This window comes from Lytechinus pictus, chromosome 5 (assembly GCF_037042905.1).
Source record: "Lytechinus pictus isolate F3 Inbred chromosome 5, Lp3.0, whole genome shotgun sequence".
NCBI lineage: Eukaryota > Metazoa > Echinodermata > Echinoidea > Temnopleuroida > Toxopneustidae > Lytechinus > Lytechinus pictus.
This window is the reverse complement of record NC_087249.1, coordinates 7,349,825-7,406,896: the sequence shown is the minus strand read 5'-3', so window position 1 is coordinate 7,406,896 and position 57,072 is coordinate 7,349,825. Positions and strand designations below refer to the sequence as shown.

The following is a 57,072-nucleotide window of genomic DNA, read 5'->3' as shown; positions in this document are numbered from 1 at the left end:
CTACTCCTTTTTACCTAAAAAAACCGGAATAAAGAATACTAGCAAATTGAAGTTATATTCAAAAGGATATAAAATAAATGGGGCGCACCCCATACCCTTCGTTGGGGGGGGGGGGGGTAAATCTTAATTATTTCTTGAAACAGTAAAATAGAGTTCTCTATTATTACACAAAAACAAATACACTGTTTATTTCCTTGAAACTGTAGTGAAATTAAATTCACTGTCTAACCATAGGATTTAAAAGAAAAAAAAACGACATTTTTTTTACTTTGTTTTTTCAATCTGAGACACTAGACCCCAAACAAAATTGTACTGCCTATCAACATAACTGATTTTGAAGTTGTTCCGCGCTAACTCAAGCTGCACGATCTTTTCAGGTCGCTCTCAGAATAAGTCTTTAAAGTAAGGTTTTTCAAATTTTTGGTCGTATTGACCTTCCTCTGTTGGTTGAAAGTGAAGTTATGTGACAGTCTGAACAACTTGGATCGTTTTTAATTGTGCATAAGTGTGACAATTTGATTAGATTTACTGAGAAGTTTTCCCACGGATCTTGAGTAGTTATTCATCGAGCATGTGATCTTGTTTATCCCCGGATCTTCCCCGATAGTGTCGTCTTATGTCAAGGACTGAAAATGCTGCTGGGACAATATATCTTGCGATATATCCTAAGAGTTGTTCCCATTGTGATATTTACATGGTCAAGTGCACCTGATGTCGGTCCGACTCCCCACTCCATTGTACTGGACTTCGAGATCGATATCATGAACGGACCAATTCATCACTACACAAATGGGCAGCTTTACCAAATTAAACGTTCTATCAAAGGCACTGATTTGAATCGAATTAACCATTCAACATGGAATTTGCTGAAGGTATTAAACATTCTAAAGCGTAGAGGATGTAGAGGGGGAAGAAATCTACGTTTGAGGACCGGGAGCAGGAACATTGAGATACGCGTTTCCCAACGAACATCTAAGAATAATGTCACAAACCGAACATCCGAATCGAGAGAAAGGCAACTCACGAGCATTCCTACAAGTGACACACTTCGTAGAAACCAAGAATCGTCTACAAAGTTCGCGTTATGGAACTCACGCTCTATCAAGTCCCGTGGTACATGTAACGCCATCTGTGATTTTATCATCACCAACAGAGTAGACATTATGGTTCTGACAGAGACATGGATGACTGGCAATGAGAGGGATAGTCATTCTCTTGCTATTCTCAAGGAGACATTGCCCCATCTTGATTTTCATCATATTCCTCGTTACAGTGGGAGAGGTGGTGGAGTTGGTGTTCTCCTACACAAAGGATATCATGTATCTAGGAATCCTCTTGCGTAATTTAAGTCCTTTGAATACCTTGATTTGAATGTTTCATCGTCAAAATTTTGTTCTTTTCGGCTTATTGCGCTGTACCGACCACCTGCTTCTAAAAAGAACAAGACTCCTCTGGGCACATTCTTCAAGGAGTTCTCGTCTTTACTTGAGATACTTCTCTCATCACCTCAGAGACTTATCATTGCAGGAGACTTTAACATCCACATTGAGAAGTCGAACAGAGCAGAAGTGTTAAATTTCTTGGATATCCTCCGAATGTCCAAGTTAAGGAATCACATCACATGCTCGACTCACATGGCAGGTCATACCTTGGACCTTGTCATTTCAAAAGATGATGATTCTTTGGTGTCCTCGGTTAAATCGATGCAGAGCTTACCATCAGACCATTCTGCCATTATATGCCGTCTGAATACGCTTAAGCCTAACCCAGTCAAGAGACTCATCACAGCAAGGAATCTGAAAGACATCGAAATGGACAAGTTCTGTCTTGACATCATTTCCTCCAATTTGTACAGTGATGGTACACCGGTTTCTAACCCGGAACAGCTGATGGAACTATACGATAAAGAGCTTCGGAGAATCCTTGATGACCATGCACCAACAAAGGAAAAGGATGTTATATTGAGACCCCATGCACCTTGGTATACAAAGAGCCTCCGCCGGGCGAAGCAGGAACGACGAAGGAAGGAGCGTCGTGCTGAGAAAACGAAACTGACTGTTGACAAGGAGACCTACCTGGATAGTTGTAAGTCATACAACGAGCAACTTCTGCAAGCAAAGTCCAGTTATTTCCTTGAAAAGGTGCGTGCTTCTGACAGTCGTGCTCTTTTTCGTCTGACTAACAGCCTTTCTATACCAACACAGCTGATGGTTCTTCCTGAACATGACTCTGACCTACAACTCGCAACGTCATTTGGTGACTTCTTTGAAACGAAAATCAAGAAGTTGCGCGATGAGTTGAACTGTTGTCCTAACCAAGACATGTCTGTACAAGTTCCTAACACGTGTGATGCCTCTTTAGCAGAATTCGATGATGTCACAGAAGATGAAGTGCTGAAGACAATCAAAGCAGCCTCCAATTCTACCTGCAATCTGGACCCAATTCCAACATCTTTGCTAAAGAAATGCACGCCAACATTGCTTCCTATCCTCACTGATGTCGTCAACAGTAGTCTTCAAGCAGGCGTGGTACCAGAAACAATGAAGCAGGCAATTGTGTCACCAAGGATCAAGAAGGACAACCTTCCTCGAAATTAACTCAAGAGCTACCGACCCATATCGAACTTGAGTTTTGCGGCAAAACTGGTTGAGAGAACAGTTGCTGGTCAGGTCAATGATTATTTGGCAACTAATAATCTTTTGCCAGATGTCCAGTCGGCATATAGGGCCCATCATTCGGTTGAAACAGCTCTAATAAGAGTCCAAATGACATTCTTCTGGCGCTTGATGGTCACAAGTAAGTTGTACTTGTCCTCTTAGAAGAGAGCAACGAAAGTAATCTCCAGGATCAAACATCTTCCATACAAGGAAAGGCTTAAACACCTGAACTTACCATCCTTGGAGTACAGAAGAAAGAGAGGTGACATGATTCAAGTGTATAAGATCACTCATGAAGTCGACAGGCTTAACCCAGACCACTTTTTTCAGCTAGCTGACAGTACTACAAGAGGTCATAGGTTCAAACTTGTAAAGCCAAGATGCAGAACAAATGTGAGAAAGCAAGCTTTTAGTCACCGAGTAGTCAATGATTGGAACTCTCTCCCAGCTGAGGTAATTGAAGCTCCCACAGTAGACACCTTCAAAATCAGGCTAGACCGACACTGGAAAGATAAGCATTATGATTCCCACTACTCTTAACTGGATATGAGAAGTCAATTTTCACCAACTTGCCCCACTGCCTCCTTAAACTTATTGAAACTTATTGAATAATAATAATAATAATGAAGGAAGCTGACAAAATTAGAAGATAGACCTGGAAGCTCGACTGCTAATTCAGCATTCTTCCAGTATTTGCGGTAAGGTAAGGTAAGGTAAGGTAGACTACAGTGCGGCATTCGACACGATCGACCATCGAGTCCTCTTAAGAAGATTGGCTGAACGCTATGGTTTTTGTGACACGGTCCTAAGTTGGTTCCAGTCATACTTGCAAGACAGGTCCCATGTAGTGTCAATAAACGGCTCTTCCTCAGGAGTTTATAGTGATACGTGTGGAGTAGCCCAGGGATCTGTGATTGGCCCACTTACGTTCACACTCTACAGTGCTCCAATATATGATATTGTAAAAGCACATGGATTGGACGCGATGATGTACGCCGATGACACCCAGATATATTTGACTTTTCAACCAATTGACAGGGCTCAGTCGCTATCCAGTATCAGTGAATGTCTTGCAGATATCAAAGCTTGGTCTAAAAAAACATGCTCGCGATGAATGAATCTAAAACAGACATAGTTCACTTCTCATCACGTTTTCGGCCCTCACCTGAATCAGTGTCTGTTGCTATTGGAAACCAGGTAGTTGAATCATCCTCCCACGCAAGAAACCTTGGATGCATAATGGATCGCCATCTTATGATGAAAGAACATGTTGCAGCAGTCTGTCGCTCTGCCATGATTGCTATTCGAAGAATAGGACAGATCAGACAATACCTTACGACCCAAGCGACGCAGGCCTTGGTCCATGCCTTCATTACCAGCAGACTTGACAACAACAATAACAGTCTCCTTTTTGGACTTCCGCAAAATCTCATCTCTCAGCTACAAAGAATACAGAACACTGCTGCTAGAATTGTCAATAAAGTCCTTCGAAAACAGGATATATCCAAATCACTCAAGCAACTGCACTGGCTACCAGTAGAGAAGCGTATTATCTTCAAAATCCTCGTCATAACATTCAAGAGCATCTAAGGAAAGTCCCCCTCATACATCGCGAGCACGATCAACACCTACCAACCCTCCCGATCACTTCGGTCATCCAACAAGAACCTTTTAGTTGTTCCCAGTGCAACCTCCCACACCCATGGCGACAGAGCCTTTTCAGTTGTGGCTCCTACACTCTGGAACTCACTTCCTCTTAGCTTAAGATCCCATTCTTCTCTAAGTTCCTTTAAAGTAGCACTTAAGACATATCTCTTCCGTAAATAGTATGATTTTTACAGTTAATATGCCCGTAGTTAAGCTAGTATTTTAGATATGTAAGGTAGTTACGTTGGATGTTTAGTTATGTAAGGTAGTTAAGTTGATAAGTAAGTTTAGTTTATTAAGTTAAGTAGTTAGGTTTTTTGATGTAAAGCGCTTAGAGAAATTTTGTTAGCCGCTATATAAGTATTGAATTATTATTATTATTCTGCCTAACCGGCCAAATGTGTCACCTCCATCCTTTCTTACGCTCTCACATGTTTATCCCCCTTCTCATCTCCCTCTCTCTCTCCCCATTCCCTTTTCTCACCTGTTTAAAAAATATCAGAACCCCCGCCCCCCCCCCCAAAAAAAAAGAGAGAGAGAGAGGAAGTTCCACCACAAAGAATAAACTTAGAAAAGGAAATGAAAAGGAGTAAATCTGATATTATTTTCTTAACGTATTGTCACAATCTATCGCAAAATTAGCTTGTTTTTATAGTAAAGAGGGTGAAAAATTTTGCTTGCTCGCTCGCTTCGATCGCTTTCAAATTTTGCTCTATATGCCATGCTTGGCCGCTCAAAATTTTTGGCTCATCATGCCATTGACATAGCCTATTTGGATATGACAAAATCGGAGATTGTGTTCAAGTTTACCAAATCTTTTCAGAATATCATTAAGACTTAAAACATCCTTGTTGACCAAAGAAAATAATATGAGGAAAATCCTAATGGAATAGAAATCAACCTTGTTATCATTTTTCAGAATTAGCTATGAAAATTGTATAAAAATTGTTGTCAACATTGCATTCAGATCTGTCTGAATTGTTCTTGTCATCAAATAACTAAAATCTTCATCATAATCATTATTACGATCATTATTATCAGTATTATTAATATTATCATTATCATTATTAGTCATGATAACAACACATAAATATATATTTTTTCATCACTGCTGTTTTCTTTGTAACATAATGTGATGATAATTCTTGATAATGGTGATAATTACAATTGATGGCACTGCTAGTACACTTACTACTGCTGCTGCTACTGCTATTGTTGACTGGTAGAATTGACCAATAGTGTCATTAAATATACAGAAAAATTTTAACATTTATAATTACTTATATAAAAACAAATGAAAGTACAAAATACGAAATGCCTTGAAAATGCCTTGAAATTTCAAGGCTCAAAATCCCCAAGGCCAAGGCCCTCTCAAGGCCAAGGCTTGAATGTTCAAGGCCAAGGTTTTGAAAAAGTAGGCCTTAAGGCGCCTTAAGGCCAAGGCCGAGCATCAAGGCACTACACCACTAATCCATACCACTTCTAAATTTTCATGTTCAATATCAGATCTCCTAGTATAAGAAAACAGATTTTTATGTAGCATCCAATTCCACCACCACTAACATTGCGATCTTTTCGTTCCAGGATATATCCCTCAATATTTACCTGTCGGTGATCAATAGTTTCATCTAATCAGGTCTCAGACATAGTAAATATTTCAATCATATTTTGCGATAAGAAATGACAAATACATGTATGATCCGATTTGTTTCGGAGACTTCTTACATTTAAATGAGATATTACAAATCCTTTACCAATATCGATATTTTTACTTATCGATTCTTTTCCAGAAAAAATACTTATCGTGTCTCTTGTTACAGTGTTAGCATGATCGTCAATGATGGATTCTACATAGAAGGGTAATTCATTAAAAGTACATTTATTACATACCCATCTGACGAAGAATGAAAAAAAATCATGATCAATCGATGAGCATGAAAGGTGCATCCAATGTGAGCAACTCACACAAAGAATAGCATTTTTATTATTCTTGATAGATCTCGAACATACGAGGCAAGGATATTTTGGCAACATTACTTCTAATCAATTTACATGGCTTATTAATCAGATGGAGAACGAAGAGGACACTTTTAAAAACGTACGTCGACATAGACGACTGGTACGAGATGACGTCATCTTTGGCCTGCCATATGCCTCAGGTCCTCACACACGTCCACTATCAGAATCGAGAACCTCACCACATCCATTTTGCGGTTCTCCTAAATCATAGTCTACGTTATGTTTATCATATTCGAAATTGCTTTCTGATCTCCAAAATATATCTCGATATATATCTTAACTCGCGTAAAAAGGTCTTCTGGGTCGGGCAGCGTGTCATGACCCGCTGGTCATCGCGCTGTTTCACGTGGACGTACGTACACGTACAAGTCGAGTGAAATCTAAAGTATTCGCATCTGTAGTGAACAAGGGCAGACGACGACGTTGACTCGAACGATCAGACGACTGCTACGCCGTTCTCGTTCACTGCTCCTAAAACTCTCTATTAACTACTAGTATTCAATGTCACGTTCAGATGAGATCCTCACCTTTTTGTGAGAACAGTGATTTTACAGTCATTTGTCCAGATTTTCTTCACCTTTTTGCACTTGCGAGCTTTGTTGAAAAGTAATTGTCTTTTCTTAGTTAGATGCTCGTTGATGTAGATCTTGCTCCCTCTCAGTTTCGTGCGAGACCTTTAGAAATCATCTCTCACTTTGTATCGCGCAAATTTCACAATCAAAGTTTTCGGGTTATCCGTTGCCTCATCAGGATTCCTTGGGTAAAGACGGTGGGATCTGTCGATGTCCTCGACGACTATGTCGATTAGCAGCTTCTCCTCCGCAAGTTTCACAATCCTCTCGTTGGTATCATGATAGTAACCATAAATACCAGGATTGTTTTAACGCTGTTTGATTTGGCTTCTTCTACATGTCCGAATAGATGTCTTGTCAGGAAACTACTTTAATATTTTCCCTCCTTTAAGTTCAATTACGGAACACTGCCATATACATGATATATAATAGGCGCCTTCAACAGAGGATAAGTTTAAGTTACTGCAGAATTCAGATAACGGTACTTCTCCATCAGACAAACATGATGTTAAGTAAGATCCACCCAGGTGACTCCCTGATGTGTTTCAGCTGCATCCTCGGCAAGACAAGCCGAGAAACTAAATGTATCCTAAATCCTCCAGGAAACTGACAAGAAAACGGAAATGACAGAAGGGAAAGAAAGAGAAAAACTTTGATTTTATATTTTGAAATTAGCTTAATGCTTAAATTCCAGATTTTAAATATTGGTTTCCCTCTTTTTTCATGTTATTCAGATAAAAACGACAGCTGATATTCCTAGACAGTGTCTGCAACCCAAAGACGGTAGTATCTTGGATCTTCGCTTGGAGCACTCTACAGATCATGGAAGCCCAGCAGGACGATGGAAATAAAGTTTCCTGGGACTCGACTCCTGCTCGCAAAGAGGAGAGTCTACGTAAGCTGATTGACAGTCGCATGGAGGTTTCGTCGGCCCATGGCGTACCAAACATCCAGCGGGCCTCACATCCAACCATCAAACTCGCATGGACTGTCATCTTTCTGGCTGGCACTGGCGTGATGACGTGGCAAGTTGTCGCTCTCTTTCAGGCCTACTTCGCATGGAACTATACAGTCAACCTAGAGGTGAGTTATCGGTCTCCATGTGTGGGTCTGTGGGTATTGGCGGGTAAAAGGTGGGTTTTAATGGGTGTAGGTGTGAATGGAAGATTGTGTGTTGATATGAGTGTGTGCGGTGTTGGGTATGAGTATGTGTGTATGTTTGTTGGAAAGGTGTTTTAGACCCTGTTCTCATCTAATTTTCTTTATATTATTTCCCTTAAACCAGTTTAGCAAACCAGAAGATCGTTTCGCTAGCATAATCATCACCATCTCTTGATCTTGTTTCCAGAACGGCAGAACCCCCTTCAAGTAAAGTGATCTTGTTGCCATGGGAATGCTCTCAGAGAAGTCGCATTTTTCGCGCGAAATTTGAATCCGCAGCGTGGACATTCCACACACACTATGTACCGAGAAGCAAGCCCAGCATGCACAATTCGTAGGCCTACTTCCGTGGTTGTGTCCTCGTAAGCCGGTTTAACAAAGCAAAGTAGGGCATGGGGCTACTAAGTAGCTCCATGGTTAAAGTACTTGAAAGACGTAGATGAAAAAGTTCTCCATCCATTTGGCCATCTATCGGCGACGCCATATCTGCGGCGGCAAGGACTAACATGGCCACGCCGCAATTTGTTCTTACAAAATCACTGAAAGATGTGAAATAAAGCTTTGGTACACAACTCATACAAAGATTATTGCCGATTGATTGCTTGACGTGGCAATATTTGATTTTTAATGCCGCAGGCATATTTTTCCTTAACTGCACGGCGATCATGCATTTTATAATTTTTCCATTGCCCGGTATAGCAGGGCTTTATCCCTCACTGTGTACCAGTAGTCTGCAGGCACAGACCCTGATTGAAACTTTGATCAACAAGTGTGACTCCACGCAAAGTCTAGCAAATACAAAAACTTCAGTGCACAAGACATGAGTAGGCTGCACATTCAGACCCGTAGCAGTGAAGGGTTAGTGTACCAGTGCCACTGAGCATGACTGCTCCATTCCCCCTTTTAATGCGAGTGGTTGAAAATGGATGTGTGCATGCGCGTGTAGTCTGCAGGCACAGACCCTGATTGAAACTTTGATCAACAAGTGTGTCTCCACGCAAAGACTAGCACATACAAAACTTGCTGTTTCAGGGCCTTCAGTACACAAGGCATGAGGAGGCTGCACATTCAGACCCTTAACTCGAGTGAAGGGTTTGCACAGCAGACTAATGGAGTAATGCGCGCGCGTATGTGTGTGTGTGTGGGGTACGTGTGTGTGCATGGGATGGGGTACTTGAGGGTGCGTGTGATGATCTGGGGCTATTTGATAGTGTGATTGGATGTCAAAGTGTGGGGTGTGTGTGCGAGTATGTGGATGAGGGTGCGTCTGTCTGTGTGTGTGCGTGGTCTGTGTACGTTATTTTTTTTAAGGACATGTATCCATATAACCGCTTACGTCATGCAGGGAACTACACTTCAATTCAAACTCTGCCATATCATTGCATGTGGAAGTTAGGAATAGGCTATATAATATAATTGTTCGTCATCTAAAAGGCTATGATAAACCACGTATATATTTCGGACAATTTAAATGAAGTTAAACCCGAATTGAATCTACATGTATATTCATTGATTCACCGTATGCAGGTAAAATTCAACCGGACCCAAGATTTCCCCGCGATCACCATCTGCAACACGAACCCAATGAGGAAATCTGGACTTGAAACCAAGGACTCTAAGTTCCAAGAAATATTTGACTTAGATTACAATCCATCAACAGCAACCACAGAAGGTAATTGTTGATCTGATACTTTGTTGCTTGCTGAATATCCTGGCAATGGCTGAATCCGTTTTTTTTTATAAAGTAAATAATAAGCTATCTTTTTAGATTTGACAACAAAGATTGAGTCCTAATTGGTTACATTTATGGATTAGAACAATTCTAACCATATGATAAAATCAGGTGTTTAGAATAACACGAGGACAAGGGGATAGTCCCGGTCCTCCCGGGGATAATATGGCATTTCACATTACGAAGTATACATACAGTGCTTTTAGTGAATCCAGGTGGCCCCGATCGGGTAAACGCCTCCCCCCACCCCTGATCAATGCTGGGTTCACCCAAGAGGATACAGCAGAGCTTGCTTGTTTGTATAGCGCATTTGTCGTGTATTCCTTTTTTTTTTGGGGGGGGGGGCGGCGGACGAAAATTAACGGAAAATATGAACTATCATAACTGTCATAATTATTTAACACCTAGTTTGACGTTATATGACGTTTCAGCATAGTTTGTTTTGCTCTTTCTCCATTCTGGGCGCGTCGTGGTCTAGTGATCACGACTCTCGTCTTTCAATCAGAGGGACGTGGGTTCGAATCCAAGCCTCGGCGTGTTTTCCTTCAAGAAATGTACCCACATTGTGCTTCACGGCCCAGGTAAGGTGAATGAGTACCCGGTCGGATTTTTACTTAAATGCCTTAGCGCCCATATGGCGGCTCATCTACACCCGTAGTATTTTTTTACGTTAGCAAGTATCAAGCGCGGTAGATTATATGCAATTGTAGTAGCTGCACTATATAAAATGGACCATTTTAACTTATAGCAGTGATAGACTTTAATCTAAGAATTGCTCTTTCAAATGTAATTTAACATTTAACTTTTTGTAATATAGGCTTATATTTCTGTAATATATAACTTCAGGTGGCAATGAACCCCCTATCTCTATGGGCTCTCAATCTGGCAGCGGACCGCCGGAAGGTCAGAATGAAAGGAGTGAGGTAAAAACCTTATATATTTTTAATCTAAATAATTATAGTTCATAGTGGAGGGAATCGTCAAACTGTGTTAAAAGTCCCAGTACTTCTCTCGTTAGAAAGGAAAAACGGTAAATTGGTACAAATATAAAAAGTCTCACATCTCATGATTCCATGGAAAATCTGGAAATGTAAAATATTTTGATTTTAGCTTGTTTTTTTAAACTAGTCTTATTCATGTAAGGCCCCCATTCAACAGAGCCTACAGAGGGGAGACCTTTGAAGGACCTTTGAAAGACCAAAAATTGGCAAGGTCTTACAACAGTCTCCAAGATCACTGAAATTTGTCATCTCTGTGGAATGGCTCAGAAAGACCCATCAAAGAACCCCCCTCCAAAAAAAAAAAGTGATTGGTATTTCTTGTCTTACTGGGCTTAGACTAGTCCTATAAAGATCTTTCAATGGTCTTTCAGAGATCTTTTATGCAACAAGTGATCTTTCAGCATTATTTCCATGGGCTTTGCCTGGTCTTTCAATGATCTTTCACAGATCTTTCTGTTCAATGATCTCTCATGAGTTTTACAGTGATCTCCGATAAAAATCCTGAGAGACTTTCGAAAGATCATGGAAAAACTAATAAGACTGCTGAAAGACCATCAAAAGACCATTTCCCTGTAAGACCACTGAAAGACTGTTTTGAACCGTTTAAAAAAGTTTTGGAGATCATGGAGACAATAAAGACCTCTGAAAGATCCATCAGAAATCGTGAAAGACCTCAAAGATCTTTGAAAGTTTGTTGAAAGACCTTTGAAAGATCAAGCAAGTTTCATGGTCTTACAGCAGTCTTTCAGAGGTCTTGCTCTCTGTGGAATGGGGGTTATAATTATGTACACAATATCAAATATCAAATATTTTACATATTTTATAGATTTAACATGTTAATTTTACATTATGGGGTAGCAAATGAGTTATTACGTATGTCAAATGCTAAAACACAAATAAATAGTGAATGCATGAAATCATCCGTTTTCTTATTCGACCCTTTTCGTGTCTATTGAATTGAAAATGTATTGATTTGTTTCTTTCTTCTTGCACATTCGATTTTGATTTAACTTTCGGTGTAACAGTTATGGTTTTGACTTTCTCAGTACTACATACGAGCTTTTTTAAGGAACTTGAAAAGTAACGATCATGCATGTGTATTTCATGCACATAATTGTGATATGGGGTCTGCGCCCACTTGTATCAGTCAGAAAGAATGTGAGATAATGCGTTGCCCCGACTTGGCTTCGAACCCTCGACCCTGTCTATACGACAAGACTTGCTCCACGCTTTTAAAATTTCAGATAACTCTGTTCACTGTATGAACCTTGCAGTATTTGTTTCACAGTTTAAGCAACCTTTCTTAATTCATTTAGAATTACTTATAAAAAATTGAACTTTGTTGTTTAAGGTTTTAAACACTTGTTTACATTGTTTAATGAACTACTGCTAAGGTTCAATAATCGTTGTATATAAATTAAAAACAGCGTTATTACTTTATCTAGCAATGCAATTCCCTCACATTTTTAAAATGATTATAATTTATCCAATCCTGTTAATTATAATATCATCAATGAAACATGATATAAACTGCATAAAATTTTGTGGGCGCGTTTTGGTCTAGTGGTTCTGGCTCTCGCCTTTCAATCTGATGGTCGTGGATTCGAATCCTAGCCATGGCGTGTTTTCCTTCAGCAAGAAATTTATCCACACTGTGCTGCACTCGACCCATGTGAGGTGAATGGGTACCCGGCAGGATTAATTCCTTGAATGCACGAACGCTGAAAGGCAGCTCGAGCTAAAGCCGGGGTAATAATAACAACAACAATGCGCCTCAGAATAGATTGTTTATAGATAGATGGCGCTATACAAATGCCTATTATTATTATTATTGTTATTATTATTGAAATACAACCCTCTGATAGTAGTTATAATCTATATATTTTCTTTTGTCATTTTTCAGAATGTCCAAGATTGGGCTCAGCGTGTCTCACAACCATTATATTATAACAGCAAGTCGTTGCATTATGCAAGATATCGCCTTCGACAGGTTGCTCTCGCCAACAAAAGCATTGAAGAGCGGATTTCTCTTGGTCATTCTTTAGATGATATGCTTCTAGACTGCTCTTGGAAGGGGATTCCCTGCTCGCCTGAGTAAGATAATTTCGTAACTGCATTTGGTTTGGGGGTGACGGTGTGAGTTTACCTTACAATTCTTGCTAGAACTACTCTCTAAAATAACGCAAAGGAACTAATCTAGTCCTTAATTACGCTCCCCTCAGAGTGAGATGAGGGACCATTCCTGATGGAATGAGATTTCAATCTTTCAAGAGTGAAGTTTTAACTTTGTTTGGAGTGACAATGTGCATCTTTTAAGTGTAGACACACATTTGCAGAACACGGACCATTGTGTACCAAAGGGTATAATGACCTCGATGCTACTTCAAATTGAAAATGTTAAAGACCCGGTCCCACAGCACTTGCGGAGGCAAAGCGGATGTAAAATGGAAAAAAAATCTCGCCTTCTGTTGGAATAAGCTTGCATACGTGTTTCATACGCTCTATGCTTCGAGCATACGTCCGTTGTGATTTCATCCGCGCAAAAAGTTTTGAGCTGCACAAAACTTTCAGAACGGATGAACTTTCCGCCGTGTACGATGTATATACGCGACATATACGAAAAACAAACGTTCTATGTCTTTTTTCATCCGTTAAACGTCCGCTGTATCTCCGCTGTATCCTCTCTGCAACCTCTCGGCATCCTCGCAGCTCAGATCCACTGAAGCTGAACAACGGAAAGAGGGAGGAGAGATAAGGAATATGGAACGTCTATACATCGTAAGTAACACGGAAATATATAGGATATAAGCATATGCATCTCGTAAATAAAGTATCAAAAATCCTGGTAACCCCTTCGGAATAATATTGTCATCCACTTCCATCCGTTTTCATCCACAATTCCGATGAACAACCGTTTAACATCCACGCTACATGCTACCCCCGTCCATTATTTTCCGTTATGTTTCCGCAAATTTCTGGAGTGGATGAAAACGGATGGAAATTTTGCTCGTCCGCTGTGTCCTTTATGAATACGTTTTACTTCCGTCGGCTGGTGGGACCAGGCCTGAAAAGGTGGCTTCAAAACTGGCGTCGGGTCGGCTTCAAGCCCAACCCATGTTTATTAGGGACCTTTGTTAACTTCCTCAGAGTCTTGTTCGTTTTTTCTCTCTAGAAATTTTACCCAGATCTACGACTCTCAGCTGGGCAACTGTTACACCTTCAATTCTGGGCAACATGGGGAACAACTTAATACCCATCGACCAGGCTCATATTTCGGTAAGAAAGACCTCGACCCTCTCTATTGCTATTAATCCGACGCTTGTTCGTAACCTGGATGTCATAATCACGGGGCCACCGATTGGCTAGATGTAACAGAGGCTTGGAAACCCTGATCCCCTAAAAGAGCATTCACTTTTCAGAGCCATGAAATGGTCCATGTGGTTTCAATTGATATTTTTTAGTGCAGTTTTGATGAAAGGTAAACGTACACTTCTCTGAGAGAGTACAAACTTTATGGTTTAGATAGCCCGCCATAGTTAATGTGAGACGAATAAAATATATGAAACGGATCCATATCCGAATGACATCGAGGAGGAATGTATTTATTATCCTTGGATTATCATTGGGACCTGTGCCAAGTCAGAAAAATGACAAGTAATATCAACAATCTCAAATTCATACTCTTCAAGTACGAACTCTAAGAAAATACGCATGGATACTATACACCAAAATAAATCATAAGAGGATCTGATAAAAGCATAATAGGAAGACCCTAAATGAAACAAAAGGAATAAAAGAAGAAATAAAATTCATTTAAAAAAACAACAACAAAAACAGGACAATGTTGTAGAGAGGCACATATTTTTTAATATGGGTCTTGGCCCTCATTTCTAATTATCTTAATGATGCCATTCAATCAGATGTCATTTTAACAGCGATCTAATCAATCTTATTGTCGATGACGCCCACCCCCCCCCCCCCTCCCTCCCCAGGTCTGTCACTGGAGCTCTTTGTTGAACAGGATGAGTACGTGGAAGGAATGACTCAAGAAGCTGGTTTTCGTGTCAAGATACACCATCCATCCAACATGCCGTTTCCTGCCGAAGATGGAATTCTCATATCTCCTGGTTTCAACACCGCCATTGGGCTTCGCATGGTGAGTCATCCCGCCTTGTCGCCTTCCTTATTTTGTCCAAAAATGCACTTTTTAAAGAAAAGTTGACGTTGTTATAACAATGCGTTCAGTGCAAGTGAAATAACAATTTACATCATCTGCGCTGGCATACAGATAGCAGGGAATGGGGGCTAGGACCCCCCCCCCAAAGAAAATAATAATAATAATAATAATAATAACGACTAAGAAAAAAAACCGAGAAAGAAAATGAAAGGAAAAAATACGAAAATGAAACTATTTTTTTATATTAAAATTTATACCAAAAAAAATATTTAAAGGATCAAAATTCTGCTCGCTACCAGCAGCAAAGTAGTAGTAGTCGTAGACGTCGTTGTAGCAGAAGTCATCGTCATTATTGTCATTATACGCATTTTTTTTTGCAGCTCGAGTTGGATCGGTTACCTGATCCGTATGGAGATTGCAAGGCTGACCTGTCCGAAGACATCGCTGATGATTTGTATCATCAACATTACAATATTACCTACAATAGAAAGGTACGTGTGCTAAGATACTAAAGATTGATTTGATAAGAAATGCGTTCATCGTTGAAACGGTATACGACCATAATTTTTATATAATTTTGCTCCTTCTATTTTCCTTTTTCCTTTCTGTTTATTTTTGTCTTTAACTATGTTTTTTTTCTCGCGCATCTACTTTACATACATATGGCGCTTTTCCATTGAAACGTGCTCGATGCGTTTTACCATAATTATAATGACAAAACATTAATAGCGCACTACACCTTACAAAAGTCTCAATGGGCGTTATGAAAAAGAAGAAAAGATAAGGGAAAGCTGCTGGTAATGCTATGATGATATTATTATCAGTTGAATAAATATGTTTCATATAACAAATTTGCGGGCCTTAAATGTACCATTGACATGTCAAGAAGGTGAGACAAGTTATCTGTCCAAGTCGACATATAAAAAGTTGTGTCTGAACATGGCGAGATACAAGTCGACATATAAAAAGTTTTGTGTCAACATGGCGAGATACAAGTCGACATATAACAAGGTTTGTGTCAACATAGCGAGATACAAGTCGACATATAACAAGTTTTGTGTCAACAGAGCGAGATACAAGTCGACATATAACAAGTTATGTGTCAACATAGCGAGATACTTTCGCCAAATAAAAAGTAGTTCTACAGTGCGAGTCAGAAAAAATGTTACACTTCTTAAATTAAGTATTTTCAAAAGAAAATGTGGGATTCAGAGAGAATTTTTAGCATATAACTATGTAAAGATAAAGTAAATATTCCTTTGTCACTTGGTAAACTTTGTTTCAGTGTTGTTATGGTTGAGTGCACAACAGCCACTGTTTGAAAAAGTGTCGAAACCCATTTGCGCCAAGTCAAGTGATTATCTGATGAAACAGAGACAAAAGCATTCACAAAAACATTGAGCGTAAATGTTATGCGTATGTTAATTAATCAAGAAAAATAAACAAGAGAACCAGTAAATTATCTTCACTGAAAAGTTTCTTTTCATTGTCATTTTGGCCACAACTTTGACAAAGCTTCCCGCCTTCAAGCTTCCACATGTTGTCCATTTCTCTCCGCACTTCTGAGCTCGATGGATCATTGCTGCCTTGGCACTGCGAAGTGTCTACCTGTCTACGTCTGGGGGTAACTGAAGTCAAAAGTGTACAGCACCCCACCTGCAGATCTGGATGACTTGCAGCAGCGCATCATCAGAGCAACATGTGGAAGATTGAAGGCGGGAAGCTTTGTCCAAGTTGTTGCCAAAATGACAATGAAAAGGAAGTTTTCAGAGAAGATAATTTATTGATATACTGGTTCTCTTGTTTATTTTTTCTTGATTCATAAACATACGCATAATATTTACACTCATTGTTTTGCGTGAATGCTTTTGTCTCTGTTTCAGCAGGTAATCACCTGACTTTTTTTTTCTCTTTAAACCTCTTTCGAGGGACTTTATTTACATCTCTATAATACCGTTTACATATCACAAAGTATATACAGTAATCAAATTAATCAATCAATAAATGAGTTCCAGCAATTTGTCAATTTCTTTTGTATTCTTATTTTTGGTAACATATTTTGAACTTAAATACCATCTCAGTTTCATTTTCAAATTCATCCATAATCTATTTACATTAACAAAGTAATAACCTTTTTTCATACTCGTTTCAATATAATTTCTGTAAATGGTGTATTGAGTAAAATTCAAAATGATATTAATTAAACCAGTATTTCGGTTCTTGTATATTCCAACCTAAAATTACTATATTTTCATTAACACAGACCTGTACTTTAGAAACAGAAAGAATTGTGTCTTCTACCATTTTCCATAGAGGTTTTATATTCTCACATTTTATCAACATATGCATAATTGTTCCCTTAAGTAAACAAAGATTACATTTATCATCATTTTTTAAACTCCATTTAAATAAATTTGATTGGGACGGAAGTATTTTATGCAGGAGCTTAAAATTAAATTCTCTAACCTTGTTATCTTTTATTTGTCTAAGTTTAAAATACAGGACTTTGTCCCAATTAATTTCTATCTGAAGTCCCAAATAATTTTGCCAAAACATAAAGAAAGATGCTTCTGTTTTGTTATGTTCTAAATAATAATGATAATAATGCCTAGCTTTCAATATATTTACATCAATTAAATCACCATTTGATATTTCAATAAGATTAGGTATAATCGTTATTTCCTTTTGTTGTGCATTTGATCTATTTTCCAGCCAGGTGTTGGGAAATGCTTTCTTCAACTTTTGTAGTTCAAAATTGTATAATAATTTTCTGTTTTCAAAATCATCAAATACCGTATTGAGGTTTTTCCATTTACCTTCTTTTATTACATGATTTACCATCAATACACCAGATTTCCTCCATTTATTAAAATTTAGTGTTTCATTTGTATTTTTATATTACTGTTATTCCATAAAACTTGTTTTGGAATATCAGTAATTTTTAAAAAATTCTGGTATCTCAAATTTGCCCAAACATATAGAAAATCGATATAAAAGGAGGGTAGATTATACCTTTTCCCTAAATTAACAATGTCTACACTATTACAATTATAATGTAAACATAATGGAAAACCACCAATCTTATTTGTCCAATAGGTAAAAAGAGTTTTCCATGCTCCCTTTATTTCATCCATATATTTATAAATCCATGCTAATCGAAGAGATGAAAATTTGGCTTTCATATCAACCATGTTTAATCCACCATCAATTTCTTTGTTTAAACATACATTTCTCTTAACTTTATTTCTTTTTGGAATTCCATAAAAATGTATATAATTTTTTATTCAATGCCTTTGAAATGTAATCGGGCACAGGAACTGCCGAAGCAACATAAACAAATTGTGATGCTATTAAAATCTTAATGACAGATATTTTTCCAAAGTAAGTCAGATTTCTCATTTTCCATAAATTAAGTATATTTTCGACTTTTCCAAGTCTCCCTTCCCAATTTCTTTTTTCTACATCAACATGGTTTTTACCAACATATATTCCAAGACATTTTACTGGATCGACCGTGCATTTTAGGTCATTTAACTCTATATTTTCATCTAACTTCATTATTTTCGATTTAGACCAATTAACTTTCGGCCCTGCTATATTTCCAAATCTATTAATCTCAGTCATTATATTTTGTACAGAATTTGTTCCATTGGCGAATACTATAGTATCATCGGCGTACTGGGCTAGAGATATTTCTTTAGTTGGTACAGCTATACCTGTAATCAATGGATTTTGTTTAATTTTTTGAGCTAATATTTCAGAAATTACCAAGAACAATAGAGCCGACAACGGGCATCCCTGCCTTACACCTCGATTAAAATAAAATTTTTGTGACAACCAACCATTGTTCAAGACATTACCATTTGCATTTGTGTAAAACGTTTGTATCCAATGAATAAATTACTCTTTAAATTGCATCTTACGTAAAGTAGTGAACAGAAAATCGTGTCTAACGTTATCAAACGCTTTTTGAAAATCTATGTACATGATAACACCTGATTGATTATTCATTTTACAATAGTCAATAACGTCTTGTACAAGTCGCACATTCTCTAAAGCCGACCTATGTTTCCTAAATCCCGATTGATCATCCGAAATAATATGCGGAATAATTTGTTTCATTCTTTTTGCCAATGCACCTGCAGCTATTTTATAATCAATGTTAAGGAGTGATATTGGTCTCCAATTTTCTAATAAAGCTTTATTACCCTTTTTATATAACAATGTGAGAACAGCTTGACTTTGGGAGGATGACATTTTTTTCTCCTCATAACCAGTATTTAAACTACTAATTAACATATCTTTTAAATCATTCCAAAAGCACCTGTAAAACTCTGCACTCAGGCCATCGCTACCTGGGGCTTTGTTCGTGTTTATTGACATGAGTATATAAAAACACTCCCTTTCCGTTAATAAACCTTCACATAAATTTGCTTGCTCTTCTGATAAAGTGTTTAATTTTAATCCTGTAAAATATTCATCGAACTCTTGATCTTGATTGCAATCCTCTTTATACAGATTTTCATAATAATCTAATATATGTTCTAAAACTTTTTTACCGTCATGTACTATTTTACCTTTAATTTCTACACAATTTATTTCTTTTTTAACACTTCTTCTTTTTTCCAACTGTAAAAAATATTTCGTGCACTTTTCACCATGCTCTAGCCATTTATCCCTAGATCTCACAAACGCACCTTTACATTTATATTTATACCAGGCATCTAACTCATATTTTATTTTTTCCATCTCTTCAATATCTCGTACATTTGAACTGACATCAATTTTCTCACAAATTTCTGTATATTCCTTTTCCAATTTGGAATAGTACATTTTATTTCTAATTTGTTTATCTTTAGAATATTTAATACTTAATTCTTTAATTTTTATCTTACACATTTCCCATCTCAGTTGATCATTTAAATATGAATATTCTGCTTTTACTTTCTGTATAACACATTTTATCTCAGCAATGTACTTCTCATCATTTAGAAGAGAGTTATTTATTTTCCAATACCCTTTACCCCTATTTTGTTTACACATTTTCAGTTTAAGAGAAATAGCGTTATGATCGCATTTCAATGCTGGCCTGATATCTGTGGAGTGTACCTTACAAGTTAAATGTTTTGCTATCAACCAATAATCTAGACGTGAAAAGATACCTAAAGACATCTGTCTCCAGGTGAACTGTTTTTTTGACGGATGAAATTGTCTCCAAATATCACTCAAATTGTTGTTTTGCTGAAAAAAATTAAAGACTTCATTTTTTGAATGCGTATATGACATTCCACAGGTATCTACCTTTTTATTCTGAACTATATTCCAGTCACCACCTGCAATAATTATATCATCTTCATTTTTTACATCTTTTAACCAAACATGAAGCATTTTATAAAATTTGTTCTTTTCGTTCTTTTTTGTTGGTGCATATACATTGAGGCATAAGTATTTATTTTCATCAATAATAAAACGTACTGCAATAATTCTTCCATCGTGTTTGTGGTGAACATTTACAATATTTATGTTTACCTTTTTTCGGACAAGTATAGCAACTCCGCATGAATGATGGGTGCCATGGTTAAAATAACACGGTCCATTCCATTCTGCATATATAGTCTTTTCAAGATCCTTTGACAAAAAAGTTTCCTGAAGAAATATTACATCACTTTTTTGTTGTCTAAACCATAACCATATTTTATTTCTTTTTTGTTTATTTCTTATTCCTCGAACATTCAATGAGACAAAGTGCATAGGTGAATCCACTGTGCAAATTTGTTACTCCATTGATTTTCAATCTTATCATTAACAAGCTTTACTTGTGTTTTGGTTTCTTTGCTTTTTGCTTCCGCTTTACAGGCTTTACTGTGGATTTGTTGCCAGTTGACCCTACTGGTGGGCTTTCAGGTGATACGATGGATTGATCACTTTCACTTTCATCATCAGCGCTATTTCCATCATTGCACCTTTGATTGTTTTCACTTTTCTTATTCTTCGGTATCTTTCTTGCCGCTTGCGAGCCAACATATTGAATTGCGGAGTCGGATGCATACGTAGCAACGGTATCGACAGACGCTTTCTCACGATGATCATTCATGGGGAGCGAAGGTTGTTGACGCAGGAAGTCCGCGAGTGTTGCTTGGCGTTTCTTTTCAACATGTTTCGCTTTCTCCATGTCGACTGATCTCGGTTGATCGACAACATCTAGGATGACTGTTGCGGTATCCCGGGCGTTTCGTGACACTTTCTCGTTTTGCTGGCATTGACTTTGTACGTGCCCTGGTTTCTTGCAGTATCTGCATATCAGCTCTCCGATGCACCTGGACGAGTGATGACCCACCTGGAGACACCTGGAACATGTCGCATTCTCTCTTGGTTGCTCAGGTTGCCCATTGTGGTAGACTCGCCCCATGAAGATACCCCCGAATGTCATCTTTCTGGGGAGGGGCTTTGTTGGATGGCTGATGTGCAGGACTCTGTCACCATTCAGGCATGATGTTAACTGCCCATTAACTCGTAGTTTTTTGGCGCAGAATGTCCCCTTGTATGTCGCATTTCATAGCCTGGAGCTCAGCTTTGATGAGGTCATCGCCGACTGATAGGGGGATGTCCTTGATGATGATTCTTGTAAGGTTTTCATCTCTCAGTCTCGTGAATGGATTTACATCATAGATGGGGGTTATCGCCCCTCGAATGGGTAGACCATCCGCAATGAGCTTCACCCGATCGTCGTGTGAGTTGAGATAAACTCTCCATAGTCGGCGTATCTGTTGAATTCCTGTAATGTTTTCGGTAGAAACAACTTTTGACAGATAAATGTATAGTTCCTCCGACGAGAGAGCCCTATCCTCTGCATTCCTCACATCGTCTGCACGAAGGAAAACGGGTTTAGGTCCCTTCGGTAGGAATGATTCTGGGCGTGGCTCTATCTTGCTAGCATACATAGTGTAAGCGTTCAAAAGTTAATTCCAAATATCAGGTTCAGAATTAATCAAATGATACACCAAATGTCACAATATAAATGCTCAAATCTAGTTCTTTAACAAAGCTCCAGTATAGACAAAAATATTTACCTCTTAACGAAGATTTATTCCGATTTTAGTTAGGTTTCCAGGAGGGTACTAAAATGGTGTCGTAACACCTCAGAGCGCCCTCTATCGTAATGACTTGACTTGGCGCAAATGTGTTTTGACACTTTTTCAAACAGTGGCTGTTGTGTACTCAACCATAACAAAAACACTGAAAAAAAATAACCAAGTGTCAAAGGAACATTTACACTATCCATACATGCTAAAAATTATCTTTGGATCTCACATTTTCTTTTAAAAATACTTAATTTAAGAAGTGTGGCATTTTCTGACTCGCACTGTATTACACCGGTTGCCCTCCCGGTTATTTCAAGATTCGATTTTGATATATTTCTGTTCTTATTTTTTTTTGTTCAGACGTGTGAGGTTAGCTGCTACCAAAACGAGGTGATAAGAAGATGTGGATGTTTTGATGCTTCATATCTCAACTCTCTTAACGTCAACAGAACTATCTATCCATGTGAATATACAAGTCCCGTAGGTAAGCATAATACCCTGCAATACGATCAGCAACGTAAAGGGAGGGGTTAGCCATGGCCCTGGGAGGCGGGGGTGCTGGGGGGGGGGGGGTCCTTCGTGTGTTATTTTCCATAGGCAGCACCCCCTGACCCCCTGAAAATCCGGTAGGCATGATAAATGGAAGAAATGTAACCACAATGAACGACATTTTGTAGGAAACCCTTTTTTTTTTTGCTTATCAAATTTCTCTTGACCGAAACCAACTTATATTGTAGTGAAACAACTTTTTTGCTTGTCGAATTTACTTTAGCACCCCAGACAAAAAAATCGTTCCCAGGGCCCTAGGGCTAGTTTCACATACGAATAAGGGGGTGAAATTAAACGGTCAGCAAAAGAATCAACAGGCGTCAAAAGTAGAAAGGGGTCCGATGTTAGTGCTTGCCGAAGGTGTTAAATGTTGGAAAGGGCGATTATAAGTACTGTCTTGTACAAGGTATGAGCTGTTGGAAGAAATGCGATTTCAGTGCTTGCCCCGAGCCCGAATCGAGTGCACAATTAAAAATCGATCAGTTATTCTGGAAATTCTATGATAGTTATGATGTACAAGATAATAATGTGACAATTTATCAGTAGGCCTTTATTCATTTTTGTAAAAATGGGAAGGGGTGTTTCGGAAAGGGGGGGGGGGGGCTTGGTCTAGAGACCAGAGAAGTGTTTCTTAAAAGCGTGGGCTGAAATCCCTTCCCAATGGTAGGGGGGGGGGGACCAGGGGCCGATTCAAGATTTTCCAAAAGAGGGGGGTGCACATTTTCCCCCGGAAAATTTGACACGCAAAAAAAAAAGTTTATCACCCAAAATGTAAGGTCATTTTGTCTAAAATAAATTTGACAAGAAAAAAAGTTATCACTCTTCATTCAAAGGGGGGGGGGCATACATTTTCACAAAGGGGGACAGTTGATATTTTGTCCCCCCCCCCCCTTTCCACATGGTAGGGGAGCGCGTCCCCCCTGTCCCCTGGGATTTCCGCCCATGCTTAAAAGGACTTGTAAGACGTTTTATCAGACAACTCCTGTTTTAGCCGACAGTCACCATAAGAAGTGTGCTTCTCTGCCAATCAAAACCAAGAAAAGTTGTCAGTCTGGGGCATGTTGCAGAAAGAGTTTCGTTTAAAAACGCAAGTCAAAATATCAAGCGCAAGTCTCGAATACGGGTGCTTCATTGGCTAAAAATCAAGTTACGCAAGATTTTTTTTAGTTGCGTTTGATCGCAACTCTTTCTGCAACGGGCTCCTGACAAGTTGTCGGAAGGCAAATGTTGATGAAACACCCCCTTGACCATTACATCACGAAGAAAGAGTATTTATGCTTCTTGTCTCTGAATTCACTCATCAGGCCTTCAAAACCAAGATGGTTAATAATAATAGTTTTGTTAATCAGGTATTGAAACTAAAGTTAGGGACTTGCCTTTCATACAAGCTTTGCCGCTTTTCTTGGCACAAAGTCCCCCCGTTCTGTTCCATATACTTTTTATAGCAAAAATAATTGCAGCTCACTTTGGTTCCTGTGTAATTTATCTTCAATATTTGTTAATGTAATATCGTTGAAATGTCTGTGTTATTTTGAATAATAATAGTACTTCGATTGTATTTTGTTCATTTTGTTGAACGAAAATGAATAAAATCTAAATATATTGCAGTACGATAGGTAAATCATTGTGATATATTGCTCTTGAGTCTCGCAATCACAAATAATAATCTTAAATATTTCATTGATCTCTCTCGAATGAAGAACCTTGATCCACATGCTCATACATGTATAATACATTTTTTTAGTAGGTGAGAAAGTATTTTAAGTGAAAGTGCATTGCACTGTTTGCTATCTTTAAAACTAAAACCACTGAGCGTACATCGCGAAGCATCGGGGGGCATGGTTGGAAAATTTTACTATACTGTCGGACATGAGCTATCTAGATTTTATTTTAAACATGGCGTAATTTTTCCTGGGTCTTGCATTGTCATTTTTAATATATGCATTGTTCATACTTTATTCACAGAAACCCAATGCATGGCCGATATAGAATGGGAGCAGGCAGAAGGCGAACTAGGATGTAACTGCCCTATTGCGTGTCAGTAAGTAGTTTTTGCCCTTCTCTCCCCCATTTTGTTTTATTGTTTTAGGTACAGACAGTAGCTTTTTGATGTCGAATTGGAAATCGGGTAAGCCTATATGGATAACGGAGAAAATCGTGTTGGAACGTCGTAGAAATTTTGGGATTTTAAACGGGACATAAAAGCGTCGAATTCTAATTGAACTTAACATTATTTGCAGTACTGAGTTCATGAATTCATCATGTTTGGCTATATCGTATGCTACAATGATCATCTTTCATTCATCGTTACAGTGAAACCACGTATCTGTCTCGAGCGAGTTCTTCTATTTGGCCTGCGAATGCTTATGAGGTAAGTTTTAGTTCCAATTATTCTTGAAAATCGTGCCCCCTGCAACTTTTTGACTCCTAAGTCTTCTTGTGTTGTTCATCAGAGTAACTTTCTAGTCTTATTATTTTAGTCTGAATTAACTAAAAAAATTTGAATTGGATCAGAGCTAACATTATCAATTATAATAATAATTATAATAATAAAAATAATAATAACTCTTATTGACCCAGGGTAGCCACTTCAACTGTTAGCTGTTCTTCCAGTGGCCTTTCTAGTCTTATTATTCTTTGACGCCAGGGGCAAATGTTAAAATATTGCCCCCTGCAACTTTTTGACTCCTAAGTCTTCTTGTGTTGTTCATCAGAGTAACTTTCTAGTCTTATTATTTTAGTCTGAATTAACTAAAAAATTTGAATTGGATCAGAGCTAACATTATCAATTATAATAATAATTATAATAATAAAAATAATAATAACTCTTATTGACCCAGGGTAGCCACTTCAACTGTTAGCTGGTCTTCCAGTGGCCTTTCTAGTCTTATTATTTTAGTCTGAATTAACTAAAAAATTTGAATTGGATCAGAGCTAACAATATCAATTATAATAATAAAAATAATAATAACTCTTATTGACCCTGGGTAGCCACTCAACTGTTAGCTTCCAGCGGGCCCTGCATGCATGATATGTTATCATCATCCTTCTCCATTCTCATACGTCGAGCGCCTGACAAGCAGGGCGAAGGTCTCATTTTGAAAGCCTTTGGTTTGGTATGACTCGGCAGGGGATCGAACCTACGACCTTCCGTTCATGAGGCGGGCGCTTCACCACAGCCGACCCACCATGTCAAAAAACTAAATACATTTTATTCAGTAATACTATAGATTCGTTGCCTTTTGACATTTGTATTTTTCAGTTGGAAAGTGTCTCGTCAATTAATTTTTTGGGTGTTCATGTAGATAACAAACTCTCCCGGAAATGCGATATTGATAATATTTGAAAAACAATATCTCGTAATATAGGCATTATAAATAGGTTAAAACATTGATTCCTGTTATTTCTCTACTTACATTATATTCTTCTCTTATATTACCATACAACTATGGGATCCTTGTTTGGGGCAACACACACCAAATTAACTTAACAAAATATTATTATTACAAAAGAAATCCCTTAGTATTAGTTCATTCTCACATCCCCGTTCTCACACTGATCCGCATTTCCTTGTTTATAAAATTTTGAAAATTCAAGACTTATACCAATTCCAGCTAGGAATATGTACATGTATCAAAATAATATGGTTCCTTCTGCATTTCATGATGTGTTTTTTTCTTCTTCAAAATAACAATTATCACAGATATCCTACCAGACACGCCGATAACTTTCATCTACCTATGCTAAGAACTCGTTTTGCTCAAGATACTTTTTATTTTCACAGGCCCATAGTTTTGGAATTCCCTCCATAAAGATATTTCACAGGCCCCCTCCATCCACTTCTTTAAGAGAAAACTCAAAATATTTGTAAAGTAATTAATTAGATTGTATAATTTTAGTATCGTCTAAGTACGCTATTAAGTCACACTCTCTTTGATTCACGTTTGCACCGGGCGTTTGCACCCCCCTTCTTGCCCCCCCCCCTCTCTCTCTCTCTCACATTTCTCTCTACATATCCATAAGTGTATGTGTGTGTGTGTGTCTCTCTCTCTTTCTGTCTCTTTGCCCCTTCAGTCTCTTCTTCTCTCGCTCCCCTTCAGTACTTTATTCCTTCTCTCTCCCTTCTATTCTTCGCCATGTCTTTGTTTTCTTTTGCGTCTTTAGTAACGTCCTGTATTACTGTCATCTTATTATTATTTATCGCCATTACTCAGCAAACTTTTATTCCTATTATTTTATTTCAACATATTGTATTTTCTTACACCTACATATGCAAATGAGTCCCAATTTTTTATTCTTTGATATACCCCCGCCATTGCGTACTTGAAAATGGCTTCCGTAAAAGATGCCCTTTCCCTTCGTCCTTAGATACGGCGCTTGGTTTGAGGAAATATACACAACAACAAAAGTAAGTCCCCCCTTAAACAAACATCAATAATTTCCGAACCAATGCGAGTTTTTAAAATATTTTTACATGAGCGTGTAGGTAATTTTATAGGCTACCCTCTGAGTAAATGTTGTTATGGAAGTATTTTACGTCATGCTTCAGTGAGCACCGTCAGAAGGCAAAAATGTCACTTTTCAAAAGTCACAAGCCAAATAACATGACTTTGATTCCATTTTTATTGGAACTAATTCCACATTCTCATCATGAAAAATAGTCAGAAAGGCTTGTAAAAGGTACTTTCTAAAAGACGATACAACTTTTCTGGCTAAATTTCACGGTTGAATGAACACAAGTCAAAATTTGCTATAATTGGATTTTTTACACATTTCTATCAATAAAAATGATAGAATATGATGACAGTTACTTTTGGGAAGAGTATCTTCAACAATATTCATTGTTTCACGGTTCAATGAACATTCATTGAAAAACAAGTATTGTTTCATTTTGGTAACTGAAAATGATCTTTTCTCAACTTTTTCGTTATGTTCATGACCAATTAACATGCTTCAATGATTCAAAGGCGTTTAATTAAACATTCACGCTTGAATGAACATGTGGAATGTGATTAGCTCTTTTTTAAGTTATTGGAAAAAATGCAATTTGTAACTATGGATATCTATCACAAACCTCCTTGAATGGTTCATTTGATTTGATTTTTATGAAAATCCCGATGCTTAATGCATCAGTGAGCACACAATATTCGAAAATTATGCAAATGGGAAGAAAGTTCAAGGCCCTGGCCCCACTCTGTGCCGTATCAAATGGTTATTTTGGTGTGCGCACATTTTGGATAGTGTTACACTGAAGCCATGTGCTAAGTTTTATGAAATAACTGTTGGCAGAAGTAACAAAAACCGTCCATGAAACAAACCCTCATTTCATATTTGTTAAAATGTTGACTTCCTCTCTCATAGACTTGTGTACATTATGGGTGCATATGTAAGAATAAGTAACCCCCTATTCAATGTGGTGGAACTTTTTTTCAAGGCTGTCTTTAGCAATGTCATTTGGCAGTAATGTTTATCAACCTATGGGCAGAATTCTGTGAAAAAATGAAATCGATTTGTTTATTTATGGATGAGTGAGCACACATCAAAGTGGAAAATTGGGTATTTTCAATGTCACAGACCCATTTTAAATGGTTATAAAGTGAATATTGGGGGCAAATTCGGTTTCAAATGTGACTTTGATTGCTGTTGTTTTTATCATCCATCATTTCTATCACCACACACTTCCCGAAGTTTTAAAATTTTCATGGTTGAGCGAGCACATTCGAAAACTTAGGAATGAACACTCTTTATACTGCATAAATGTATTTTTTCTTACAAATTCTCATGATCAGTTTAATTTATGGACAAATCAGTGGTGGATCCAGAATTTTAAAATGGGGGAGGGGCCTATAATCGGGGGAGCCACAAACATTTTCAAATTTTAACATGATCTAACAAGTTGTAGAGGATACTACCATAAACCCCTTTGATGATACGTCACTATACAGGGGCCGCGGAACGGTTTTCAAAGGGGGGGGGGGCTGACCATGCAAAAAATCACAATCGTATGGTCATTTTTACATTTTTGTACATGCTTTTGGAAAAAAAAAGTGGGGGCTGAGCCCCCCCCCCCCCCCGCGGCCCCTGCATTATTGTGCTCACTCAACCATGAACATACGATATCAAAATTGTGTGTGGAGTGGCTAAATGATGGATAGTAAAACAGCATTAACACCATAAAATTCACCTAAAAACAACTTTTGCCCAGCTTTGTATTTGCACAATCTGAAAAACGACTCTTGTGACTTTCAAAAATGGTCATTTTTAATTACCCATGCATGACTCAATTGATCAATCTCATTTTTTCACAGAGGTTGCTTAATGAGTGTAGAAAACCACCTACGAAATATCATATCTCAAAATAATTCCGTTCAAAAGTTACAGCAATTTGATTTAGGGGGGACTTACTTTTTTTGTTGTGTATATATACGATCCCCATCCTTTTTTGCTAAGCATTAGCGCCAACTATCGGCGCCAATATTAGTCAGTAAAGAAAGAATGAATATGATCTAATGATCTGCCACCACAAACCCAACCATAATTTCATTTCCTCTCAGAACTGGACAACGGGGTGTTCGGGTTCGCGCGAACCCCCCCCCCCCCACCACCACTTCGGATGGTAAACTATCGAAGGATTTTGGTTTGTTTTGGGGTCGACCATTCTTTTTCCATGATTGACCATACGGTCAATGGAAACCATGTTTTAAAAGTGCTATTCCACCCAAAAAAGTATGGGTTTGCATGAACTGCTCAAATTATCCAGTTTCAGATCAGAATATAAAAAAATAAAAATAAAAATAAAAATCGTTTTCAGGTCTGAAATCTCAAATTTTCCGGTCGCGCTTGCATCAGTTGTTTAGTTCTATACCTCTCCCGTTGATGATTACAAAAAGTGCTTAGAATGTCCATTTTTGGTCGGAATGACAAAAATCTTCAGCTCGCGCTTGGCGCTCGCATTATTCAATTGTTGAAATATGTATCGTCTTCATGGCTAACTGCAAAAAGTCCTTAACGGGTCCCTTTCCGATCAGGCCAGAAAGTATATTAAAAATTTCTGCTCGCGATTCGCACTCGCATTAATTTTATAGTTACATACGCATCTTGTTCAGGATCACAAACATTGTCCAGCATGTTCAATTTTACTTGAAATTTCCAAAATGAGTTTAGCAGTAGCACTCTTGACGCAAGTTTAGTTGATACATCTTGCACAGAAGGTCAATTAAAACTGAAATCTTTGATTTTGATATAATTGATGCAAAGGGTATATCTAAATTTGCCATAATATGAACTAGGTCACAGTAGCCTTTCTATTTGATTGAAAGTGTGTATTTTTTTACAGTGCAAATATCTTTAAATCTTTGTAGAATTCACCTTAAAGTATTCACCAAATGCCACGAATTGTATTCTAAAACTTAAAAAAAAAATTATCATCTGAAGGGGGGCACATCCTAGGCCCCCCTTGTGCCCACAAGCGCGCACGTTGTCGCTGTCCCGCCAAATTTAGTTGGCAAATGTAGCCGGTACACCCCCCCCCCCCAACAAAATGTTTCTGGCTTCTGCCCTGTGTGTGACGAGCTTACGCCTTTAATGATTTTGTTTTGTCACAGACGACATATTATTTTCCTTACTTTCCACATTATGATTTTGTTGTCATGACCATAACACTTTGAATGAAATAAAATACAATATTCAATCATAACCTAATTATCATATTTCACGTTTTTATTGATTAACAGTCTCTACTCTTTAAAAGAATGGCGCTGTATAATGACGTCATGAGGAGGCATGTGAATGGAGAAAACGCTTCAGAATGGACTCGGTGAGTTGACATTGGTGTCCTTAAAGTCCAATACTTCAATTACTAACCACTGGTGTACTGATAGGGGACTTGGAGTTATGCCCCCCCCCCCCCCCCCAAAAAAAAAAAAAAAAAAAAAAAAAAAAAGAGAGAGAGAGAGAGAAAAAAGTTTCAAGATCAAGAAAAAAGGGAGAAATTAAAATTGCGAAAAGTGATATCATTCTCTGTATACATTACACAAAAATATTTCACACAGACTTTCGTATTAAAAAGGTCACAATTCTTGCTCTCTCTCTTCGCTCGCTCGCAGCTGTTTAGAATTTTAGCCCCATACATCATGTATGGCCTCCTCAGAATATTTCATTACGCCGCTGAAACAAACTTCATCAAAAAGATATGGATTTTATTTGCCGATTTCGGCAAATTAACAATCAAGCAAATTTTCCTCCCCCGTCTTATTCAGGGTTTCAATATTGGAAATTTAAAGTAAAGAATGTTCAAAATTAAATTTTGAAGATTGAATGCATTCAACAGCATTTTTTGTTTGCCAAATTTATTATTTATAGGCAGAACTTGGCGAAACTGGAGGTATACTATGACGAGTTCAACTACGAATATATTCGACAAGTGCCAGCATACACGGTAAATTCCACACCCCTCCCCCCTCCCCCTCCTATCTGTCAGATATCTAGGGGTACCACATTGGCGAGAAGAGGGGCTGCATGGACCACCCCATATGATTATTCAAATTGTGAAAACGAATAATGAATAATGAATAACGAATAATGAAGATAGGAATAGGGGACAAAAATGAGAAAATAAGAGTATTCGAGAGGGATATCTCTATATGATGTGATATAATTGTGGCGGCATTATACTCATTGGCCCGTGTTCTGAAGTCAGGTGTAATTTAAACTGGTCTAAAGTTGTGGTTTAACTATGGATAGCCAATTGTGACATAAATTTCTAACAGAGGGTCATAGTATCATCTCAAATCATTGTTAATTGTCTAGGAAGATTAAATAAGATATATTGTCTTCACTATTAAAGAATTAGGAAAGAGCACATTAAACATAAGAAGCATAATGTTAAAACAATGCATGACTTACACATTGATATAAATGTTTTGACTTCACAATCCGAAAGATGTGACTGGGTTTTACTATTAGCGTTCTGTTCAGTGCGGCCGGCACTGCTCGTGATACATGCATTCTGCCGCTGCACATGTTGGACCCAGTCACCCTGGAAATTGTGCTTCTGCCCCCTCCCCTGCTAATCGTCCCTCCGTTACTACTCTACCGGTACTAGGAAGAGATTCGTACAAATCTCCCGTTCCATCTTTTAATGCTAATTTTCAATGAAAAGGAAATTTCACGATTCTCTCTGTGTAATTTCAGATCCCCGACCTCTTGAGCGATATTGGCGGCCAGCTTGGACTCTGGCTTGGACTGTCCGTCATAACAATCTTCGAGCTTTTGGAGGGAGCTTGGCTAATTCTTGCTTTCGTCTTCACGCGATGTGGAAATAGCACCAAAGGCGGAGATGTCTATCCCAAGATTAATACGGTTGTCATATAATCCCCCTATTAAGATCGAGAAGTGATTAACATCGTAGCAAATGCAGAGGTGCCTTGGTCTAGTGGTCTTAGGAGTCTGGGTGCATACGTGAAAGTCCCGGGATCAATTTCCGGCATGGGACTTATGCCCATGACGAAGATATTTATCTCAATTTACATAGCTTTGTTGTCGTACATCGGATAGATAAAATCACTATTAATACCATACCTATATGTGCATAATAGGCCTATATACTTTAACAAATATTTGTTTAAACATCAAAATTACTCAAGATGTCATCATGCAATTATTACGATCACATTTTTATAAGTCTCTAGATTTGCATCTGGCAAGGTTTTGCAGTTTCCAGTCGAGTTTGATTCGCAACCTTTAAAAAATATATTTCATGTTGTCGATATTTAATTATCGATTGCATAATCTCTGTAAAAAAAATTAAAGTCAATTACAAATAAGCTTCTTACAATTTTCCCCATAATCGACCTTTAAGGAATATTGCAATGATTTTCAAGTCGATGTCAGACCCCAAATTGGTTAAGGCTTTCTATTAAATTGCAGGTGTCAAATTGGTGTCCTACTTCTTTTAACAGAAAGTGGAATAATTTTTCTGTAACTGATTGATCTGTCACAAATTTGACGTTAAGTTTGTCATTCCCATTAGATCGCTAAAACATGCATACATATACACCAATTTAGAAATTCCTTGTCGAACTCCATTGACAATTTACAGATTTACTGTAAATGAACCATAAAGCGCTGCTTCAAGATGATGAAGATAAACACACGGCTCCATCCGTTTTCATCCACTCTAGACAATGGAAAAAATGGGCGAACATTGAAATAACAGTGGACGGATCCTCGATTGATATAGAGCGTATGAAACACGTATGCAAAGAGTACACAACGGATACATAACGTTTTCCAACGGATGGCATGATTATTTTCCGTTTTACATCCTCTCTGCATCCGTAAGTGCAGTGAGACAAAGCAAGGTTTCCACTTTGGCGAGTTGGAGTTGCGAGTCATACGCGAGCTGCGCGAGCTCTAACTCGCCTTAGCTCGCACAAGCTCGCGTGAAATTTACATTTTTTCCTGGAATTGGCTTCAGTGACAAAAAGCCCAACATCGAGTTCACTACGCTCGCTGTACGAGTGAACCGAGCGCGAAACGAGTCAGGCCGAGCTTAGTATGAGTTGCGGTGACCTTTATACGACTTAAAGCGAGCTATGAACGAGTTATAAAGATTTTGTTGCGAGTGATAAGAGTTTCATACGACCAAGGGGCGGGATATGCACATTTTTGGCACTCAAATATGGATGCCGGCGGCGGTGGCGTCAACACCAAATCTCAACCGAAGGTTAAGTTTTTGAAATGGCATCATAACTTAAAAAGTATACAGACCTAGTTCATGAAACTTGACCATAAGGTTTATCAAGCATTGCTAAACATCCTTATTGAGTTTCAGGTCACAAGACCAAGGTCAGAGGTCATGTATGGTCAATGAACTTAGACCATGTTTAGGGAATCAACATCAAAATTTCAAAAACTTAACCTACGGTTAAGTTTTTGAAATGTCATCATAACTTAGAAAATACATGAACCTAGTTCATGAAACGTGGACATAAGGTTATTAAAGTATATAAACATCCTGCTTGAGTTTCAAGTCACATGACTAAGATCAAAGGTCAATTAGGGTCAATGGACTTTGGCCAATTGGGGTATTTGTTAAATTAACATTATAACTTTGAAAGTTTATGAATCTGATTCATGAAACTTGAACATAATAGTAATCAGGTATCACTAAACATCCTGTGCGAATTTCAGGTCACATGTCCAAGGTCAAAGGTCAATGAACTTTAGTGATGTTCGGGTGATCTGTTGAATTACCATCATAACTTTTAAAGTTTATAGATCTGATTCATGAAACTTGGATATAAAAGTAATCAAGTATTACTGAACATCCTGTGCGAGTTTCAGGTCACATGACGAAGGTCAAATGTCATTTAACGTCAATGAACTTTGGCCATGTTGGGGGTATTTGTTGAATTACCATCATATATTTGAAAGCTTATGGATATGATTCATCAACTTGGATATTAGAGTAGTCAAGTATCACCTAAAATCACATGCCAGTTTCAGGGCACATGACCAAAGTCAAAGGTCATTTAAGGTTATTGAACTTTGGCCATTTTGGAGATTAATACTATATTGCTGTCATAACTTTCAAAGTTTAGAAACTTATAAAATGTGGATATAGGGGTAATCAAGTATCACTGACAAGTCTTAGGTCACATGATCAAGGTCAAATGTCATTTATTTTCAATGAACGTAGTATTGTATCATTGTATGAATGGTGTTTTTGTGAATAATTGTTTTATAGTAGTTTTCAAAGTCAGCACTGCTACTATATTGGATAGCGTGATGCAGGTGAGACTGCCAGAGGCGCTCCACTTGGACCTTGTCTAGTTTGATGTCTTGTTCTTATCCCTTGGCTCTGCTCGTCATTGACCTCCTCTTCCACACTGGCGTAAATCCCGGGGGGGATGGGGGGGATATATCCCCCCCACTTTTCGAGGAGGGGGGGGGGTGGCCTGTACAAACATCCCCCCACTTTTTACGAAAGAAATGAAAAAAAAATCACAAGAGATAATTGTTTTATCGGTGAAAATTCTTCCTAAAATACCGCTTAACAAATAAAACAATATTATTGAATCATAAAATGCAAATAAAGAGCCAGTTCACCATTTCCAAACAAAATACTTATGTCCTTATTATAACATTGAAGACAAACCCCCGTTTCTTCCAATTCATCAATGTTAGGGTCTTTTGGAAGGGATTAAGATGGAATGTCAAAAAAATATGAATGTAATCTCTAATAAAACCATTAAACCATCATGGGGTAAAACAGATAATAATATTGGAGGGGTATTTGCCATATGGACATACAGTGGCGTAACTACGGGGGGGCATGGGGGGCACATCCCCCCATCGGCTGACAAAAAAAAAAAAAAAAAAACGGGGAAAGGGGGAAAAGAGGGAGAAAGGAAGAAAAACATAGTGAAAGAAGAAAATATTATTCATTATAATATATTATATCATAATTATTTTATGTTACATTACATAAGAAGCATTTTTATCATAACTTTATGATTTGCCCAGGGCCTACGTCTTCGTTGTTCCTGGTGCTCGCGCTGTCTGTTTAACGAGATATATAATCCTGTTGTACTAAAACATCCCGTTTTCAAGTCAATACAAACCAAATATATTTCCTAGCACTTGAGTTATCATTGTTTTATGTAGTGACATATATGCTTCTTTTTCATGTCTCAAAAAGTGATTGCCCCATGTTAAGGTCTTCGTATATATGAAACATTTCCTGTCCGTGATTACGTTCGCATTAGTGGATTGGTGAGATATGTCTGCTCTTCATGAATTCCCAAAATCATACCTTAAAATGTCCCTTCTTCTGATCTGAATATCAAAAATTTTCAGCTCGCGCTCGCATCACTTGGTTAATAAAATACGTAAGGTCCTAGTTAATTCCTACAAAGAAACCTTAGAATGCCCCACTTCAGGTCTGAATTATCTAAATTTTCAGCTCGCGCTTCGCGCTCGCATTGTTTAGCGAGACAGGTACCTATCATAATTACACAAATTTGATTATAATGTCCCTTTTTAGGTGTGAATATAAACAATTTCAGCTCGCGCTTCGCGCTCGCATTATTTGATCAGTGAGATACATATCCGTTTAATGACATTGTCCTTAAAATGTCTCTATTAGGTCAGTATAACTGGCAACTGAGCGCGCTTTGCGCGCTCACTAGCGCACTCACTCAGTGATTCAAAAATTTTGCTGGTGCCCACCCCCCCCCCCCCCCAATGCCGTGACCCACGGTACGCCACTGTGGACATATCAATGACACTTCCTTGCATATCTAAAAACATGATTGCAAAAAAATGCCAAAATATTTCAGTCATCCCCCCCACCCATCAACACGGATTTACGCCAGTGGTTTCAATTGTCTCTTCCTGCACTTCTTCTATCCTTGTTTGAATGTCATCTTCTTTCGCTGTTTCCCTACCTGAATGGCCACAACTCTTGGATCTTTTGGATCAAGGCATATTTCTCTCCTTATTTGCTGAAAGTTGTAATAATGCAGTGGCAACAGCCTTTTTAAAAGTACGTGTACATTGCGTGGGTCAGTTAAAATGTGCTCTCACTTTAAAATAAACTCCTCAAAAAAAGTTTGGAAATCCGACTTTAATCAAAACTCCCTCCTCGGTTTTAGTAAATATCAATTGTTATTAATATAAATGAATAGATCATTTAATTTTCTTTAAAATGATACCCTACATGTTATGATTATGGTTCACATGGAGGTGCAGTGCCTTGAAATGTGGGGCAAGGTCAAAATTCAAAATTAAGTTGCAAAGTGACACAATATTGAAAGTCACTGTTCCTTTTTCCGTGGTGATGAGTGAGTTTTTTAAGCGGTTTCTTTTGAGTTTGATCTGTAATCCGGCCTCGGTTTTAGTAAATATCAATGGTAAATTAATATCAATGAATAGATCATTTAATTTACTTTAAAATGATACTTTCCATGATATGATTTTGGCTCACATGGAGGTGCAGTGCCTTGAAATGTGGGGCAAGGTCAAAATTCAAAATTTGCAAAATGACACAATATTGAAAGTCACTTTTCTTTTCTTCAATGATGATGATGAGTGAGATTCTCAGCAATTGTTTTCATGCACCTTAACATCAACATTCAAATGGAATCAAACACACCTCTGCACAAGCAAACACACAACAAATAAACATAAACCACAACAAAACATTATGAAATAAAAAAGCAGGGGTTTGATTTGAATGGATTTTCATCTTTATTGACACAGACAAAAGAATCGTGTTCTGTATTGACCCTTCATGATTATTTCTGCTCGTTTTGCAGCTTTTTACTTCAGACCTCATCCAACACTTTTCAATTTCGCTCTTTTTTTATGGCATGATCATAACAAGCATGGGATCATTTAAAAGAGAATCAAATGATCTTTTGAAAGATATCAAATATGCATTGTGTAAAATTTGGAGTCGGGACAAATTAATGGCCAAACTCAGATTTCCAAACTTTTTTGCTCGTTTTGCAGCTTTTCAATTCAGACTTCATCCAACACTTTTGAATCCTGCTCTTTTCGTGATGGCATGATCATAACAAGCATGGTATCATTGTAAAGAAAATTGAATGACCTTTTAAATGATGTCAAATATGCAATTTGTAAATTTTGGAGTTGGGAGAAATTAATGGCCAAACTCAGATTTTAAAACTTTTTTTAGGGATTTATATGTGGGGAAAATATAGATCACTGGACATTTATCATTCAGCTGGCATGCCTCCGAGCACTTGCAACGCACTCGGAATAAACTCATACGAAACTCGTTGTAACTCGGGGTGCTCGATCTAAAGTCGCGCTAATCTCGTGGGCACCTCCAGTTGACTCGTAAAACGATCGCAATGCTCGTATCTCGGTCTTGAAAACTCGGAACGCACTCGCGTATACTCAGATGTGGCGAGTTATTACGAGTTATTGTGAGTTTATCTCGAGCTTCTTACGAGTTATTGCGAGTACTGCGAGTATGTAGCGAGTTTAGGTGAGTTCAGCACGAGTTACAGCGAGTGAGCAAAATTTTTGAACATGTTCAAAAATTTTGAAACTGCTCACGATTTTAAGGAGAGTTGTCCCGAGCTTGAACGAGCTCCGCCGAGCCATGCCGAGTTGTCGCGAGTTATCCCGAGTTTCATGGTGAGCTTTATGCGAGTTATCGCGAGTGCCTCATTTTGGCAACTCGCTATAACTCGCCATAACTCGCGATGTTAACTCGCCAAAGTGGAAACCTTGCTTTTCCACTTTGGCGAGTTAACATCGCGAGTTATGGCGAGTTATAGCGAGTTGCCAAAATGAGGCTATCTTAAGCAAGGTTTCCACTTTGGCGAGTTGGAGTTGCGAGTCATACGCGAGCTGCGCGAGCTCTAACTCGCCTTAGCTCGCACAAGCTCGCGTGAAATTTACATTTTCCCTGGAATTTGCTTGAGTGACAAACGACTCAACATCGAGTTCACTACGCTCGTTGTACGAGTGAACCGAGCGCGAAACGAGTCAGGCCGAGCTTAGTATGAGTTGCGGTGACCTTTATACGACTTATAGCGAGCTATGAACGAGTTATAAAGATTTTGTTACGAGTGATAAGAGTTTCATACGACCTAGGGGTGGGAAATGCACATTTTTGGCACTCAAAGATGGATGCCGGCGGAGGGGGCGTCAACACCAAATCTTAACCGAAGGTTAAGTTTTTGAAATGGCATCATAACTGAGAAAGTATTTGGACCTAGTTCATGAAACTTGACCATAAGGTTTATCAAGCATTACAAAATATTATTTTCGAGTTTCAGGTCACAAGACCAAGGTCAGAGGTCATTTATGGTCAATGAACGTAGACCATGTTTAGGGAATCAACATCAAAGTCTTAACCTACGGTTAAGTTTTTGAAATGTCATCATAACTTAGAAAATATATGAACCTAGTTCATGAAACGTGGACATAAGGTTATTAAAGTATATAAACATCCTGCTTGAGTTTCAAGTCACATGACTAAGGTCAATTAGGGTCAATGGACTTTGGCCAATTGGGGTATTTGTTAAATTAACATTATAACTTTGAAAGTTTATGAATCTGATTCATGAAACTTGAACATAAGAGTAATCAGGTATCACTAAACATCCTGTGTGGATATCAGGTCACATGTCCAAGGTCAAAGGTCAATGAACTTTAGTGATGTTCGGGTGATCTGTTGAATTACCATCATAACTTTAAAAGTTTATAGATCTGATTCATGAATCTTAGATATAAGAGTAATCAAGTATTCCTGAACATCCTGTGCGAGTTTCAGGTCACATGACGAAGGTCAAAGGTCATTTATGGTCAATAAACTTTGGCCATGTTGGGGGTATTTGTTGAATTACCATCATAACTTTGAAAGCTTATGGATATGATTCATCAACTTGGATATTAGAGTAGTCAAGTATCACCGAACATTTCATGCCAGTTTCAGGTCACATGACCAAAGTCAAAGGTCATTTAAGGTTATTGAACTTTGGCCATTTTGGAGATTAATACTATATTACTGTCATAACTTTCAAAGTTTAGATACAGTTTATAAAATGTGGATATAGGGGTAATCTAGTATCACTGACAAGTCTTAGGTCAAATGATAAAGGTCAAATGTCATTTATTGTAAATGAACGTAGTATTGTATCAATGTATGAATGGTGTTTTTGTGAATAATTATTTTACAATAGTTTTCAGAGTCAGCACTACTTCTATATTGGATAGCGTGATGCAGAGGCGCTCCACTTGGACCTTAATTGTCCAGTTTGATGTCTTGTTTTTTTACCTTGGCTCTGCTCGTCATTGACCTCCTCTTCCGTTTCAATTGTCTCTTCCTGCACTTCTTCTACCCTTGTTTGAATGTCATCTTCTTTCGCTCTTTCCCTATCTGAATGGCCACAACTCTTGGATCTTTTGGATCGAGGCATATTTCTCTCCTTATTTGTTGAAAGTTGTAATAATGCAGTGGAAACAGCCTTTTTAAAAGTACGTGTACATTGCGTGGGTCAGTTAAAATGTGCTCTCACTTTAAAATAACTCCTCAAAAAAAGTTTGGAAATCCGACTTTAATCAAAACTCCCTCCTCAGTTTTAGTAAATATCAATTGTTATTAATATCAATGAATAGATCATTTAAGTGTCTTTAAATGATACCCTACATGATATGATTATGGTTCACATGGAGGTGCAGTGCCTTGAAATGTAGGCCAAGGTCAAAAATCAAAATTAAGTTGCAAAGAGACACAGTATTGAAAGTCACTGTTCCTTTGATGAGTGAGTATTTTAAGCGGTTTCTTTTGAGTTTGATCGGTAATCCCGCCTCGGTTTTAGTAAATATCAAGTTGAATTAATATCAATGAATAGATCATTTAAGTGTCTTTAAATGATACCCTACATGATATGATTATGGCTCACATGGAGGTGCAGTGCCTTGAAATGCGGGGCAAGGTCAAAATTCAAAATTTGCAAAATGACACAATATTGAAAGTCACTGTTCTTTTCTTCCATGATGATGAGTGAGATTCTCAGCAATTGTTTTCATGCACCTTAATATCAACATTCAAATGGAATCAAACACACCTCTGCACAAGCAAACACACAACAAACAAACATAAACCACAACAAAACATTATGAAATGAAAAAGCAGGGGTTTGATTTGAATGGATTTTCATCTTTATTGACACAGACAAAAACATCATGTTCTGTAATGACCCTTCATGATTACTTATGCTCGTTTTGCAGCTTTTTACTTGAGACCTCATCCAACACTTATTAATTTTGTTCTTTTTTGATGGCATGATCATAACAAGCATGGGATCATTTAAAAGAGAATCAAATGATCTTTTGAAAGATATCAAATATGCATTGTGTAAAATTCGGAGTCGGGATAAATTAATGGCCAAACTCAGATTTCCAAACTTTTTTGCTCGTTTTGCAGCTTTTCAATTCAGACTTTATCCAACACTTTTGAATCCTGCTCTTTTCGTGATGGCATGATCATAACAAGCATGGTATCATTGTAAAGAAAATTGAATGACCTTTTAAATGATGTCAAATATGCAATGTGTAAATTTTGGAGTTGGGAGAAATTAATGGCCAACTCAGATTTCAAACTTTTTTTGAGGGGTTTATATGTGGGGAAAATATAGATCACTGGACATTTATCATTCAGCTGGCATGCCTCTGAGCTATTGCAACGCACTCGGAATAAACTCATACGAAACTCGCTGTAACTCGGGGTGCTCGATCTAAAGTCGCGCTAATCTCGTGGGCACCTCCATTTGACTCGTAAAACGATCGCAATGCTCGTATATCGCTCTTGAAAACTCGGAACGCACTCGCGTATACTCAGATGTGGCGAGTTATTACGAGTTATTGTGAGTTTATCTCGAGCTTCTTACGAGTTATTGCGAGTGCTGCGAGTATATAACGAGTTTAGGTGAGTTCAGCACGAGTTACAGCGAGTTAGCAAAATTTTTGAACATGTTCAAAAATTTTGCTAACTCGCTGTAACTCGTGCTGAACTCACCTAAACTCGTTATATACTCGCAGCACTCGCAATAACTCGTAAGAAGCTCGAGATAAACTCACAATAACTCGTAATAACTCGCCACATCTGAGTATACGCGAGTGCGTTCCGAGTTTTCAAGAGCGAGATACGAGCATTGCGATCGTTTTACGAATCAACTGGAGGTGCCCACGATATTAGCGCGACTTTAGATCGAGCACCCCGAGTTACAGCGAGTTTCGTATGAGTTTATTCCGAGTGCGTGGCAAGTGCTCAGAGGCATGCCAGCTGAATGATAAATGTCCAGTGATCTATATTTTCCCCACATCTAAACCCCTCAAAAAAGTTTGGAAATCTGAGTTTGGCCATTGATTTCTCCCAACTCCAAAATTTACACATTGCATATTTGACATCATTAAAAAGGTAATTCAATTCTCTTTACAATGATACCATGCTTATTATGACCATGTCATCGTGAAAAGAGCAGGATTCAAAAGTGTTGGATGAAGTCTGAATTGAAAAGCTGCAAAACGAGCAAAAAAGTTTGGAAATCTGAGTTTGGCCATTAATTTCTCTAGACTCCAAATTTTACACAATGCATATTTGATATCTTTCAAAAGATCATTTGATTCTTTTTAAAATGATCCCATGCTTGTTATGATCATGCCATCAAAAAAGAGCAAAATTGAAAAGTGTTTGATGAGGTGTGAAGTAAAAAGCTGCAAAACGAGCAGAAATAATCATGAAGGGTCAATACAGAACATGATTCTTTTGTCTGTGTCAATAAAGATGAAAATACATTCAAATCAAACCCCTGCTTTTTCATTTCATAATGTTTTATGTTTGTTTGTTGTGCGTTTGCTTGTTCAGAGGTGTGTTTGATTCCATTTGAATGTTGATGTTAAGGTGCATGAAAACAATTGCTGAGAATCTCACTCATCATCATGGAAGACAAGAACAGTGACTTTCAATATTGTGTCATTTTGAAAATTTTTAATTTTGACCTTGCCCCACATTTCAAGGCACTGCAACTCCATGTGAGCCAAATACATATCATGGAAAGTATCACTTTAAAGAAAATTAAATAATCTATTCATTGATATTAATTCAACATTGATATTTACTAAATCCGAGGCGGGATTACCGATCAAACTCAAAAGAAACCGCTTAAAAAACTCACTCATCACCACGGAAAAAGGAACAGTGACTTTAAATATTGTGTCACTTTGCAACTTAATTTTGAATTTTGACCTTGCCCCACATTTCAAGGCACTGCACCTCCATGTGAACCATAATCATATCATGTAGGGTATCATTTTAAAGAAAATTAAATGATCTATTCATTGATATTAATAACAATTGATATTTACTAAAACCGAGGAGGGAGTTTTGATTAAAGTCGGATTTCCAAACTTTTTTTGAGGAGTTCATTTTAAAGTGAGAGCACATTTTAACTGTCCCACGCAATGTACACGTACTTTTAAAAAGGCTGTTGCCACTGCATTATTACAACTTTCAACAAATAAGGAGAGAAATATGCCTCAGGTCAATGACGAGCAGAGCCAAGGTAAAAGAACAAGACATCAAACTAGACAAGATCCAAGTGGAGCGCCTCTGGCAGTCTCACCTGCATCACGCTATCCAATATAGAAGCAGTGCTGACTCTGAAAACTACTATAAAATAATTATTCACAAAAACACCATTCAAACAATGATACAATACTACGTTCATTGACAATAAATGACATTTGACCTTTATCATGTGACCTAAGACTTGTCAGTGATACTAGATTACCCCTATATCCACATTTTTTTACAATATTTATATTGTATCTAAACTTTGAAAGACATGACAGCAATATAGTATTAATCTCCAAAATGGCCAAAGTTCAATAACCTTAAATGACCTTTGACTTTGGTCATGTGACCTGAAACTGGCATGAGATGTTCGGTGATACTTGACTACTCTAATATCCAAGTTGATGAATCATATTCATAATCTTTCAAAGTTATGATGGTAATTCAACAAATATCCCCAACAAGGCCAAAGTTCATTGACCTTAAATGACCTTTGACCTTCGTCATGTGACCTGAAACTTGTACAGGATGTTCAGGAATACTTGATTACTCTTATATCCAAGATTCATGAATCAGATCTATAAACTTTCAAAGTTATGATGGTAATTCAGCAGATCACCCGAACATCACTAAAGTTCATTGACCTTTGACCTTGGACATGTGACCTGATATCCGCACAGGATATTTAGTGATTCCTGATTACTCTTATGTTCAAGTTTCATGAATCAGATTCATAAACTTTCAAAGTTATAATGTTAATTTAACAAATACCCCCCAATTGGCCAAAGTCCATTGACCCTAATTGACCTTTGACCTTAGTCATGTGACTTGAAACTCAAGCAGGATGTTTATATACTTTAATAACCTTATGCCCACGTTTCATGAACTAGGTTCATATATTTTCTAAGTTATGATGACATTTCAATAACTTAACCGTAGGTTAAGATTTTGATGTTGATTCCCTAAACATGGTCTACGTTCATTGACCATATATGACCTTTGACCTTGGTCTTGTGACCTGAAACTCGAGAAGGATGTTTAGTAATGCTTGATAAACCTTATGGTCAAGTTTCATGAACTAGGTCCATATACTTTCTAAGTTATGATGCCATTTCAAAAACTCAACCTTCGGTTAAGATTTGGTGTTGACGCCGCCGCCGCCGGCATCCATCTTTGAGTGCCAAAAATGTGCATATCCCGCCCCTTGGTCGTATGAAACTCTTATCACTCGTAACAAAATCTTTATAACTCGTTCAGAGCTCGCTTTAGGTCGTATAAAGGTCACCGCAACTCATACTAAGCTCGGCCTGACTCGTTTCCTGCTCGGTTCACTCGTACAGCGAGCGTAGTGAACTCGATGTTGAGTCGTTTGTCACTCAAGCAAATTCCAGGAAAAAATGTAAATTTCACGCGAGCTTGTGCGAGCTAAGGCGAGTTAGAACTCGCGCAGCTCGCGTATGACTCGCAACTCCAACTCGCCAAAGTGGAAACCTTGCTTAGGCTATTTCAGACCATTATATACTGGGGTCAATTTGACTCCCCCCCCCCTCAGATTTCGGCCGCTGATCGCGCGATCGCCGCGAAAATTTGCACGCGCGTAGAGCCAGATGTAAACTACAAGACTTTATAGTAAAATTTTCAAAGAAGTAATTTTTTATATTTTTTGATTAATTAGTTATGCAAATAAGCGTATGAAATTTGCCCTATATTGGTTTGTTGTGTTAGTTTTTGCCTTTAATTCAATTTGTATAGCTAGGAGAATGCTATATTTTAGTGGGAGTATCAGTTATTACATTTCTAACAAATATTTACAAAAAAATGCAAAAATATAATTAATTTATTATGCATTTTCTTGTCTTTAAATGCTTATGTATTTCTTTGTTTTTTTCAATGAACTTTGTCGGGGACCCTTTTGCGATCATATAGCTCAAAATAAATCAATTCAAATCAACAAAAGTAAAAATAATCATACATTTATGATTTTTGGTTGAAAAACACAATTTGCATTGACTTTGTATACGGAATCACGTTTATAGCAATTTCGGGTCTGACATGCACTTACAAAATGGTGCGTACCCAGGCGTCGCAAATTTGGTCTCAAAAGATGCGCAAGACTTGAAAGTAAAAAGTCGGCGAGCGGCGCGGTCAAAAAAAAAAATTCGCGACGGCGTAGTGACGAAATTTGTGGAGGGGGGTCGAATTAACCCCCCACCCCATTTTAATAAGGGTTAAGGTTTAGAGGCAAACCTCTACCATTATGAAATCTGGGCTTCTTTAACACGAAAGGAGCAATCTACCAACAAACTGGCAATGACCAATCATGATCTTTCTTGCATGCGCGTTGTAGTAAAAATCATGACCGTTAGCCAATCAGAAATGCTGTTACTTATTGATCATGAACCTTTATCTTAGGGGCCTTGACGTGCATAAGAGAAAGTTAATCAATGAAAATGGGTAAAGTTGAAGCGGGATCCCCGTCACTTATTCATTGCCGATGATCAGCCTTGAAATTAAGTAACAGTTAATGACAGGTAAAATGTAACAATCGTGAGTAATTCATTAATGGATTTGACGAGTTATCGAGCAATGAATGATAACGGCGTGCTTCCTCAAAATGGTTTGTCAAAATGGCGCCTATTAACGGCTACCGGGCCTCAATATTCTATTCATATTGACATTGTCATTTATTATTATTTTCAAATACATAATGGTATGATGCGGTAATTTAGTCCCAGTGTTAATGTGCATTAATTCCGGAGTCTGGGGGTTATTCGGTCGAACCGGATGACCTTTAAAGTTGATATTTACTGAGCAAACTCTTTGGTGCATAATAATTAAAAACATAATGGAAGTTTCAATATCATGTGATCAGAGAAGTGTTTTTATTTTCCTTTTTTATTATCATTTCCTATTTGAGGCTATCTCGCCTGCATTCATTTAGGCCGTTTTATGTATGCCCCGCGCAAGTCACTGTTTTGTAGAACACATTTGTTGTATATTTGTTTCTACTGTGATAATTAGTCTATTTTGTTTTATAATTTTATCTGTGTATATAATCTCAATGATCATCTTCTTTCTAATACAGCATTATGTTCATAATTTTGAAGTATGCATTTTTGTTTTTATAATGTTTTTATCGGCCTATTAATTGGCTTGTAAAATAAAGTTGAATTGAATTGAATTTACTACCTTATTTCAGATCTTATACGTTTCTTAAAATAATATATTTTTTTCTACTTCGGTCTATTTTATTCGATTCATTATCAATCTATATATAAGTTCTTTCAATTTGCAAGACTCTTGAATTGTGAATAAAAAAGCCCCCTCGATGTGTCGGTCAGTTGAATATAATGATATCCTACCCTCAAAATCGTGAAAATCCACCGAAATTATGATGACCAATGATAATGTTCACGATCCTTGGTCAATCTTTATTCTTCACCAAATGTTCTGTTGTATGTTATGGTCATTACTTTGTTAAAGACGTAATTATGTTTGGTAACTTGTATAATGTGGTAAGGGGATTTTCAATATCGCTTTTTTGTTGTTTTTTATGTGTATGAGGGACATAATTGCAATGACTTATCAGATTGGATTTGTAATTTTAGAAAACTTAATATTGTACTTACGCTGATTTTCAATGAATGTTTCTATTGTGTATATATTTATCTCTGCACTTCCCAAAGCAAGAATATTGTACATAGTAAATTGTATTTGGCACTTGCATATTTTTTATGTTGCAGAATTGTTCATGCTGTAACTCCATGTTGTTGTTGTTTTTTTCGTAATTTCTTTGTAAGCCTATTTTTCTTATAGCTTTTGTTCATTGGCTTATTGCTGATCCCCCACATCCACTGCTACTTAATGTTATTCACTCCTATCTGTCCACTTTTTTACAATTGATTTATCGTGTATTTCTTCTCTTCTTTGTTTCTTTTGTGTATTTGTATGAATATGTTTTTACATTGTATCTGTTATTTGAATGTTTTTATGAGAGATGTGAAATAAATGAAACTGAAACTGAAACATTCACATTTTAATCTGAGACAAGTTTGAACAATGAATATTCTATTACTGGAAATATAATACTTTCCTCATAAACAAGATGAATTATTTGGTTTAACCATTAACGCGGATGTTGTAAATTTGTACATTCGTACAATTTAAATTCAGCAATAATAATAATTAGTTTTTTCCCCCTAACATCATATTAAAGAAGCTAATAAATGAGGATAGATCTTGGATAACATTAGTGTCAATGGTTCAATATGAAAGAAAATAACATGGAAACAACAGTCATTATCATCCCCTATAATTATTCAGCGTGAAAAGAGTTAAGAGGTTCAAATATTATATGATAAATAGTACTATGGATGACGTACACCATGAAAACATTGAATTTGCACTTCCTAATTAATCCTAAAATGAAAGTATATTGCAGGCTCAGACTAAAAAAATGTTGGTTTAATAAGAAAATGATGTACAAAAAAAAAATCTTGTTTAGAAGAAGTTACCCTGTTTGTTACCTTTAATTATGTAGACTGCATGTGATTATTATTTTGCTTTGTGTTTTAAATCACTTCAAAATATTTTTTTCTTGTTGACAATTGAATTGAATTGAATTGGATTTTTAAATATTTTTTTTCATTTCTATATCCATTTTTTCCAAAATACAAATGAGAAAACTTAAATACAAAATCAATACAAATCAATCATAACAAAGCGCTTATAAATGCAAATTGACAATGCCATTGTATTATATTACATAGATAATGTAGATTCGAATCAGTGATAGGTCGATACGCCATCACGTGACCATAGCTGCGAGGATCGCATTTGTTATATTCTAGGTTTTGACGTCACCTCAGTGAATATAACTGCGTTGTATTGTCAATTGTGGCGTTATATTCACTAAGGTGACGTCACTCGCTGCTTACAAGTTGCGTAATCAGGTACTAAGTAGTGATCAACGAACGTAGAGGGCAGCAACACACAAGCGTGTTGCTATAAGGAAGGTCAACTCGATACGCGCATGCAGCTGAGCTGCGCGCGTATTTTATTGTTCATGCCAACGAAATCAAATGCCGATCCAATACAACAACAAATTAGTAGCGATCAAAAAACGAATATGAAAGAATATGACTACAACAATATCAAAGATAACTTAAAAAATATGTTGAGGAATATACATACATATAAAAACATACTTTGATATTTAAAACTTTACAAATATAAGTTTCAGGAAACTAAAATCATTACCAAATCGGTGATTGTTGTTATCAGCGATTTCACCAGACGGCTGTATTAGGTGATTTGCGTCGAGACGATTTTGTGACCACTCGCAAAGCATTTCGGGATTGAATATAACCACCTTATTTTCTCTGAGCTCTTCGCTGAACCCATCATCACAGTGCAGCTGCAGCGCAGCGCGCAGCCAATGCAATGCATCCGATGCATGGGTTGTTTTTTCGCCGTCCATGCCATGGTCTCGGACTCAGAGTTGAAATTTAGACCCGGATTTCGGGGATACAGCGCCTTTATTTCAGATTTATAGACTTAAAAGTCAAATGACATTTAAAATTTGAAATCTAACCTTGAACAATCATCGTTGATAAACATCAGCCCTGAAGCCATTACACTTCAAATCAGGCCAGGCAAATTAGACGTCATTGTCTAAGTTGCTAGATCTATGACGAGTCGCCTGAAGCCCCAGCGCATCATCAACGTCACTAGCTAGCTGCGCGACCGGCCCAGACTCGGCGCACCCAGGCCAGAAAAATGACCTCGATTATTACGGTAGTTGTCTATGCATTTATTAGTGGTGCAGCGAAATTCAGCAGAAGAAAATAAGAGATATGAGGTATCCTCGTTACAGGCTTAATATTCCAAAATGAGGAAAAATGTCAAAATCATGATTATTTAAGCTAAATATTTTCTTTAAAAATAAAAGTAATATTTTTTATATTTATACCCAGAATAACCGATCTAATAATTGTTCATTAAAAAATATTTGAAATTAACAAATGAAAAAAAATCAACTCGACAAATTTCCCAAAACCCCACCTTATTTTTTAAAGTGGTCACAAAATTCGAGCGGAGTTGACCTTCCTTAGAGCAACACGCTTGTGTGTTGCTGCCCTCTACGTTCGTTGGTAGTGATGTACGCGCTAGTGTTAACGCGTCGATTGCTTCAGTCATTATCACTAGATCATGGAATTGATGTGTACATGAAGTTGGTTACATTACTATATGCAGATGATACTATTGTCCTTGCCAAATCTGAACAAGAACTTCAATGTGCGCTCAATGCAGTATCAGATTATTGTAAAAGATGGTATTTAAAGGACAAGTCCACCCAACAAAACCTTGATTTGAATAAAAAGAGAAAAATCCAAAAAGCATAACGCTGAAAATTTCATCAAAATCAGATGTAAAATAAGAAAGTTATGACATTTTAAAGTTTTGCTTCATTTCACAAAACAGTTATATGCACATCTCGGTCGGTATGCAAATGAGGGAACTGATGACATCACTCACTCACTATTTCTTATGTATTTTATTATATGAAATATGAAATATTTTGATTTTCTTGTCATTGTCATGTGAAATGAAGTTTCATTCCTCCCTGAACACGTGGAATTCCATTATTTTAACATTTTGTGGTTCAGGCAAGGAGGTCCTAAATGTCAAATTCGTAAAAATTGAAATATTGTATAATTCAAACAATAAAAAACAAAAGAAATAGTGAGTGAGTGACATCATCGACTCTCTCATTTTAGATGTAACTGACTCGTTCATATAACTATTTTGTGAAAAATAAGCGAAACTTTGAAATGTCATAACTTTCTTAAATTACCTCCGATTTTGATGAAATTTTCAGCAATGTGCTTGTCTGATTTTTCTCTATTGATTCAAATCAACATTTTTCTGAGGTGGACTTGACCTTTAAATGTGAATATAGACAAGACGAGAATTGTTATATTCTCCCGTGGCAAAGTGAGAAAAACTGGTTCTTTTACATTTAATAACCAGGCTCTTCAAGTAATAGATGACTATGTAAATCTTGGAATTACCTTCAATTATAATAATTCATTTCGGAAAGCTCAAGCTAAACAACTGAATCAAGCAAGAAGAGCAATGTATAGCATGTTGAATAAGATTTATCATCTTGATTTACTAGTGGATATCCAAATTGAGTTATTTGATCAACTTGTTTTACCGATACTCCTCTATGGGTCAGAAATATGGGGTTTTGATTTGATTAGAGATCTAGAAGTGTTTCACATGAAATTTTGCAAGCAGATTCTTAAAGTTAATAAATCAACGGCAAACTGCATGGTTTTAGGCGAACTTGGAAGATTCAAATTAGAGAAATATATTGAGAATAGAATGATAAACTTCTGGTGTGGATTAGTTCACAATAGTAAAACAAAAATGTCTGGTATGATTTACGAGATTGTAAAGATACTTTCTGATCAAAGTATATATAAGACAAGTTGGTTAAAAAAGATAAAGCAAACTCTTGATAGATTGGGCATGACGAATTTATTTGACATTTCTGATTCCTCGAGCAGATATTGGGTAAAGCAAGCTGTAGATCTACGAATAAAGGATTCGCAGTTGCAAAATTGGTTTACGTTCATAAACGAAAACTCTCAGTGTGTTAACTACAAAATATTCAAAGAAAATCTTCGTCTAGAAAGTTACCTCATCAATATGAATAAAAAAGATAGAATCACTTTTTGTAGATTTCGATGTGGAAATTATCGACTTCCTATTACCTCAGGAAGATATGAAAACCGTCAAAGAAATATGAGGCTTTGTACATTATGCAACCTTCAATCAATTGGTGATGAATTTCACTATATATTCGTTTGTCCTTCTTTTGCTAAAGAAAGAAAGTTTCATCTTAAAAGATAATACACTGAAAGACCGAATACACTAAAAATGAATCAACTATTTAACTGAGAAAAACCAGAAATCCGTTCCAACCTTGTAATATTTTGCAAGAAAATTATGCTTCGTTTCTAAATAAGTTATGCTCGAAATTCAATATTTTGAGCTGTTAATTGAAAAGTGGTATAACAGCCAATGATATGCTGATGCCATTACTTGCCTTCTATTAGACAAATGTTTATGCTAATTATGATGTTAATAAGCTGGGTTTTTAATCTTTAATTAATCCATTATCTCAACTGTAGGCCTAATTATCAAATTTTCTAAACTTTGCTACCCTCGAAATATAATATTTTGAGCTTTTTAAAGGCTGTGGTTTAATATCCAACGATGTGATGATGTCGTTACTATGATTTTTCTTTTTTTTTTAATCATATGTAAACTTTGATTATATTTTTGAAGCTTCAGGGTACTATTTTAACCGTAATTATAAAAAAAAATTCGTGCTAAAATTTGTATTCTTTTTAATTGATTTTTTTTCTAAATGTACTCTAAATGATTTGTAAATTACTTGATGAAATACTATTTATGATTTTGTACATTTGTATGATTGTTTCTCCAATACCCACTCTATGGGTGACATGGGAATGAATGTCATTGTCATTGTCATTGCATGAAGAACGCACTTGATGTATTTTCAAAATATTTTCCATTATGACGTAGATGGATCAGAGCTGTAGCAAGAATGTCGGGTTGGAGCCAGATGATGAATGCAATCTCTGATGGCGAACCCACATAGTGGGTAATATATATATATATATATATATATATATATATATTACCCACTATGTGGGTTCGCCATCATATATATATATAATATAACAGATATTGCCTGATCTATCGTTTTAATAAATAACATTTCAACTCCCCTCCAAAGCTATATATTTTCCCTCGGGAGAATATTTTCCCTAGCTCAGCGCTGCGCGCTTCGGGCAAAATATAATCCCTTGGGAAAAATATAACTCCGTCAGGGAGAGGAAATGTTTTTTATATTCAAACTCTATACAGTGCGTATAAAAAAAACGGGGCAGTTTTGAAAAGTCTATACAAAAATTGTTTCAAATTATGATATCTATATTTTGATGTTAATAGATGCTCTGAAATCTTATCTTTGAAATGCAATTAAAAAAAAATTGTTCATGCTTGAGCGAACACGGGACGTTTTTGTCGGGGGTTAAAAAAGATGCTTGCGCCAGAATGGCGGAATATGAGTAATATAATGATCAGACTTTTTGCTAATCAGCAGACTTCCTCTTAACATTTTCATTATCTGTGCTATTCTTTTCGAATTATGCTGTCAAAGTTATGGAAAGGGTGATCTACACAAGATTATTACATTTTTTGAATAAATATAATATAATCTCTGATTCTCAATTTGGATTTCGCCAAAAACATAGTACATCTCATGCCACTCTCTCATTTATTGACAAAATCACAAAAGCTATTGACAACTTTGAACATACAATAGGTGTTTTTCTGGACCTCTCCAAGGCCTTTGACACTATAAATCATGAAATACTGCTCTACAAACTTGAAAATTACGGAGTTCGTGGGAAGGCCTTGGAGTGGTTCAGAAACTACCTCGTAAATCGTAAACAATTCGTAAGCATAAATGAACAAAATTCTTCTTTACAAAATGTTAACTGGGGTGTTCCCCAAGGCAGCCTCCTGGGCCCTCTTTTATTTATAATCTATATAAATGACATCCAGAACTCCTCTGAAATATTATCTTATGTCCTTTTTGCAGATGAATCAAATGTACTATACTCTCATTCTAACCCCGATATTTTAATAAATGTACTGAACACTGAACTGGATAAATTGGTACAATGGATTAGGGCTAACAAATTGTCAATTAATGTACAAAAAACGAAATGCATGCTTTTTAGCAATTCTTTAGAACAATTGCCATTTAATATCAAATTGGACAATAAAGACATTGAAGTTGTTACTACAACAAAATTTTTAGGTCTCATAATAGACAACAAATTATCTTGGAAAACACACATTGACTTTATATGTCGTACAATTTCACGCAATATTGGTGTTATTAACAAAGTTAAGTTTTTTCTTCCAACTTCCTCCCTAAAAATGCTTTATTCAACATTAATTTTACCATATTTAAATTATGGAGCAATTGTTTGGGGAAATACACACTCAACCTACCTTGATAGAATATTTCTTTTACAAAAGAAGGCATTGCGTGTTATTTTCAACTTGTCCTGGAGATCTCACACAGATGAGTTGTTTTATAACAATAACATTCTAAAAATAAAAACACTGTACCAATATAACCTAGGTCAATTCATGTATCAATTAAACAATAATATGTTACCATTCATATTTAATTCTTCATTTAACAAAAACAAAACTCTTCACAAATATCCCACGCGTCAATCAGATGAATTCCATTTACCACTACCCCGGACCATCCTTGCAAAATCTATTTTTACTTTTGAAGGCCCTAGACTCTGGGGAACTATTAATAAAAACATCAAAGAATCACCAAGCCTTAATTCTTTCAAATATAAGTTCAAAAAAATTTTCCAAGATAACCATTGAATTTAACTCTTCATCACTCAAACTCTTGTATTTTTTTTTCTAAATCTAACATGATTATCATGTCACGTACGCTTTTTCATCTCTTTCGTTTTCCTGTTGATCGACGAGGTCCGTCTGTGAGTGCTGGGGCTGGATTCTGGAGACCTTTAATCTCTCTTTCTTATTTCCTTTTCTATTTTAATTTCCCCTATTTCCTTTAAATTTAACTGGTTTATGCTCTAGTTGTTATTTTGATTTTTATATGTTATGCAACTACAAGAATATTTATTAGGAGGCTGCACTCTACAAGCTCCGCTTTTTAGCAGCCTCCTCCATTTCCAACCTGATATGTAATAATCTTGAATATAATTTTTGTACAGGAATACTTGAAATATGTTTTGTTATTTATATGTTAAAATGTACAAAATAAACTGTAATTGTTGAAAATGGAAATAAACGAAATGAAATGAAATGAAATGAAATTTTATTTACAAATTTATTTATTTACTTGAATTATTTTTTTTCATTTAAACTTCTTTTACCTTTGAATTTTCCTTCATAAGTAAGAAAAGAAGACTTTTTGTCAACCCAAGCAAGAAGATTTCCATTATTAATTGGGAAAACTTGTAATTATTCAAATCCTTTTATTATATGAAACAAGTTATGTTATGGTACCTTTAAAAGACATGAATCCATTTTTCAAGTTTAATTATATGCTTGACAGGACAAACGGGAAGGGATTCATGTCTTTCAAAGGCAATGGTGTATTGAGTCAATTTTGAAGGAGCTAGATATGGCAGATCGGGTAAAATGTATTAAAAAGTTGTGAGCGAGCAAAGCGAGCACGCAAATATTCCCACTTTTTATTACAATATCAAATTTTGTGATAGATTTTGACATAATATTCAGAAAATAATATCATATTTTACTTTCTATCTTTCCTTTTATTTCCTTTCCACTTATTTTCTTTTTTTCTTGGTCATGATTTTTTTTAATTGAGGGGGGGGAGGAGCATCCCCGAGCCCCCGCCTATCTGTATGGCACTGTTCAAAAGGCACCATAACCTTTGTAGCACACAATGAAAGGATTAAAAAAAAACACGCTCTCCCATACTTCGGTTTAAAAAAAAAGGATTTGCTTGAAGAAGGAATATTCAAAGCTAAAAGAAAACATATTAAAACGAATCAACAACAGAACAATTCAAGCAAATAAATAGATTTGAAAATGAATTTTGACAGCATAATTTGAAAATTATGGCAAAGATAATGTAAAGGTTAAGAGGAAGTCTGCTGATTAGCAAGAAGTCCGATCATCATATTTATCATTTTATGCCATTTTGGCGCAAGCCTCCTTTTTAACCCCAGACAAAAACATTCTGTGTTCGCTCAAGCATGAACGAAACAAAAAATTTTAATGGCATTTGAAAGATAAGACTTCAGAGCACCTATTAACACCAAAATATAGACATCATAATTTGAAACAAAAATTTTATAGACTTTTCAAATCTGTCCCATTTTTTTATACGCATTGTATAGGTAGGCAATATCTGTATAATATTTTATTGTTGAATAATTATGGTTGTCCCTGGAAAATTTTTCGTTTTATATTGAGAAATCAAGGAAAGTCTTTGTAGAAGAGAGCATCATTCAGAATAATAATGATAATAGTAATAGAATAATAATAATAATAACAATAAAATGATAATAACAACACTACTACTAATAATAATCCACTTTTATATAGCGCTTAATACATCGCAACGACGTGTCAAGTACAATACCCCGGTCATCGGATTCAATCAGCCATTCCCGCACAAAATGTATGCACATCCTCCTCTCCCTGGGGAGTATTCCAGTCAGTCGCCGGTGAGGTGCACTCAGCAATAGACAAGCTACAGTGACTTTCACATCCTACCGGGTATCCATTTAGCACCTGAGTCGAGAGTGGTAAAGTGTGGTTTAACAATTTTACGCTATAGACCGCGTTGGGATTCTAGTCTGCAAGCACAGACTCATATTTGACTCTTCAATCAATAACAGGTCTAGAGTGAAGACTAGACTCCAAAGACTATGTCTGTGTCAAACAAGAGCCAGCCACCGTGACGGTACACAATGGATATAGTCTTACTACTTCAGACTCTGTATTATGTACTATGCGAATTGCGAAAAGCAAGGGTCTGTACCTGCAGACTAGTGGGATTCGAACCCACGACCATCTGTTTACAAGGCGAGAGTCAGAACAACTACACCAAGGCTCTTCCACTATTACAACAGGGGTATATCATAGCACTGATTTGTTGTTAAAAAGGAGAGGGGAAAGGGTTCAGTGTGAAAGGGATTCATTAAAACTTTTATGATGCACATTCAGAAACAATGAATTACCATGCTAACGGTGATCAAAAAAAGATAAATGAATAACGATGTTATTACCTTGTTCGGTTGTTCCAAAGCTCTGGTACAGAAACATTTGAATAAAAACTGTCCCCTTTCTATTCATCTTCTCAACCAAACAGACGAAACAAGTTGAAATCAATCACTGTCTTACCATGTAATAGCTCTATGGTCTTACCGAGTTTCTCTCCAGCTCGATCAATCCTTTTATCGACCTAAATCATTTAGGATACTGACAGTTTTCCAAATGTTTTTTTTTTATATCTAAAGCGATATTTAATGTAATATCAAATCGAGTCAATCCCCATCGTTTGGTTTCTAGCACAAGTAATCTCTACTCCCATCTATAGCTCCGCCGGGGAGGGGGGCATCACAGGGGCAGGGGGTGACCACCCTCCTCTCATAATTTTGTCAAGTCCTTTGGGGGCGTCGTGGTATAGTAGTTACGACTCTCGTCCTTCAGTCAGAGGGACGTGGGTTCGAATACCGGCCATGGCATGTTAGAACTTTACCCACATTGTGCTGCACTCAACCCATGTGAGGTAAATAGGCACCTGGCAGGAATTTATTCCTTGAAAGGCACGAGCGCGTAGCAGCTGCTCTGCTAAAGCAATTATGATGCATTTATTGGATGATTGTACAATGCTTAGAGACTTCTGATAAAGTGAGTTATATGAATAAACATGCATTTTTATTATTATGAAGTGATCAAAATGGAAAAGAAAAGGGAGGGAGAATAATCAAACCAAGAAGGGTAGATTGATGAGGGTTTTTTTTTTGGTGGGGGTTGTATCAAAGTTCAAAAGCCCCTACTGTTTGCATCTGAAAAAAAAAATAATCAAGCTACCTACTTCGCGTCAGCTTGTCACCCCCCCCCCCCCAACAAACACGCATATAAATACCCTGGCAATCCCCTCCTTTTTTTTTTTATACAAAACTCTAACCAATGAAAAATTATTACAGTCTACGTGAAAAACATGTGGGTCTAACCAATTAAAAAAAGAAATGCATGAATTTCATAGGTTTTATGCACATTCTAACTAATTAGAGATTTGGAATGTATGGGGGTTTAACTCTGGAAAATGATTTTCTTTTCATGGCATTACTTTAGTGATTGTTTTTTTCATGTTCAAATTAAACACAAATAAGCCTAATGCCTATAATGTAGATGAAGTAATACACGGGCGATGAAAATACCATGTCATTGAACAGCAATAATAATAATAATAATAAAAACCTGAGCAAAACATTGTTGATCTCAAACTGAAAATAGCGAGAGACTGACACGAAGAAGGGTGATTGTGACGTCTTTACCACTCAAACTAAGCCAAAAACCGAAGGATGTTCAACAAAATAAAATGGAGAGACGAGTAAGCCTCCCCCCGTCCGAAAAAGGGGCCGGGTTAAAAGAATCAATAAGTCCTAGATAAATTATTCATATCATCTGCTGCCAATTGATCTAAAATGAC

At 36.9% G+C, this 57,072-nt stretch overlaps 2 protein-coding genes across 2 annotated transcripts; both read left to right on the top strand.

Moving 5' to 3' along the window:
- The first annotated feature begins 323 nt into the window (after nt 1–323).
- On the top strand, nt 324–34,963 carry LOC129262486 (degenerin mec-10-like). The gene is made up of 14 exons (XM_064099717.1): nt 324–402; nt 7,630–7,978; nt 9,584–9,728; nt 10,635–10,711; nt 12,693–12,883; nt 13,962–14,065; nt 14,782–14,945; nt 15,347–15,457; nt 22,409–22,532; nt 24,563–24,638; nt 24,911–24,968; nt 30,331–30,413; nt 30,959–31,034; nt 31,790–34,963. The coding sequence occupies exons 2-14, from the start codon at nt 7,718–7,720 to the stop codon at nt 31,967–31,969; spliced, it is 1,650 nt and encodes a 549-aa protein (XP_063955787.1). The 5' UTR covers nt 324–402; nt 7,630–7,717; the 3' UTR covers nt 31,970–34,963.
- On the top strand, nt 3,768–4,247 carry LOC135154091 (uncharacterized). The gene has a single exon (XM_064099308.1). The coding sequence runs from the start codon at nt 3,768–3,770 to the stop codon at nt 4,245–4,247; it is 480 nt and encodes a 159-aa protein (XP_063955378.1).
- Nucleotides 34,964–57,072: the final 22,109 nt, after the last annotated feature.

Excerpts from the sequence above, each read along its gene's own strand:
- LOC135154091 (XM_064099308.1), top strand. The coding sequence starts at position 3,768 with ATGAATGAATCTAAAACAGACATAGTTCACTTCTCATCACGTTTTCGG.
- LOC129262486 (XM_064099717.1), top strand. The coding sequence starts at position 7,718 with ATGGAAGCCCAGCAGGACGATGGAAATAAAGTTTCCTGGGACTCGACT. Across the intron at positions 15,458-22,408 it reads ATATTACCTACAATAGAAAG|ACGTGTGAGGTTAGCTGCTA; the intron begins GTACGTGTGCTA and ends TTTTTTGTTCAG. Across the intron at positions 22,533-24,562 it reads TGAATATACAAGTCCCGTAG|AAACCCAATGCATGGCCGAT; the intron begins GTAAGCATAATA and ends CTTTATTCACAG.